The sequence below is a fragment of the Pezoporus wallicus genome, unplaced genomic scaffold (assembly GCF_028554395.1).
Source record: "Pezoporus wallicus isolate ANWC-B61680 ecotype Strahan unplaced genomic scaffold, APGP_CSIRO_Pwel_v1 contig_5416, whole genome shotgun sequence".
Taxonomy (NCBI): Eukaryota; Metazoa; Chordata; class Aves; order Psittaciformes; family Psittacidae; genus Pezoporus; species Pezoporus wallicus.
Genome location: NW_026642898.1, coordinates 20,994 through 90,075, shown reverse-complemented (window position 1 = coordinate 90,075; position 69,082 = coordinate 20,994). Strand labels below are relative to the sequence as shown.

General features: G+C 51.7%; 2 protein-coding genes across 8 annotated transcripts in view; one reads left to right on the top strand and one right to left on the bottom strand.

The window, feature by feature from the left end:
• Positions 1-10,326, bottom strand: part of MERTK (MER proto-oncogene, tyrosine kinase) — a 23,666-nt gene extending 13,340 nt beyond the window's left edge. For all 3 annotated transcript variants that reach the window (XM_057433113.1, XM_057433115.1, XM_057433114.1), the window contains exons 1-6: positions 10,206-10,326; positions 6,050-6,401; positions 5,663-5,763; positions 5,287-5,460; positions 3,105-3,191; positions 1,918-2,033 (exon numbers count right to left, since the gene is read on the bottom strand). In XM_057433113.1, the coding sequence (XP_057289096.1) occupies positions 1,918-2,033; positions 3,105-3,191; positions 5,287-5,460; positions 5,663-5,763; positions 6,050-6,401; positions 10,206-10,275 (900 nt within the window). In that variant the 5' untranslated portion in view covers positions 10,276-10,326. The remainder of the gene's footprint in view (positions 1-1,917; positions 2,034-3,104; positions 3,192-5,286; positions 5,461-5,662; positions 5,764-6,049; positions 6,402-10,205) is intronic.
• Positions 10,327-16,880: 6,554 nt separating this feature from the next.
• On the top strand, positions 16,881-51,936 carry ANAPC1 (anaphase promoting complex subunit 1). Of its 5 annotated transcripts, none has more exons than XM_057433105.1 (47): positions 16,881-17,235; positions 17,335-17,496; positions 17,647-17,698; positions 17,872-17,981; positions 18,648-18,730; positions 19,866-19,927; positions 20,211-20,356; positions 21,229-21,449; positions 22,061-22,270; positions 22,855-22,950; positions 23,403-23,493; positions 23,611-23,676; positions 24,691-24,828; positions 25,144-25,284; positions 25,644-25,704; positions 26,253-26,440; positions 27,249-27,323; positions 28,269-28,534; positions 28,885-28,976; positions 29,855-30,003; positions 31,473-31,551; positions 31,659-31,695; positions 31,787-31,857; positions 31,984-32,162; positions 34,906-35,132; positions 36,335-36,453; positions 37,194-37,465; positions 38,328-38,562; positions 39,713-39,804; positions 39,961-40,095; positions 40,237-40,319; positions 40,472-40,550; positions 41,050-41,124; positions 41,849-41,925; positions 42,154-42,244; positions 42,334-42,387; positions 42,672-42,865; positions 44,200-44,286; positions 44,778-44,895; positions 45,723-45,800; positions 46,225-46,292; positions 48,369-48,507; positions 48,884-48,970; positions 49,512-49,607; positions 49,933-50,131; positions 50,596-50,730; positions 51,617-51,936. In XM_057433105.1, the coding sequence occupies exons 1-47, from the start codon at positions 17,023-17,025 to the stop codon at positions 51,730-51,732; spliced, it is 5,844 nt and encodes a 1,947-aa protein (XP_057289088.1). In that variant the 5' UTR covers positions 16,881-17,022; the 3' UTR covers positions 51,733-51,936. The 5 variants fall into 5 exon arrangements, 4 of the variants coding, with proteins under 4 accessions (XP_057289088.1, XP_057289087.1, XP_057289086.1 ...); XM_057433104.1 differs by having other exon boundaries at positions 20,208-20,356; XM_057433103.1 differs by having other exon boundaries at positions 19,866-19,939.
• Positions 51,937-69,082: the final 17,146 nt, after the last annotated feature.

Here is a 69,082-nt window from a genome sequence, read left to right as displayed (position 1 = left end):
TGGGGGTGCTGGTTGATGAGAAACTGAACATGAGCCGGCTTCAGGATGCACTTGAGCCCAGAACCCCCCTGTGTGCTGGGATGCATTAAAAGCAGCGTGAGCAGCAGGCTGAAGGAGGTGATCCTGCCCCTCTGCTCTGCTCTGGTGAGACCCCACTTGCAGCACTGTGTGCAGTGCTGGGGTCCTCACCATGAGGACATGGAGCTGTTGGAACAAGTCCAGAGGAGGCCACGAGGATGCTCAGGGGCTGCAGCACCTCCTGTATGGAGACAGGCTGAGAACACCAGGGCTGTTCAGCCTGGAGAAGAGAAGCTGCGTGGAGACCTCAGAGCAGCTTCCAGTGTCTGAAGGGGGCTATAGGGATGCTGGAGAGGGACTCTTCATTAGGGACTGTAGTGACAGGACAAGGGGTAATGGGTTCTGACTAACAGGGGAAGTTCAGGTTGGAGATAAGGCAGAAGCTCTTCCCTGTGAGGGTGCTGAGGCGCTGGCACAGGGTGCCCAGAGAAGCTGTGGCTGCCCCATCCCTGGCAGTGTTCAAGGGCAGGTTGGACACAGGGGCTTGGAGCAAGCTGCTCTAGTGGAAGGGGTCCCTGCCTGTGGCAGGGGTTGGAGCTGGAGGAGCTTTAAGTCCTTTCCAACCCAAACCATTCTATGAACTGCACGTGTGGCACCACCAGTTCCCTTTCAAGCTCAGGAAGGAGTCACTCGGGCTGTGGGCCACGCTGCCCAAGCGAGGGGATTATCAAAGGGCACAGCAGCAAAAAGGCTTAGTCACAGCTGTGTTTTTGCCAGAACTCCTGTCCTGTTTTCCATTTGGAAAGGCTATTTCCTAACGACAGACCGTGAACGTTAAGTCATAGGAAATTCCTTGGCTCTCCACCCCGCTTCCCAAGCTCCAGCTGGAAGGCAGCAGCGGACATGGTGCTAATATTAGCTCTGGTACCTTTCTGTAACTCCTTTCACTTTTACCTGTCTTCAAACACGGCCTCTCTCCAGGCACTATCTCAGCTGGAGTGTACATTGGCCAGTACAGAACACACACCCCCAGGGGAGGAAGCAGCGGGCTTGGGCTGTGAAACCAGCAATGCCAAAGAGAGCAGGTGGAAACTGCTTGCAGGGCAGATGGCATTCCCTGGCTTGTCCAGAGGACAGGATCAGCTCCTTCCCAGTACTAGCAGGGAGTGGAGAGCCAAGAGAAAGTCCATCTCCAGACCCCAGCTAGAAGGTTGCTTGGGTGGGAATGGTTTGAGCAGGAGGTAAAAGTAGGGACAAGGAGGTGCCTGCAGCAATTCAAGGCTTACAAAGACTTCTCAAGAGTTACTTGGAGCCGTTCTGGGCATCTCTGCACGAAGAGTCATGACAACCTGGCTGTCTTGCCCAAGGGGACAGATTCTCATGGCTCACTCCTGCACAGTTCACAGGCAGGAGCCCAGGTGGGCTCTTCCAGGCAGGCAGCTTGCCTTTTGTTTCACCCCACTCAACCTCCCTGCTCCTGGGACAAAAACCTGCTTCGTGCTCCCTGCATCAGTCTCTTTATGAGACCACTTCCACCAACTACCTCCTTCACAGCAGGCAGAGCAAAGCCACTTTCTGGGAGCAGACACCACCAAGCTGGTGTCCAGCAGCAGCTCCTTCCAACCCTCCTGTCCATCCCAGTGGTGCTCCAGCTGCCCCAGGTCCCAGTGCCCGGGCACTACTTGGACTCCTCAATATCACCACAAATCCCCAGCCACCCGGACCACAGGGCAGCAGTGCCACCTTCTGCTTTCAAAGCACCTGGGAAAGCCCAAGTCCATTTGTCCAAACCAAAAGCCTGGTCAGATCCGTGTGGTTCATGCCAAACACTGACTTCCACCTGCCTCAAGGCCTGTGTGTAAGGGGGGCTGCAGGGTAAGGAGGGTTCTGGATGCTCACCTTGACTCTGCAGCTGTTGAAGGCAGAGAAGGCATCAAAGCCTGGCACCCAGGATATCACGATACCGTGGCCTGTTCTGTTGAGGACATCCACGCGGAGCGGTGCGGACGGTATTCCTGCAGGGAAGCACAGAATCATGGAATCAACCAGGCTGGAAAAGCCCTTCAAGCTCATCCAGTCCAACCATTCCCAGCACTGCCAAGGCCACCACTAACCCATGGCACTGGGGCCTCATCTCCACGGGCTGTGAACCCTTGCAGGGACGGTGACTGCAGCCCTGCCCTGGGCAGCCTGTTCCAATGCCTGAGCACCCTCTGGGGCAGGAATTGTTCCTCAGCTCCATCTAAACCTGCCCTGGGGCAGCTTGAGGCTGTTTCCTCTTGTCCCATCCCTTGTTCCTTGGGAGCAGAGCCCAGCCTCTCCTGGCTCCATCCTCCTGTCAGGCACTTGTAGGGAGCCATCAGGTCCCCCCTGGGCCTTCTCCACACTGAACCCCCCAGGTCCCTCAGCCAAGAAGAGCCACAAGCAGTCAGCTGGAGGCCTGAGCACAACCATGGCACATCTGGCTTCCCCCTGGCACCTCCTGGGGCTCAGACCAACTGTGTGTGAGCTCCAAGTCCTCACTACAGCCACAGCAGCACCTTCCAACAGTGTGCTGCAGATGTTTAACACCACTGGGCAGGGAAGCAGAGAACTATTTGACTCTTTTGCCCATGTTCTATATTTATGAGCTGAAACAGCACTCAGGGTTGCTTAGAAGCAATGACATATTTTGGGGAACACCTTCCTCACATTGCCAGAGTGGCCTCCATCAAGAATGTCAGGAATTTCCATCATTTCCTATGGAAAACTGTGAGCACACCCTGGTTCTGAAGGAAGGAAAAGAGTGATACAGCCCTTCCGAAACCAGCTCTGGCGCTGACAGTTCTGCTTTCAAATGTGCTCTTTGATGCTTCCTCCCACAGTGGTGATACTGGGATGAGGGAACCACACTGGATGACTATGCTACTACGTGCATCCCACTTGATGTTAAATAGAGGTTTAGAATGGGGGAGGAAATAAGTATGGGAGTCATACAAGCTTCTCCTTCAGCTTGTGTAGAATGGGTGCATGGGAATGCGGAGACCAGGACAGCTCCTGCTTGGACACACGTGCTCTAGTAAAGCAAGCATCACGTTGTCTCTTACCTTTGACATTGACCAGCCCTGGGCTGGATGCAGTCAGTCCTTTCCTGTTGTGAGCCTCACAGCTGAACAGTGTGGCTTCAGTGAGACCTGCAGAGGGAAAACATGGACCTGTTTACTGACCCTGACCAAAATAACACAATCATAGAATCGTGGAATGGTTTGGGTTCCACTAGAGCAGCTTGCTCCAAGCCCCTGTGTCCAACCTGGCCTTGAACACTGCCAGGGATGGGGCAGCCACAGCTTCTCTGGGCACCCTCTGACAGCGCCTCAGCACCCTCACAGGGAAGAGCTTCTGCCTAAGAGCTCAGCTCAGTCTCCCCTCGGGCAGGTTAAAGCCATTCCCCTTGGCCTGTCCCTCCATCCCTTGTCCCAAGCCCCTCTCCAGCTTTCCTGCAGCCCCTTCAGGCACTGGAGCTGCTCTCAGGTCTCCCCTTCAGGAGCCTTCTCTTCTCCAGGCTGCCCCAGCCCAGCTCTCTCAGCCTGGCTCCAGAGCAGAGCTGCTCCAGTCCTCGCAGCAGCTCCATGGCCTCCTCTGGCCTCGCTCCAACAGCTCCACGTCCCTCTTGTGCTGCTGCCCCAGAGCTGGATCAGGGCTGCAGGGGGGGGTCTGCCCAGAGCACAGCAGAGGGGCAGGATCCCCTCCCTGAGCTGCTGCTCATGCTCTGGGGGTGCAGAGCACACAGGTGCTGGTCCCACCGATTCATCTGCTATCCCCTGCAGCTTCCTCTCTTGCTCTGCTGCTGTATTTTTACCCAGCAACACAAAGGACCTTTCATCTCTCACTGATCTCTTCCCTCTGTGGCACTTGTGCAGTGCCTGGGGGTGACCGAGGACCAGCTTCAGCACCATCCCCACTGCAGGCACACACACGGCATCGTGGCAGGACTGGATGCTCCTGTGGCCCCATTGCACAAGTCCTGAGTAAGCACTTGCTCTGTGTGTGCAAAAAGGGAAAGGCAGAAAGCAGAAGGTCCCACCAGCACAGCTGGGATCAGATGACTTAATGCTCTTCCAAGATTGCTCAAATCTCCCAGCTGATAGCAGGGTTTGGGGGGCACTGGGAATACCCAAGTGTGCAGAGCTGCTTGTTTCCCCTGGGGTGGTGGCATGGCTTATGGGAGGTTACCCCGGGCAGCAGCAGTGCTCAGGACTGTTGTCCCATGCAAAGGACTTTGCTAGAGGTGTAGGGCTGCCCCCCTTGGGCACACTGGGGGTGCAGGGGTACCCCTTTGGGCACAGCAATGTGCTGGACATGGCAAGTGTTTGCTCACAGCAGCAGCAGTGGCTTTTACTGACAGAGCTCCTGGGCCAGGAGGGGACTCTGCAATGACCCAACTTAGGCTGTGCCAGCCGGATGCAGGAACATCCAAGAGGAGTGAGTCACTTCTTCCGGCTTTCACTGCCTTTTAAAGCCTGTCTTGGGCAGCCAGGACGAGCCGGGTACAGTCTGGTTGCTAATGAGACAGGGGCCTCCTCATGAGCACATCCAGAAATCTACAGCGAATCTGTGATGGGGTCTTTGCCACATGAAGGACTTTTCCCCCTGTGCTCCACCAGGCTGCATGGACACACGCTGCAGGGGCCATCCCAAGGTCTCCCAAAGGCATTGAGAGGGGACCACCAGTAAAGCAGCTCATAAGAGCAGCAGTGTATATACTGGAATGGTCAGAGGGTGAAGAAAAATCTGCTTCTCTTAGGAGGAACAGTCTGAGTGTCCTGCCACTTCCAAGGAACAAATTCCTGATAGCAGCCAAAGGGGGTCGGATGGGGGTTCCTGCCCCCAGCTCATCCCATGCAGAGTGGTCCCAGGGCTACTGGACAAGCAGCACAGGCAGTGCTGGGCAGAGCTGTGCTCCCAGTGCTGAGGACAGAGCAGGACCAGGCTGCAAACTGGTCCTTCTGCGGTAGCTCTTCAGCAGAGCCGGACCCCGTGTCCCACTGTACACAACGTGACAGCCACACTTTATGCCAAGCTCTCCATGCTGAGCTTTCCAGCCAACCTTCAGCAACGCACCGTGCAGCACAAAACCAGAGCAGGCTGCAAGGCCTGGTGACAGCACGGGGGATCACAGCCCCTGCCAAGAGGAGGGTGAGGCCAAGGGGATGGGCTGTGGGATGCACAAGATCCCACCCTGCCCTTCCCTGTAGCCACACAGAGGCGTCCCCGCTGGCCACAGCTCACCTGGCACCACAAGGACTGATGGGGAGATGTGGGGCTTCTCATTGACTCGGATGTTGTTGCGAAACCAATAGATCTCCACAGGCTCCGGCGGGCCCACGGCCTGGCACGTCAGGTTGAAGGGGCTGTTCCTGGTGACGTTCAGCTTCTCAGGCTGGCGAATGAAGTGGGGGAGCCCTGCACAGGCACAGAGAAGCAACAGATTCAGAGAGGTTGGCAACAACCCCAAACTGTGCTGCCTGGGGCTATGAAACAAGCCCTTTCCCAACCAGGATCCCCCTTTTCTGGAGGAGAGCTCCCAGATCATGGTCCCCAGAGCTGTCACTCAGCCAAGGGCACAATGCTGCAGCATGTCCCCGCTGCCCCTCCTGCAGCTCACCTTCCAGCTGCACCGAGATGGGATCCGACACCACCTCCATGCCAGAGATGTTGAGTTTGCAGACGTAGGAGCCGTTATCCGAGCGCTGGGCGGCAACGATGCTGCCAGAGAGAGCAGAGAGCAGGGCTCTGGTGGGGAGCCTGGTCCCACACACAGCCCCCACAGGAGGACACAGCAAACTGGAAACCTTGGGGGGGGGGGGGTTCAATGAGTAACAACCACCCCACAGCACACACCTAGCAGAAGCTGGGCTTGCAAAACCAGGCTTTGAGGGCTAGGGAGAGCCTGCCCATTCTAACCCCCAGTCCCAAGCCCCTGCTAATTGTCTCAGCCAGTGCTCCTGGCATCCCTGCTCCCCATCTGCACGGGCAGGATGGCACTGGTTACCTGAAGGTGGAGGTCATTGCCACCTCCTCCTCATCAGAGATCTCAAAGTGGCTGGTGGCGATGCGGTCCAGCACGTGCAGCTCCCTCCCATCCTTCCATAAGGAGATGCCCGGAGCATCCGGCCTGAGCAGCAGGTGAGGTACTCTGATGGAGCAGTTAAAGGTGACGTCCTTGTGCTCGTTGATCACGATGTGTCTCACCGTGGGGTTAAACCTAATGTGTCCCAGGGAGCTGGCTGAGGGCTCCTGGGGCTGCTCCTGGCTCCAGTGGCCAGCGGTGGTCACGCTTCGCTTGGGGTGGTGGGGCTCTGCTGACAGCAGTGGCCTCAGACCTGCCGTTTGGGCAGCAGCATCTGCAAGAGAAGACCTCGGGTTTGTTAGCAGCAGGCAGCAAGTGCCCCCCTCCAAAACCCTGCAAAGCCCCACCACTTCCAGTCATAGTTAAAGGCAGCTCATTTACAGATGCTCCAGAAGTTCCCAATCCCTGAGACCTCTAAGAGGCCCAGGGGGGAAATATGGAGCAGGAGCTGTCCCAAGACTATGTCCAAGCAGCACCTCCAAAAAACCCGCTTTCTAAACCAAACAGGAGCAGCCCAGAGTAAAGGAAGTGCTCAGCCCCTTCTCTTTTGGCAGGGGACAGGCAGGAGCTATTCCTGCTGCATCACACCACCAGGACTGGAATACAGAGGGATCCCTGGCAGGAGGAATTTGGGACTTTACTCCAGTGAACCCCTTTTGGGGCCTCATCCCCAGCATGTTCAGCTGGAGCAGAGGCAGTGTCAGGCAGGGATTTTGCTGACTTGAGGCTCTTTGCTGGTGGTGCTGCCGCCTTCCCAGCACAGGGTGAGCTGCTCTGAGCGGGGAGATGCCCTCAGAGGCACCACAAGCGCTTTTGCTAAGCAAAATGCCTCCGAGGAGCTGCTTTTCTAGGGCACACAGCTGCCAATGGTTAAAGGAAAGCCTTCAGGCAGTGTGCAGGGGCCGGCTGCTCTTTAGTGTTGTTCTCCAGGGTCTTGTCCCAAACATTTTTCCCAAGGGAAGGCTATTTACCAGCTCCTTGAAGGCTTCCTGCCCCTACTTAGAGATGACAGAGCATACCCAGCCCTGTAACGGCGTTTCCCCTCTCCCTCCCACCCCAGCCACAAACAAAACCGAGAGCAGCTCGATACAGAACAGTTCCCCCCATAGAAATCAATTCTCCCCCAAAAAGCTGTGTGTTTTTGAAGAGATCCAGTGACTATATCACAAGTAGTTTTTATGGCTTCCCAAAGCTCTCCCAGGCGCACAGAAAGCCCAGCCGAGTGGGAAACCTCCCTTGGTGCTCTCAGCAAGCACAGGCAGGGTGCCAGGCAGGAACTGCAGCTCAGTTCATTTGCCTCTTCCAAAACGCACCCCCGATTATTCCCGGTTTCAAAGGTACTCCCCCAGCAGAAAGCACAACCTTAACCCGGGTTCAGCACAGTTTGTTTGGAGGCAGGTCTCAGCCCAACATCAAACACCGACTTTCTAAAGCTACGTCACTACTCTTGTGAGTAATGGGGCAGGAGCCTGCGTGCTCTGCCCGGAGCCAAGAAACACAAGCTCGTTTTGAGGCTGGATATGTTCCTTTGCTAAATTGCTCCCTATTTTTAACCCTCCCGAAATGCTGCTTCTAGACAGGAATGCGGGAAGGGTTTCTGAGCGCTGCCGGGGCTGCTGGTGCGGGGGGAGGCTCAAGGTTCCCCCTGGCTCAAACACACAACAATGGGTTTCCCTTTCAGACCCTAAGCCTTTCCAACCTGCTTCCTAAGCTTCACCATCCCAACACAAACAACAGCCATGTGACTGCTGCAAACCCGAGCTGGCTGCCATCGGGATACCCGCTCTCACACAGCTCCAAAAGGGTGGCCGCAGGCAAACAAGTGAGCGACCCCCAAATCCCCTCCCCTTCCTTCGCCATTCCCAGAGGAAAAGCCACTCCTGGCCGGCACAATCCAAGCTCAAACCGCTGTGTTTGTGCTCCTTTGGAAGCTCCAGCCGGAGCAGTTCCCCCCGCATGGACCCCTGGCTGGGGAGGACACGGATGTGTGCTGGCTGTCCCTGCCCTTGGCACGCACTGTGCCTGCTCCAGGATGATCCCTGCTTCCAAACACTGCTTCAAGTTTAAAGGCAAAGAGAACCTCAGCCTCCTTTTCTACCCTGATGAAGTGGGAAGGTGGTGTTTGCTAGCCCAGGAATGAAATACTTTCCTCTGTGACTCATGTGATGACAGGAATTCTTCACATCCAACGCTGCCTTCGGGTACCCCTTCCATCCCCAGCTGCTCGGGATGTGGCTGTCTCCATGGCATCTTCACAGGGATTTGCCCCATGTCACAAGGCACCCTTTGCCTGTGCCCAGAGCCATTTCCTTAGGCTGGCTCCCAAAGCCCACGCTGGAGCAAGGAGCTGAAAGCCATGGTGCCTGCCACACAGGAGCAGCTCCCCTCGCCTACCACAGCTTGCCCTGAGGCAAGAGCTGGAATGGGAACAAACCCACTTGCAAGTCCAGTGCTGCTCGCTCCAAACACCTGGAACCACAGGGAAACCAAAGCACTGGCAAAGCCAGAGTGCTCTGTGCAGCCTGGCTGCTCCCATGTGCCCGTCTCCATTGGCAATAGCCTGGAAAAGGGTGTTTCAACTCTTAGAGGTGAGATACCTTACTGTGGATGAAAAACAAAGAGCAGGGAGCTGCACAGATCAGGACTGGAACAACAAGTCCTGCTGCTGCAGTGGCAGTAAGGAGGGTGTTAGAAAACACCCAGGTCTGCCAAGCAGCTCCCTTCATCCCTAGACCTGGGGTTCCCACTACTGGAAGTAATTCACCTGCTGGCAACAGATTCCTGTTGAGCGTGTCCGCAGGGACAGGGCAGGAGGAACGAGGAGCCCCTGACTGTGGGTTTCCTGCCTCCCCATTCCTTGGGAGCCGTGAGAAGTGGATTCCCCCCGGGCTGACTTCAAAAGAGACTCCTGGGGTTCTAACACCTTTTGTGTAAACCTGTCCAGGATTCCCGGTTAAATCCACAGCGAGTTCCCCTCACTGCGCTAAGCAAACACGTTCATAGAATCCCAGCCTGGTTTGGGTTGAAGGGACCTTCAAGCTCCTCCAGCTCCAACCCCTGCTCCCAAGGGCAGGGACCCCTTCCACTAGAGCAGCTTGCTTCAAGCCCCTGTGTCCAACCTGCCCTTGAACACTGCCAGGGATGGGGCAGCCACAGCTTCTCTGGGCACCCTGTGCCAGCGCCTCAGCACCCTCACAGGGAAGAGCTTCTGCCTAAGAGCTCAGCTCATCTCCCCTCGGGCAGGTTCAAGCCATTCCCCTTGGCCTGTCCCTCCATCCCTTGTCCCAAACCCCTCTCCAGCTTTCCTGCAGCCCCTTCAGGCACTGGAGCTGCTCTCAGGTCTCCACTTCAGGAGCTTTCTCCAGGCTGCCCCAGCCCAGCTCTCTCAGCCTGGCTCCAGAGCAGAGCTGCTCCAGCCCTCGCAGCATCTCCGTGGCTTCTTCTCCTCTGTGGACTTACTCAAGCAGGTCCTGCCTTCCCTGTTAAACCCCCTTAAACACACACCGAATCCCAGCCCCCCTCCTCAGCACCCCTGAGTGTGGGCTACCGATCCCCACCAGCTCCCAAACATGAGTCAGCCCTGATGACAGCACACTTGAAATCCAAAACCTTCATTTACCCCTTTGCATTTGTTTTAGCAGGTAACGAAGCCCGTGGAGCCGAAAGCCAGCAGCCAGCCCCCTGCAGAGCATCCCTGTGCCACGAACCGCTGCGTTTCCCGCTGATGTCTCCCTGCGGCGGCTCGCTAACGGGACGGAGCCCAGACCCGCCGGTGTGGGGCGGCGTGTGGCACAGCACAGCGCAGAGCTGTGTCCGGGACAGCGGGACCCGCTCTCTGAGGGGCTGCCTGCGATGCTCAGCCGCCAGTAACCCGCAGCAAAGCCGCTGCTGCGCTCCCCCCCCGGGTCCCAGCTGTGCTGCCCGCCCGGCAGGATGGGGGCACGGGGCACACCCCGGCTGATGGCCGGGGGAATCGACGCCACACCAGCCGGCAAAGCGCTCCCCGTGCCCCGCCGGACCCGCGCAGCGCCCCAGACCCCCAAACCAGGACATACCCCCCCCGGGTCCCCGCACTCACCGGCCCCGCCGCGGGGCGGGCGCAGGGCCGCCAGCAGCGCCCAGAGCAGCGCCCACTGCCCGGCGCCCATCGCCCGCCGCCGCCACCGGCCCGCGCCGCTCCGTTCCGCTCCGCCAGCACCGCTCCGCCCCGGCCCGCCCCGCGGGAGGGGCCCGAGGTGCCCCCAGGGGCTGTGCTCACACGGCCCGGGGAGCGGAGCCCTGCTTGGCCACGTTCCCCCGGAGAAACACAGCGAGAGCGGGGACCACGGCGGGGGGGCACCCGTCCCACTTGAGCTGCTGGAGCGGAGGAGGCTCTGCAGAGGAACGGGGACAGGATGGATCCAGGGGCTGTGACCGGTTGCATCAGATTCAACCATGCTCAGTGCTGGCTCCTGCGCTTGGGTCACAACAACCCCCTGCAAGGCTCCAGGCTCAAAGCTGCTCATGAACAGGAGCTGGGGGTGCTGAGTGATGGAGCTGAACATGAGCAGCTCGTGCCCAGGCAGCCAGGAAGCCCCCAGCATCCTGGCCTGGATCAGCACCAGTGCGGCAGCAGGGCCAGGGCAGGGATTGTGCCCCTGTGCTGGGCACTGGTGAGGCTGCACCTCGAATCCTGTGTTCAGTTCTGGAGCCCTCACTCCAAGAGAGACATTGAGGGGCTGGAGCAGGGACAGAGAAGGGCAGTGGAGCTGGTGCAGGGCCTGGAGCACAGGGGTGATGGGGAAGGGCTGAGGGACCTGGGGGGTTCAGTGTGGAGAAGAGAAGGCTCAGGGGGACCTGATGGCTCCCTACAAGTGCCTGACAGGAGGATGGAGCCAGGAGGGGCTGGGCTCTGCTCCCAAGGAACAAGGGATGGGACAAGAGGAAACGGCCTCAAGCTGCACCAGGGCAGGTTTAGATGGAGCTGAGGAACAATTCCTGCCCCAGAGGGTGCTCAGGCATTGGAACAGGCTGCCCAGGGCAGGGCTGCAGTCACTGGCCCTGCAAGTGTTCACAGCCCATGGAGACGAGGCCTCAGTGCCATGGGTTAGTGCTGGGGAATGGTTGGACCTGATGAACTTAAAGGGCTTTTCCAACCAGGCTAATTCTATGATTCTTTGGTTCTTTCTGGTTTCTCTGGGCCAGAACAGCAGGACAAGAGGGGACAGGGACATAGCCAAGCCACCCTGAGAAAAGGAGGAAGACCCAAGTGAAACCAATGTATGTGTGTGAAAGCAACACCAGTGCAAGGAGTGAAACAGAATTCATTTCCCGATGGTGTGGAAATAGGAACCAAGGGAGTTTTGGGGTTCTCAGAAACTGACCTGAGCACTGGCCATGCCTGAAGAGGTCTGAGACCATTCCATGTGGGTGCCATCAGCCATGACTAGAAAGGGACTGGGATCTGGGGAGCCTTCAGCCTGACTTGCTGCTACTCAGTGTATTTCTCTGCCGCAGCCCTTCTGCTCCCTGCAAGGTTCTTTGCAGCTATGGCACATGTATAACCATTTCCTTCCAGCAGCCTGCTGCAGTCTGCAGGGAAGGAGATGTAAATGTTGTTTGATTAGCACTAGGTAAGCACCAGCACACCATGGAAACAGAGCTGGGGCTGAGCAGAAGCAGAGCTCTGCTGGAGCTGCTCACTTCTGGGGATGGTTTCTGAGCACTGGGGAGGGCACTTCTCAGGCTGCCAGAAAGCAAACAGGACAAAATGCCCCATCCCTGGCAGTGTTCAAGGCCAGGTTGGACACAGGGGCTTGGAGCAAGCTGCTCTAGTGGAAGGGGTCCCTGCCTGTGGCAGGGGTTGGAACCGGATAAGCTCTAAGTTCCCTTCCAACCCAAACCAGGCTGGGATTCTATGAAAATCCAGTCTGAAACATTTTCCAGTTTGGGATTTAGAAAAGCCTGAAGTTCAATGCAAAAAGAACAAACCTCTCCAGCCTTCTCCGACCCAGAGCTGCTCATTCACTGCATACCCTCAGTGACAGAGGTCGAATTTCCACCCCTTTTGCTCCAGACCAACTTCTCCCATCTTGAAGTGATCAGCAGCTGAGGGAGGGCTCCTGTCGCAGGGGCCACGCTGAGGGGGAGAAGAAGAAAGGGATTAAAGCTGCTGCAGTCAGACCGAGCATCCCCTGTGGGTCTGAGATCCAGCGCCCTCCATGCAGCTCCAGCAGCGTGGCATTGCCTCCGGAGTTTAGGCACGCTCCCCCCGCATCCAGCGTCACGGAGGGAGTAGGAGGGGACCAGGGAGAGGCATTTGCTCCTCTGCCTTTCCAGACAGGCTGTTGGTGGGAGCCTGTCATTTGTGGTCAGCTTTCACCACAGGGGTGCACTTTTCATCGGGCTCCATGCCCTGCTGCTGCTGGCTTTGTGATTTTTGGGAACAAAGCAATGGAAAAGCCTTTGGACTCTGTGGGCTGCAGAGTGGAAACAGCCCCACACTGGATGAGTGTCATGTAATTGGCCCACTAACACGGGCTGAGGAGGAAGGAGCCATTTCTACGAAAGAGAAGAAAGAACAATGAGAACACAGGGGCATGTAAAGAGGATTTCAGCAGCTCGCTAAAATCCCCTGATTTGGGTCATTTCTTCACAGCAGGTTGGTTTCTGCTCGCTGCTGGTGTAAACCAGTCTCCAGCTCCATAGGGTTTGTTGCAGTTCATTTGAGCACAGCCTGACATGAGGAAGAGGTTGGTGCACAAAGAAGCAAGGGGAGGAGAACACAGGAGAAACTCTCGGGGTGAGGTTTGTGATAGGAAAGGTCTGGAAGCAGCTGGAAAGGTCTGGAAGTAGCTGGCATGAGTCTGACCACTTCAGCTACTCTTGGTTGGTGACATGAAGCTTCCACCTCGGTCTCCTTCCAACAGCATATGGAATACAGGCTTGGGAGAAGCCTTAACAGCCTACATCCTAGCAAATCACGTATTTCCATTCCTCCGAACCCAAACTCAACAGTTGCTGAGGGGTCCCCACACAAACTGCTTGTGGTTTTCAGTCCCAAAGTACACATGTGGCCAGACTCACAGCATCTCCCCAACTGCCATCCCCTGTTCTCGCTGCTGGGGCTGGGCATCAGTCAGCATTTGGCCCTAGAAATACCCTGCAGCTCTCCTGGGGAGGTGGGAGGGGGACAAAGGCAACTGGTGTCTGAGGAGGGACTGACACAAAGGGAGAATCTTTGATCCAAGACCAAGCTGCCTGTCTCCTCTGTCTGAGCTCAGGGATCTGACCCCAAACCAGCTCAACCAGTCATGCTCGTGGCTCTCCAGAGGCCACATTGGAGGGAGCTTCTACCTCTCCAAAGGAGGAGGGCAGAGCAGAGTGCAGGTAAGTGCATGGCTACAAGCTGTCCCTGAGCCCCGCTTTCAGCCGCTGCCTCTGCAGCACAAAGGTTATCAGATCCATCACCCAGAGCATCATCCAACTGAAGAGCCACTGCCCTCCAAGTCCATGTTCCCGTGCTGTACGTATATGCCTGCAGAGTGCTGCTCATGAGTGCAGAGATGCCTGTCTTTAGCAATGGGCTTCTTCTGCCTGGATGAGAAGTTACAATCCTCCTCCGAGAGCATCAGCAGCTCCACAGGTATTCCCAGCTTCCTGTTAGCAGGTCCCAGTGCTGTAGGTGCTCTTGGAGGCACCCTGAGTGCTGCAGAGCAGGCTAGAGCCTGGCCTTGACCCCTCGGTGGTTTTGCAGTTTTACTTCAGAGCACTGACACCGTTTCTTCACCAGGCGTTGGAGGCAACGGGACACTTGTGAAACGGGACCATTTAGCAGAAACGGCCCTCAGCAATAGGCTTTGTGCTGGCTTCTGCTGGGACTTCTCCCCCTTCTGCTATTTCTGTATTTTTTGTTTTCATTTTGCTATTCTTTCCTTTATTTCTGCTTCCTTTTTGTGTCTGTATTTCTGTTCGCAGGGGCTCCTGTTCTTTTAAATACCAAACTCTTCCTGGCACCACGTCTTTAGCTCAGGGCAGACGGCCCGCTGTGTGCAGTGTTATACCCCAGGCACAGGATGCAGCTCACAAACAGTTTGCAGAGGAAACTGAACCTTTTGTGGTGCTACTAAAATGCCTTTTCTCTGGCGCTGCTTTCTTGGGGCACTCGGTACACGCGAGGTCTCTCAGCAGGCATGTTCTGTCCTTGGCTCAGCTCTTTCTTCCTGGGACAATTCCTCCTGCTCTGTAAATGAGTCTGCAAAAGCAAAAAGGCATCTGCCAAGGTTGGACACTGGTTGCACCTTCCTCCTTTGAGCCCTGCACGTTCTTCCTTACTCACAAAACTGTATTTCACAGTCTTATTTGTGGACGTACCCCCATGTGGCTCCATATGGAAACGTGGTCCCTGGCTGGATTTAAAGACGCAGGCTCCCGTTTTTCCAGCTGTCTCCCATCCACATGCTGCAATATGATTTCAGAGCAGCCTGGTGAATTCTTGCTTCTCCTCAACCTGGCATTCCCCAGCAGGCTGCTTCTCCTTTCTAAGAAACCATAGTGCTCTAAGAAACCATAGTGAGACTGGAACCAAGGATTCCCCGAGCCACATGCTGGAACCACGCTTTCCAACGTGTTTCCAATTGCTCCACAGCTTCTCCCCCGTCCTTTGATTTCTCACGTGAAACTCAGAGCTTGAAACAAAATCACTCCTGTCAGCATGCAGGACCCTTTCAGTTCCCATCGGGGTGCTTCAGACAGGTTGTTGTGGCCTGTCAGGCAAACACAGGCTCCCTTGTGCTTCCCACCACTGTGCTAATTAAGACAAAGGGGGGGGGAAGGCATTTTCTGATACACTGCATGGACACAGAAGGAGAAAGGACGCTGCTGCACGAGGCTGCAAGCTAGAAACTGGCTGTGACCTGTGGGCAGCAACGCCCTCTTGGAGGTGAGCAATTCTAAAGGTGAGAGGTGAAGGAAGGCGCAGTGCAGGAATGGCTGGGAAGGCGGCAGGAGCGTGCTTGCTGGTGACACATCGCGGGGGACACACTGTAGTGCCTGCGAGATGGGCAAGGAACAGCACGGGGCTGAGCTCATCGCTGAGACTTGGGCTGGGAAGGGTAAAAAGAGCCTGATTGTCCCAGCAGATCCTGGCAGCAGAGCACATTGTGCTGGGACACCGCAACCACGGCAGGGCAGAACCCAAACGTCCCAATTACACGTGAGTGACATCTGCCTATACACAACACATGTGAATGCATCATTCCTGGGGCAGAATCTGTGTTCTCAGCAGAGTCACAGAATTGTAGAGTAGCTTGGGTTGGAAAGGACCTTAAGATCATCCAGTTCCAACCCCCTGCCATGGGCAGGGACACCTCGCACTAAACCAGCTCACCCAAGGCTCTGTCCAACCTGGCCTTGAACACTGCCAGGGATGGAGCATTCACAACCTCCCTGGGCAACCCATTCCAGTGCCTCACCACCCTCACAGGAAAGAACTTCCTCCTTATATCCAATCTAAACTTCCCCTGTTTAAGTTTGAACCCGTTACCCCTTGTCCTGTCACTACAGTTCCTAATGAAGAGTCCCTCCCCAGCATCCCTATAGTCCCCTTCAGACACTGGAAGCTGCTCTGAGGTCTCCACACAGCTTCTCTTCTCCAGGCTGAACAGACCCAACTTTCTCAGCCTGTCTTCATACAGGAGGTGCTCCAGCCCCTGATCATCCTCGTGGCCTCCTCTGGACTTGTTCCAACAGTTCCATGTCCTTTTTATGTTGAGGACACCAGAACTGCACACAATGCTCCAGGTGAGGTCTCACAAGAGCAGAGCAGAGGGGCAGGATCACCTCCTTCGACCTGCTGGTCACGCTCCTTTGGATGCAGCCCAGGATACGGTTGCTTTCTGGGCTGCAAGCGCACACTGAAGCCGGCTCATGTTCATTTTCTCATCATCCAACACCCCCAAGTCTTTTTCCGCAGGGCTGCTCTGAATCTCTTCTCTGCCCAGCCTGTAGCTGTGCCTGGGATTGCTCCCACCCAGGTGTAGGACCTTGCACTTGGCATGGTTAAACTCCATGAGGTTGGCATCAGCCCACCTCACAAGTGTGTCGAGGTCCCTCTGGATGCCATTCCTTCCCTCCAGGGTATCAACCGAACCACACAGCTCGGTGTCATCGGCAAACTCGCTGAGGGCGCGCTCAATCCCACTGCCCATGGCAGCGATGAAGATGTTGAACAAAAAAATGTAGAGGGAAAAGACGCTGAGGCGCGCATCCCTTTGGAGGAGCGATCCCCCATGTGCCTCAGCGCTGAATAAAGCATACCTGCTGTACAGCTTTAACCAGTTGTGGAGTCTGTCTGCGCATCAGACCCATTGCTCCTTGGGAGCAGAGCCCAGCCCCTCCTGGCTCCATCCTCCTGTCAGGCACTTGTAGGGAGCCATCAGGTCCCCCCTGAGCCTTCTCTTCTCCACACTGAAGTCTCAATTCATGAGGAAAGTTGCCATGGGAGGTGGGAATGGGACGGGCAGGCTGAGGTGAGTGCCCCAGGGCTGCGCTACACACTGGGGACTGTGTTTGATCACAGCGATGTGGTTACACCACGGCAAATTCGGGTTTCAAGCAGCACTCCCCTCAGCGCACACCGGGTCCCTGTGAGGGTGCGAGGGCGCTTCCCTCCGCCCGCCGCCATTTCCCTCCCGGCGGCCCCCGCGCGGCCCGCGGGGCAGGGCGGGAACGACAAGATGGCCGCGCCCGTGTGAGGAGGAGGCGCCGCCGCAGCCGCCGCCGGCCCCGCGCTCGCCTCAGCCGCGCTGCCGCTGCCCGCGGGGCCCCGGGCGGGCCGGGAGCCGGAGCCCGAGCCCGGCGCGGCGGGGGTGTGCAGCGCGCGTCCGGCCCGGAAATAATGAGGATATCGGGCCCCCATGTCGGACCACTCTGACGAGAGGGCGACGATGATTGCGGCCGGCGACCTGCAGGAGTTCGCCCCCCGGGGCCGCGAGCACTGCCGGCGCCACCCCAGCGCCCTCACCCTCCAGCTGCGGCGGCTGCAGCCCGCCTCCGAGCTCTGCTCCTCCGACGGGGCCGCCGGCCTGGTGGGCTCCCTGCGGGAGGTGACGATCCACGAGCGGCAGCGGGTACGGGGCAGCGGCGGCTGCGGCTCCTCGGCCGGCCGGGAGGTGAGCGGCGGTGGCAGCGCGGCCCGCGCCTTGTCCTCACAAGGCCGTGTTTTCCAGGAGAGCTGGCAGCTGAGGAAGGGCGCCGGCGATGTTGGGGAAGAGGTGGACTACGATGAGGAGCTGTACGTGGCCAGCAACATGGTCATCTGGAGCAAAGGAAGCAGGAGCCAAGCGTCCACCGTTTATAAGGCTTTCACTGTTGACAGCCCCGTTCTACAGGTGCGGAAAGGTGGCGGCTGAATGAATGAACATCGGCTGGAAAACACTGCGTGGTGTGGGGCAGTGTTCTGAAGGGGGGGTGGTTGGGGATGGGGAGGCTGTGCCCTTCAGCTCATTCTCTGTGAGCAGTAATGCTGTGTTTGGTTCTAGGCCTTGTGGTGCGACTTTGCTATTCCCCAGGAGAAATGTGACAAAGCTGATGGTGAGTTTCCTGCTTAGTGTAATGGCAACAGATGCTTTGAGCCCAGCTTTCTTGCTGTAATGTGCTTATTTATTAAGACTTGTGCTAAAACTGCCCCGGATCTGCTTCTTGTACATGGGGAGAGCCTTCAGAAATAGAAGCTTCACTGTATTTTGTTTTCTTTTCCCTTCTAGTTTCAGGCAGTGGTGAAATAGTAGAGAAATGTATCTGCATATTGCAGAATTCCTGTATAAATGTGCATAGCATAGAGGGAAAGGATTACATTGCTGCTTTGCCTTTCCAGGTGAGTGCCGTCCTTTTCATTTGGCCCACCCATGGGCTTCTCATCTGTTTGCATACTGTGATGGGGTGGGGAGGTGTGTAAAGTGCTCCCGGTTCCGGCTGTCTGAATTCACAGAACCCAGCCTGGTTTGGGTTGGAAGGGACCTTAAAGCTCCTCCAGCTCCAAGCCCTGCTCCTACGGGCAGGGACCCCTTCCACTGGAGCAGCTTGCTCCAAGCCCCTGTGTCCAACCTGGCCTTGAACACTGCCAGGGATGGGGCAGCCACAGCTTCTCTGGGCACCCTGTGCCAGTGCCTCAGCACCCTCACAGGGAAGAGCTTCTGCCTAAGAGCTCAGCTCAGTCTCCCCTCGGGCAGGTTCAAGCCATTCCCCTTGGCCTGTCCCTACAGGCCCATGTCCAAAGCCCCTCTTCAGGTTTCCTGCAGCCCCTTTAGGCACTGGAGCCTTCTCTTCTCCAGGCTGAACTTCAAAGTTCTTCACTCCGTGGCTGGGAAAACCTGGCTGTGACTGCTTTGTAGTCTGAGAGCCTGCTTCCATTTACTCTTCTCAAAAGAAAACACTTAAACATCTTGTTTTACTATGATGAGATACTCAAACATGAAATACAATGAGTGCAGTAAGTACTTGATGCTTTTATTTGGTTATAACTCTGTGTTGTTTTTTTTAGGTTGCAAATGTCTGGCCAACAAAGTATGGTTTGTTGTTTGAGCGCAGCAGTTCCTCACATGAAGTTCCTCCAAGTCCCCCCAAGTATGAAGCAATTCATAGTTTTCTTGTAGGCTGTTTGCTAATTTAATGCAGGAGCACAGGAGCTGAAGAGCAGGAAAGAATGAATCCATGTGGTTGTGATGGGGCAGGTGAAACATGAGCTATTAATAGGAAAGGACTGAATACTGATAGTCCGTGATGTTCTTCTGGTGCTGTGTTAAGGACCAGTTGGAAGTGGTGATGCTGGGAATAGGAGCCATGATGTGGGTGTTACCAGCCTGATTTCATAAAGGTTTGTCCTGGGAATTGGCTCCAGGCTGTCACGGACAACGGGGAGATTCACTGAGGGATTGTCATTGAGACCCTTTCTCTCTGCTGCTTCTCGGGATGCTTTAAATCTATGGAGCATTCTCTTGCCTATCTGGGGAGGATCCTGGACCCTGTGCTCTCTGGCTGGGCATACAGCTGAGCAGCAGAGGAAGGAGCTGGATGGCGCACTGATGAGCAGCTTTAATACACCTGCTTGCTTTGTGTCCATTCCAAGCACTTATGATTCTCTAATCCTCGGAGGAGTTGGGATTAGAAAGAGAGGTGCTGAAAACGATACTGAGCTAGCTACTGAAAACGATCACGAGGGTGCAAATATCATGACTGACCCTACTCAAGCCAGCTTTTGGTGCTAATTCTTCCTTTTGCCACTGTCACTGCAGATGGGTGCCTTTACTGATGCTCTGTGATGGGTACAGATGATCTGTGTCCATCAGGTACAGATGATGGCTGACTGCTTGACTGGGAGCTGTGGAACCTAAACTCCTAAATCGAGTCCGGGTTAAGGGCTTTCTCCTCTTCCTATTCTTCCTCCCAGCTCAGCTGGTGCCAGCTCTGTTCACTCAAACCAGTCACAGTCTGTTGTGTGGCCACCAGGTGGGGGCATTCTCAAGTGATCTGAGATGCAAACCAAGACCCACTCGCCCTGTTTTGTACACCAGTCTTTGACTCTGCTCTGTCAATCCAACAAGCTTCTGTGCATAGGATATCTGTCTCTGCTGTTAGATCTCAGGCTCTGATTTGTTAAGGTCTGAGGAGCTGGTTTGGGATCACAGCACCAGCTACAGGAGAGAACAGTTCTGCTTGTTAGCATTTGGGTTTGAACGTGCTGTGTTTGGTTTCTTTCTAGAGAACCTTTGCCTACAATGTTCAGCATGCTACACCCCTTGGATGAGATAACACCTCTTGTCTGTAAGTTTGGGGGTAAGTTTATGTCTTTAGCTGTATTGTTTGGAGTCCATCAGTGTGGTATCAAATACTCCATGTGCCACTCGGGCTTCGTCTGCATTACAAAACATGCAGATAATGATACTTTCAAGAATGCAGAAGTGGGTGTTTTACCTGCTTCATGAACAGGGAAACTGCTCAGGGAAAAAACACAGATTGGGGAAGAGAGAGGATGTGAAAGATGCTAACCCTATAATGGATAACTGCTGTAGAAGTGATCCTTGTGCCTTAACCTCTTCTTTAGCAGGCGTGTTTGGCTCCGCCAGAGTGCAGTACGTTGCTGATTACACCATGAGGATCGTGTTCCTTAACACTGAGCCTTCCATTGTGATGACCTACGATACTGTGCAGAGTTTACACACTGTTTGGGCTCTTCGGAGGGTGAAGCCAGAGGTACAACTTACTGCTTGCTAAATGTCACTGTAGGAAAACCTATGCGTGTGTTTACGTGCCCTTATGGCTGTGTGCGTATTCCAAATGCCTGGTATTTGTGGTTTATTTTATTTATAAGAGAGTAAGATATTTGTTGGTGTGTGTGTGTTTAGACTTATTTTTTTTAATAGTTTCTTTCATGTATTTGCCTGGACAACAGCCAGGGAGAGCACAGGGAGAGTCCCAGAGCAGTTTGGGTTGGAAGGGACCTTAAAGCTCCTCCAGCTCCGACCCCTGCCATGGGCAGGGACCCCTTCCACTAGAGCAGCTTGCTCCAAGCCCCTGTGTCCAACCTGGCCTTGAACACTGCCAGGGATGGGGCAGCCACAGCTTCTCTGGGCACCCTGTGCCAGCGCCTCAGCACCCTCACAGGGAAGAGCTTCTGCCTCAGAGCTCAGCTCAGTCTCCCCTCTGGCAGGTTCAAGCCATTCCCCTTGGCCTGCCCCTACAGGCCCTTGTCCCAAGCCCCTCTCTAGGTTTCCTGCAGCCCCTTTAGGCACTGGAGCTTCTCTCAGGTCTCCCCTTCAGGAGCCTTCTCTTCTCCAGGCTGAGCTCCAGAGCAGAGCTGCTCCAGCCCCCACAGCCCAGAAGGATTGGACTCAACTATTGAGTTCTGTAAGGAAAGTAACAAACAACTTAGTGCCATGAAAACCATTGGAGTAGTTTGTATGTCTGTGGATGAGAGAGCATGGTTGGCAGGAATAACTTTCATAGGCTGAGCACCTAAGGCATAAATCATTCCCACCCAGCTGACAAAACAACCTGTTAGAGCACCTTCCTGGCTCTTCTCACCCATGTGCTGTGCATGCACACGCAGCTGTTTTCTCCCCCAGGAGCAGAACATGGTGCTGAAGTTCTCGGAGCAGCTGGGCACACCGCAGCACATGGCCACTAGCAGCTCTTTGACTGCTCATCTCAGAAGCTTCTCCAAAGGAGACTCTCCTGTAGGCTCCCCTTTCCAGAACTACTCCTCCATCCACAGCCAGAGCAGATCAGTGTCATCACCCAGCATGCAGTCCCGCTCACCATCCATCTCCAACATGGCTGCTTTGAGGTGGGCACTGAACACAGCACATAGCAGATGGTAGCAAAGAATATGAGCAATGGGATAGATGTCTGGTAGTACTGTCTGTCTTCATGTACTGTTACAAGTCTAAAGTACAGCTGCCTCTTCTGTTACAGCACTTGAAAGCCCTCTTGGAATGCTCTTGTGGCGGTTGGTGTGCTATTATCTCTGTAGTATTGGGCCATAAGTGGTATGCCAGAGCCAAAGAGGCTGTTGTGTCGTTACACAGCCAGTCTGTAGTGGAGTTGAGACCTGTCTGCATGTTGTGTGCGTCCCAGGGGTGTTTTCAGTTAGCCTTTCTAAAGAAAGGCACATTGAGAGAGAAGAGACTGGGACAGATATCAGATAAAGTGGACCACACTTAAAATGTTGGTTTTCTTACTTTTGAAATCTCATCATTGCATTCTGACAGAGATGACTGGAACTTACTTAGAGAATTGTTTTTCTATGCTGGGCTCCCTTGCTAAAGGAAACTGATACTGAGCTAGCTACTGGTTTGGGTTTGGTTTTAAAGCCTCTACCAGTGTATGAGCTCCCTGGGGTTCTGTACCTGCTTTTGAAATGCACTTCTCAGCAGTGTCTTGTGTCTTTGCCTGCAGCCGCTCTCATTCCCCTGCTCTGGGAGTTCATTCTTTCTCAGGAGTGCAGAGGTTCAACTTCTCCAGCAGTGCTCAGTCACCGAGGAGGCACAGCATTACCCATTCACCCAACAGCACCTCCAGTGATTCCTTCCTTGTACCAGAAACAGAGCCAATTGTTCCTGAGCTGTGTATAGATCACCTGTGGACAGAAACAGTCACAAACATGAGGTTAGGTGCTTGTGCTGGGATGTGGGAAGTTCTGCAGCTCTATTGCAGGAGGGGAGGGGGTGGAATAAAATGACAGCTTAGTCTGCCACCTTGAAGGAGATTCATGGACCTGTACTTCCTAATTCCTTTTTAAATGATGCTCACTAAATGCTTAGCTCCCTTCCAAAGAGTATTGGGCGCTTGGAATGCTTTAATTTCTTGTGTTATTCATGGCTCTCTGAACATGGGAATGGTTTCAAGAGATCTGTAAAGCAAAGCAGGTTCTAACTTGGTCACTGCTTTTGGGTATTTCTGACCTAGGGAGAGTAACTCTTTCTCTGTTACCATCAAAAGGGGCAAAACACAGCATAAACCCTGAGACTGAACAGGAGAATAAAGCCAAAAAGAATTCTCTGTGTGCCCAAAAAGTGGGGAATTTGAAGACTGGAGTGCTAGGAAATCAGTTTCAGGAGTAATGATTGAAACTGGTGCATTCTGTCAGCTGATGTGCTGTATATTGAAGGCTAGTGTGACACTGTGCTTCCCTTCATGAACATTTTCCCAGTAGACCAAACTATGTGCTGATCACTATGTCTGTCTTACAGGGAGAAGAATTCCCAAGCATCAAAAGTGTTCATTACCACTGACCTTTGTGGGCAGAAGTTCTTGTGCTTTTTAGTGGAATCCCAGCTCCAGCTGAGGTAAGCACCCCAGTCTTGGGGACAGAGAGGAGCACTCTAGATATTACCACCTTGGTTTTGCCATACCAGTTCCTCCAGCTAGTGGAATCTGTTGTGGCAGCATGTGATACATCGCTTGCTCTTGTATAACATGTTCTTAACTGTAGTGCATTGATGTTTTGAGCTATTTAAGTAAAACTGAAGTTGCAAGGGAACATTCACTGATATTTGAATGGTGTTCTTGTTTATCCTCATCTTTACCCTTTAGAAGTACATTGGGGGTTTTAATTAGGCTTGCAGAGTAGAAGGAACTTGACTAGCAGGGCAAAACAAGCAAAGGAAGGAGGAAGGAGCCAGGTATACCACAATAAAAATAACTGCACCATTCAGTACTGCTGTAGTCCTCTGTCTTCGCTCTGTAACAACAGCTAGGACAGTCCTTTCATGTTTCCTGTTGTTTCCCAAACCTCTAGGTGTGTAAAATTTCAAGAGAGCAACGATAAGTCGCAGCTGATCTTTGGTTCTGTTACCAATATTCAAGCAAAGGATGCAGCTCCAGTGGAGGTACGTACTTCTCCCTGGGGGCTATGAAATGTGGAGCATCTGCTTTGTCACTTAGCATCCAACTGTTGTCTTCCTACTTAAATACAAGAAGTTGAGCATGCTGCTTGATTCTCACAGGGCATTGATACTCTGCTGGCTCTGGATGGCAGTGGGAATCTGGTGCTTTATTCTGGAGTGGTTCGGGTAAGTAACTGGCTTTCTATCCCAAAATAAGATGTTTGAAGCTTTGGTTACAAGCTGGGCTGTCCACAGGAATCCTGTGTGCATCGTACCCTGTGGTGCAATCAATCTCTTGAGCTTGTTTTCAGTGATAGTGAAGTACTAAGGTAAGAAAATGCTTTCAAAGACAGAAAATATCAAGAATATGGAAAATAAGAATTGTTCCTGAACAAAACACTTTCAAACTTCTGTAGCATGTCACATAGCTTTAGATGTCAAATTGCTTTACCAAGGGCTGTTGTTATATCGGTGCAAGGAAGGTACTTGGCTTTCCTTTGCTTTGTTCTTTTCAATATAAGGCTTTGAGTCTGGAATAGGTTGCCCAAGGAAGTTGTGAATGCTCCATCCCTGGCAGTGTTCTAGGCCAGGTTGGACAGAGGCTTGGGTGACATGGTTTAGTGTGAGGTGTCCCTGCCCATGGCAGGGGGGTTGGAACTGGATGATCTTAAGGTCCTTTCCAACCCGAACTGTTCTATGATTCTATGTTTCATATGATTGCATGATTCATATTTTATCACCTGTCATGTCAGATGGACATGATTCATCCAAAATAAAGCTGCTTCTTAAACTCTGTAGAGATGCACTGAGCTCTCTCTGTGTATACAGAACCTTGGACACTGCAGTTTGTACCTGTGTGCACACACATTGGTGTGCAGGTGTGTAATGGCATATATATATGTATATAAAGAAAGGGTATACTCAGCTTTCTCAGGGCAGCTCTGCTAGTTCTTCTAGTGGGAGTAGACCTGTAGTAATAATGTACAATACTGATCATATATGGTAGATTTTTCATCAGGTCATCATCTAAAGAAAATAATTACATGAAGAAATGATTAATCTTATCTTCAGAGACTTTAGCCACTCCTCACACTTTTCCTTTAAGATGTTAAATCTGATCGTATCTGTGTATGTAAGCCACCTGTGGAAGCACAGGCATGAAACCCAACCGTGTGTTTTCCTGTCTGTTGTTCACAAAAGGTCGGGAAGGTTTTTATTCCTGGGCTGCCTGCGCCGTCCCTGACAATGTCCAACCAAATGCCTCGGCCAAGCACTCCCTTGGATAGTGTCAGCACTCCATCCAAGCCTTTGAATAAGCATCTGGGGCCCCTGGAAGAGGTAAGGAGAAGGGAAGTCCTGCCTTAAAAAGGGTTTAGTTGGAACAGCTTCAAATGGTGGGTTGGTTTTTAACTTTCAGGGCATCTTTGGAGTGAAATCTTTTTGTTTTCCTTCTGTAAAACCCTTGAATAAATAGTGTTTAAAGAAGATCTGTTTAGTGCTTCCTTGTCTATTTGTTTATGACTTCTGCAAAACCTCTGAGGCAGAGATGGGAAAGCTTTGTAGTTGTTTTCAAAACACTAGTCCGTTAAAAATGTCAGTTTGCTCAGATCCTCTTATTTCAGCAGCTCTGAGCCATCATTTACCCCTTTTCAGGGTGTGCTTCTGTCACCAGTTCCAGAGCTAAGGGATTCCTCCAAGCTTCATGACTCCACTTATGTTGAAGACTGTACTTTCCAGCAGCTTGGGACCTTCATTCATGCTCTGAGGGATCCTGTCAACAACAGAGTGACTTTAGTAGGTATTACCCTGTAACTCGAGTCAGTACTTTGTCAGCAAAGCAAAGTGAGGGTCACATTTACTTCTGCTGCACAGTGAGATTTTGCAGGTCCTGACCAACAGCAAGATATCACACCTGAATTGGTGGCTCTACTTCTTTCTCTCTGTAGAATACTCTTTCTTCAAGGGATTCAGCTCAAGATCTGTTTCAAATCTTTCAGGGAACTAACATCTGAGGTTACAAATCTGCAATGTAGCGAACAGTCAGGAATTGGGAATATGCTTCATATATAAAGGATTTCTTAGTTAATAGAGAAGGACCCTGGCTTTACTTTATACATTTCATGATTTGACTCTTACCTATCTTATCTCTTCAGGAGCTCAGCAATAACACAATGGTCCGGATTGCTATACCTGAAATTGCCACTTCAGAACTGGGTATGATTCAGATCCACACCACATGAAACATGTTCCCTAATTTTGAAGTAGTTTCTGCATAGCTCAGGCTGTACCACATATCCCAATCTCTTACTAACTTATCTTTCATTGATGTTACCATTGATTTAGGTGTGCTCTGTTGTTTTCAGGGCTTCCAGCTGCACTCTTAGAACTTCCTTTGTTCTTTAGACGCTTTGTTCTCTACTATTGTTTGTATAATTGCCTGAGGAAGGGCTGAGATGCCCGTTCAGACAAAAGTTGCTTTCAGTAGTGGGCAAAAGGAACTCTTTTTTTCCCCTTGGTGTGGTGAATTAGAGGGACTGTGCTCAACCTGCACTAGAGGAACCTGGCGTTGAAGCTTGTGTGATTGTTCTGTTGTGTGTTGAAGCTGTTGAAGGTTGTAAGGTGTGGCTTTACTGGATGAGTGTCCAGAGAGTTCAAAGTAGGTCCAGTAAGCAAATCCGTAGAGATTTATACCACTGACTGAAGCACCAGGAGGCAAGATGGAAAACCCACCTAATCCATTATTTTCTCCTCTTTTGCAACAGTGAAAAGATGTCTGCAGGGGGTCAAAGCTATCCTGCCCAAGGAGATAGCTGTACAGATGCTTGTCAAGTGGTACAATGCTTACAATGCTCCAGGAGGACCAAGCTATCACTCAGAATGGAATTTATTTGTAACATGCCTCATGAATATGATGGGTTATAACACGGAGAGACTGTCCTGGACACGTAATGTAAGCAAGCGTGTATGTTTGTTTTCCTAGTTCACTTTGAAGCTACTGATAACCCTTCAAGGTTCAAAATAGTTACAGTCAGAACTAACTGAAACAGATTGTGTATTATCTTAAATCACAAGATGCTGTCAAACCAATTCTGTATTCATATATTTCTGTATATATTTTAGTCTGTGTTTATCATGAAGCATATTTATAAGGTACTTGCAGTCTATCTTGATCAAATAAAAATTAACTATGAAGATTTTGCTCCAGTTCATGACTAACACTGATGCATTAAAGGTTTGATTCATCTAACCCATGTTAAGCTGCTTCTCTCCAGGAACACAAGGTACAACTCAAATTCCTGTTCCCTAAAGAGGATTTTCTGTGCAGTTTTCAAATCACAATGTTTAAAGTTCTAGGGTTTCTTTTTCAGCTGTTTTTGTTGAATGTATTTGGAGTTTCCTTTACTTGCTAGCAGGAAACCCACTTAATTTGCAGTACTTGCAGGGGGAAGAAAGGCCCCAGGTACATGTGTACAGCTGGAATGAAAGCAGTCACAGTAGATCTACGTTACTAGCATTAGTTCATACGCAGTTTTTCCTCTGTCCTAGTAAATGCCAGATGTTAGGCAGTCAAACTGTGGAATTCAAGCACCATACACTAGAATAGCTGTGTTTAGAATAATCTGTTTGTGAAGTGGAGAAGTACCTAACGCCATGTCCTGTAATACTGGGGTTGAATTCGGGTGTTGTCGTTGGTGATTTACTTACACAACCTTGAGAATTCTAACCCTCGTTTACTTTTGATCACTTGATTTCTTCAGCTTGATTTTGAAGGATCCCTTTCACCAGTTATTGCTCCAAAGAAGGCCAGACCATCAGAAACAGGGTCAGATGAGGTAAGGAATAGTTCTCTCTTAAAAATAAGAGGCAAGGGGTGGGGAGGTGGTGTTTGGTTTGATGTTTCTTTAAAGGCAAAGCATAGGAAACGCCCTCTGAATATTGTATTTCAGCTGAGATTACAAACCCTTGGGGAAGAAAAGGTATTTTGCCCTTTGTAGTGGCTGTGTCCTGTGACCCATCAGGGTTCTCTCTTCTAGACAAGGAGGTTGGACTCAGGAATTAATTTGATAGGGATCAGAAAACAATCCCAGATAATCTCCTGACAACATCACACTTCTCTTAGATGCTTCTTCATCCCTTTAAAATGAAATTCTCACTCCCCTGGCTACTCAAGCAAGTAGCAAGTTAGCAACATCAGATTACATACCTCACTGACTGCACTGATGCTCACTGAACTTAGTGGGGTGTTTAAGGTTAATTCACTGAGCTCTGCCTAGGCAGGAATAGGAAAGTTTGGCTTTAGGGAAAGTGAGGCTTATTATCATGCCATCCTAAAAGGCTTGTGAGCTGTGGTGGTCCAGTTGAGCTGTGGGCTGGCAGTTCAGTGAGCCCATGGGGTTATGGATTATGGTCTATGTGGAATAAAGATCAGGATCTAATGCCTGATGTTGAGATGTGGCAGGGGAAGCTCCTAGGCTGGGGGCGCTAGATGAATGGTATGAATGCTCACTGAGGTCTCGTGCACAAAGTATTGGTGCAAGGAGGGTACTTCCTTTTCTCTTGTTCTTTTAAATACAAGGTTCTGATTCTTTTATACACAATGTGGGGGTGAAACTTAACAGTTGAACCTTTGGGTCTGTGCAGCACTTTTACAGTGCAACAGTCACATTTGTATTGTTTCATGGGGAGAAAAACTCCTTTGAAACAGTACTTTGGAGTTGTCTTGTTGAAGGTTGTGTTCACCATGAAACCTCTGTCTCTCTCCTGTTTGCTTGGTTTAGGACTGGGAATATCTCTTGAGCTCTGACTACCATAAGAATTTTGAGTCTCATCCTATTGCCAAAGCTTTGCGACTGGACCCTCTGGAAGCTTTGGCCTCAAAAGATGACTTTTCACAGAGCCTTAGTTTGGATTCCTCAATGCTCCTTTTCACCCACATTCCTGCTATTTTCTTTGTTCTTCATCTCATCTACGAGGAGCTCAAACTGAACAGTCTAATGGGAGAGGGAATTCGTTCACTTGTTGTTCTTCTGGTTCAGCTGGCCAGGTATGTCCAGCTGACAAACTGCAGCTCTTGTGTATCATGCAGTGTCTCTTGTTAATTATTTTCATGTGGAATTCGGGGATTGCCCAAAATGGAGCAGACTTTCTGTGAATCTGAAGAAAAGGAATCCTTAAAACCTTACCCTGGTGCTGAAAGGGTTGGCCTGTCCTCTAGTCTGTCATGCCAAAGAGAAGCAAGTCTGAAATAAACCTATGTTTCTTTGAGGCTGACAGCTGCTATATGCATTCATGTCTTGCAGATAACCCAGCATGTTACCTATCTACTCAATAGATGTCACAGATGCAGGAAGGTTTTTGTCTCCTCTAATGTCAGTCACCTCTTTCTCCTTCTAGGGACTTAAAACTTGATGCTTACATAGATTATTACTACAGAGACTATCCAGCCCTTGTGAAAACCTCCAGGCAGACTTGTGTAATTGATCAGGGTGAGTTGAAGGCTTTGCAAATCTGAATATTCAGTGAGAATGATGTGCAAATGCAGTGATGATGATCTGCAAACTATCTGTGCTGCTGAGCACCTTGGTAACTGTTCTCTTGAAAGCTGGTCAGGACTTAATCCCTGCTCATAGTGCTGAGATTGTTCCTTTGGTTTTCATACCCTCTTAAGAAGCCTGGGATGAAATTAGCACAGTAGAGCTGGTGCTTTTCACAGGACACCGGCTTGGGAAGGGAATGATGGTTTCATCTTGGCAAAGCTCAGCCTGGCTGAGAAACCTCAGCAGGCGACCAGGGAAACCCTGGCACTGAGATGTGCCTCTTGTGGAAAGTATGGCTGGGCTGGCAGGCTCTTGGGTTACACTTCATAGAAGCTAAATCAGAGCTAAAACCACAATACTTAAAGTTTAAATAAGGTCATAGATTGTCCATGCCCTTGTTTAGTGTCCTACCAGCTTGTATTTCCTAGTCATGTAAGAGAAACCACTGCTTCTCCTGACCCAAAAAAGAAATCTTATAGCAATCCTCAGGCTTTACTACCCCCTTTGTGGACAGGGAAGGCAGAGGTTATAGGTAGGTTGTTCTCTCACGTGAGCAATTTAATGTTGTTGAATTACAAGACTGTTCCAGTGAGGTTTGGGGGATTACTCTGTGGTTATTCCTTTTTATGGGCCGAGATGATTTTGGTTTTGAGAGTTTGGTGCCTCACACGTTCATGACTGTCTAGCTCTGAACTCCCATCTAACAGGAGGGGAAATACTGTCTTTTTGTTGTTAAAAGAAGCACTGCAGGGTTAGCTTTGGGTATAGTGGAGGGTTATTGTGCATTCACCATGAACTCAGTGTCATGTCTGTTCATATGGTTATAGTCCAAACAGGTTTCATGCACCATCCTGCGTTTTTCTCTGCTGAGCCTCCAAGTATCTTTCAATGGCTGAGTTCCTGTTTGAAGGGAGAAGGAGTGCAGCCTTACCCTTACTTACCAGGGATCTGTGAGAGGAGCAAACTGGTAGTAGTGGTATGTACTGTAGCAAAAAGGATATGTTTTACTCTGTCAGCTCTGGCTCTGTGGCCAGGGTGCTTCTGTGAGTGGAGCTTCTCTGTGCTTCCTGCGAGTGGAGCATCCACAGTGGGAAGTCAAACAGCAGGGTTTAATCGTGGTGTGTGGGGCCATGTTGGAGGAGTATTGAGCCTGTGATCAATAACTCTGCTGGAGCTATACTGCTGGAGACTTAAGATCATAGGATCTTAGAATGGCTTAGGTTGGAAGGGACCTTAAAGCTCATCCAGCTCCAAGCCCTGCCACGGGCAGGGACACCTTCCACTAGAGCAGCTTGCTCCAAGCCCCTGTGTCAAACCTGGCCTTGAACACTGCCAGGGATGGGGCATTCTTAAGCATCTCCAAGTGTTGCTGCTCCGTACTAAGAGTCATCTGCCTGCATGAAATCCCCTTGAGCATCCCCCAGATATAGTAAGGGGTGCAGCATCAGACTCTCCTCAGGGAAAACAATACATGTTTAGCAGAGAGAAATCCCTGTAAGCAGCCTCTTTTATTACTTGAGTATTACTGAAGGGTGTGGATGGGTTTTAGCAGGTGGGAGGAGGTATCTGAGGTTGGGAAGGAGAGCTCGTGAGTAGCCTGTGCTTCACTGCTTATGTTTTTTTGTGGTTTGCAGTAGTGGCATGTGCAGAGTAATACTGTAACTCCAGGTTAACTGTAATTTGTGAGTGAGAATTCCCCTGCTCGCTTCTTGGGCATGTATCAACATAAATACTGAGTTGCATGAGTAGTTACAAGTGCTGATGTTATCTCCTGGGCAGCCTCCCTCCCTTATTCACAGCGTATTTGTGGAGGAAACCTGCCAGGACAGGGTTTGGAGCTGAGGTGTTGAGCCTGAGGTGCCTGGAGAGGAAAAACAGGGAGGAGAGACTGCTCTCACCAGGCACCCAAGATGAGTTGCAGAGTCTATGGCAGGAGTTGCCAGGGGTCAGCCTCTCCTCTGCTTCAGTGTGGAGGCTTGGAGCAGTACTGAGGCAGTTTTAAGTGCTGGCTGGCATAGCTGAGGTGGACCCTGCTTTGAGTGGGGAACAACCTCCCACGTGGAGCCTTCCTTAAGTAGTCCATATTCAAGACATGGAGGAAACAGAGTGAAAAATGGTGTCTGTAGATGATATATTTCACAAGAGAAGTGAAATGTGAAAACCATGGGGAAGATGACCAGGAGCATGTGTTTCTCTCTCTTTTCTTATCTTTCCGCCTTTGAAACAATTAATCCAGGAATGTTCAGCTGATTGCTTCAGGATGTATGTTTTCCAAACTCCAAGATAAAAATCTAAAGCATTAAAGTTGAGTTGTTCAGTTGTTTCAGTCTCCCTTTATTAACAGTGTTTTCACAACAAACCCATCCCTCTGTGTAAGTTACTAAAGTTATCTTCTGCCTGTTGGGACACTAAGTGACTGTATGATGATGTCTGTTTCCTATCCAGAGTGTGGCTCTGTATATACTTGGGGATGAGAGCGCTGTGTCTAATGAAGCCTCCCATTATTTGTACAAGATTACGTCAGGTAATGATGCTTTGATGCCATGATACTATCTTCTGGTGTCTTGTGCTGCTTATGTATTGTCCTTTTGCCTGGGGAATGTGGAATTAATGTGCCCTTGTCTTTCCTAGGCCAACGAAAGCAGCAAATGGAACAGCATGACAATAGGTATAAAGCTCTTTACTATTTAAACTCATGAGGTGTTGACTTTCTGCTGACTTTTGGACTAGCTTTCATTGGCTTCCCCTTTATTTTACAGATGCAGTTTCAGACACAGCACATCTGTTTCCAGCCTGGCTGAGAAGTTAGTTATTTGGATGACTGATGTTGGTAAGAGCAGCTTTTATCATAGTGCAGAATGGCACAATCACAAGGAGTAGCCTTGTGCTTGTGCAGTACAAAATGCACTTTTATCTACTTTTGGTAACAGCTTGTTTTTCACTTGTTATTTTTAAGGTTTCACCTTAAGAGATCTGGAGTCTCTCCCATTTGGGGTAGCTCTTCCCATCAGAGATGCAATATATTACTGCAGAGAGCAGCCTGCCTCAGACTGGCCTGAAGCTGTTTGTCTCCTTATCGGGCGCCAGGATCTGTCCAAACAGGCGTGTGAAGGGAACCTGCAGAAGGGTAAATCTGTGAGTATGGGCATCAGGGGATTTCACAACACTGGGGTTGGGCAGAGCACTCCATTCCCCACCATCCTCTGATGCTCAGGGCATCAGATGGTGCAGATTCAAGGTTGAGGGCAGCGCTTACACAAACAGGAGGGTTTCAGTATAAAACCAGCATCCGGCACAGGAAGGCCACATGCATGGCTGTGGAAACTGTCAATATAAACCAGATTTTCACCTTCATTTAGACATGATGCTCAAAAGCTTTGCCTACAGAGCTGTTTGATTGCCTCTGTAAGTCCTCCTCCTCCTCTGCAAAACAGCTGTGCCTCTAAGAGGTGTTGAAGAGGTTTTGGTACTCAGTCCAGAGACAAAACAGGAGAGCACAGAGAATCACAGAATCGACCAGGTTGGAAAAGCCTTTCAAGATCATCAATCCCAACCATTGCCCAGCACTGCCAAGGCCACCACTAACCCATAGCACTGAGGCCTCGTCTCCACGGGGTGTGAACCCTTGCAGGGACGGTGACTGCAGCCCTGCCCTGGGCAGCCTGTTCCAATGCCTGAGCACCCTCTGGGGCAGGAATTGTTCCTCAGCTCCATCTAAACCTGCCCTGGTGCAGCTTGAGGCCGTTTCCTCTTGTCCCATCCCTTGTTCCTTGGGAGCAGTGTTGAGGACACTGAAAAGCTGGTTAGTGACATGCAGAGAACCACTTTAACAGTAGCAGATTGTAGCCTGTAGTCACAAAGAGGAATTTATTGTCCCAGGTACATCTTGGTCAAGATCCTTTTTGCTCTCTTAGCTTTGGAAGTGATATTAAAATTATCCAGTTCTTTATATCTGAGGCTTCATGACTAACTGCACAGCAAAAAGTTAATCCCTTGAGCAGAAAGATTGGAACATGGAGTTCATTTACTATGTCCCACCACTCATTAAAACCCTGTTTTGTTTTCTTCTGGTGAGGTTTTGCCCAACTGTAAGAGTACTGAATCTTCAAAAGGTGATAAATTGATTTTATCACTTACTTTATAACAATGCCTCGAATGCACATTACCTTAAAAGGAGAAAATGAGCTTCAAACACCAAATTGTTTGTCATTTCTCAGGAGGGCAGGGTGGAGTTTCCTGTTTCAGACCAGACGCTTCCTCTATGGGTGGTGCAGTTCTCTATTGAGATCTGGAGGGGATTTATCAGAAGAAACTGGGTTTCATTCATCAGCTGGTCATTTACTTGTGCTCTGGTGTCATGTGTTACCAGTGAGCCTTAGGAAGAGGCTGGCTGTCATTCTCTATCTTTCCAGTTTGCTGAGGTATAGAACCAGAAAAATGACCACTTTAGGGAGAGGTGTGTGGGGTTTGTGCCTAGTTTTATCATACCAGTAATTCTCAGTGCTTGCCTTGTTATTTTTCATGTTAATCTGCCATCTATGGCAGATGGAAAAGAAAGAGGAATATACTGGCCCACCTTAGGGTCAGTGTCTGGATTATTCTGTCAAACTATAAGGAAACTATATTCAAGAAAGCTGTTTTCTGCAGAACTCTAAAAATAAAATGAGTCATAGCATCCCAGACTGGTTTGGGTTAAAGCTCCAACCCCCTGCCATGGGCAGGGACACCTCACACTAGACCATGTTGCCCAAGGCTCTGACCAACCTCACCTTGAACACTGCCAGGGGTGGAGCATTTACCACTTCTTTGGGCAGCCTGTGCCAGGGCCTCACCACCCTCACAGTAAACATCTTCCTTATGATGCTTCGTGCACAGTGACAGCCTTGTCTGAAGCAAGTGTAGCACAAGCAGATTGTGGACAGACTGTTGCATCCTGTGCTGTTCTTGTCCTGTGTGCTGCTTATGTGATGTGAATAAGCAGTGTTGGACTCGATCTTAAAGGTCTTTTCCAACCTAGTTGATCCTATAGGGGAGGACAGAGTCTTAAACAAGCATTTTGTAGATCTTGTATAGAGAAAGGGCTTTTCCTCAGTGCTCCTAAGTTATGACGGCCTTCATTGGGTTTTTTTCTGGTCATGTATGGATCTGTGGTGTGGAGGTTCAGAACCATTCTGGTACTGTGGTGATGCCAGGGTTGGCCAACAGCAGCAGCCATTTGGAATTCGCTGCCATGCAAGCTGACTTTATTTTAATGGGAAGCTTGGTTTTCCCAAAGTTGTTGTAGGAGGGAATCGGAATTAAAGCTCTGACTCATTCAGATATCAATGATCAGTAAAATAACACAGGTTTCTGACCAGAGTGAACAGAACAGGTTGAGGGTCAGTAGGTACTGGCACTTCTAAAAGCAGGCTGTCACCATGGGACTGTCTCTGGAGTTTAACCTCTCATTTAATACCCATCAAAATGCTCATTTGGGTTCTGTTTTTCACTCTGAGAAAACAACATGTTTTCATATCCATCATAGATAACTATTTGTGTAGGCAGGAGGGGAAGGCCCTTACCTACCAGTGCTCTGAAACAAGAAATGGCGTAGAAAGAGAGAGAACTATTTGCTGTGTCACCTCTTCTAGCTCTCACTTGGCAGTCCTGGCTCAGCAGCTGCATCTTTGCAGCAAAACACTTGAGAGGTCACCTACTTGATTACAATGCTCAGAAATTCTGAATCGATGTGCATTGTATTTACAGCCCCATCCCAGTGCAGGTGCCTGTGCTGAGTGCATTCAGACTGTGGTGCTGGTATCCGCTGGCTTTCTGACAGTTACCAACATCCATGTGCCACTACCAGCAGCAACTTCTTCTTTTCCTCTTGCCCTTGCAGTCTGTGGGCCCAGTGCTGTCCTCTGATATTCCCTCTGGGACTGAATCAGAAGAGGATGAAGATGGAATGAATGACATGAATGAGGAGGTGATGTCCCTGATCTGGAGTGAGGATCTGAGAGTGCAAGAAGTGCGCAGGCTCCTGCAGAGTGCCCGTCCTGTACGTGTCAATGTGGTGCAGATGCCAGAAGCCAGTGACCATGAATACATAGAAGAGAAAGAAAACAGGTAAAGAACTCTCTCTACTTATATATTTCTTTTTATTATTTCACTTAGGTGAGAAATGGTGTGAATATTGCTATTGACTTAATGAAGCATGTCTCATCACCCAGTGCAATATAACTTAGTCTGAACCCAATGTTAAAGTAGGCAGGCCTGAGCGAAGGACACATAGAAGAGGGTTTGATTTCATGATACGAGTCTTTGAAGCTCAATCTACATCCAAATTCTGCTGTATTTGAGTTGGAGGACTCCTGGGATTGGAGCAAGATATGGCAAAGACTTGTAGTTTAAGCCCCAAACAGTGTGTTGAGCTCAGTTAGGGTTTGAATGCAGATTGTAGCATCTTTTCCTCAGCTTGAAATATAAGCAGGGCCTGCTCTGTAAAGAAAATGCCTCTGTAGAGAATAAAGCATCATCCATCCCCTGCCTAAAACTGCAGAGCCTTTTGCTCAGGGCTGATCTTAGTTCTAAGCAAGGCTTGGGTCAGGGGACTTAATTCATTCTACAGAAAGCAAATGCACTGTCCCAACCCTCTCTTTGGTTTGAAACCTCATATTGGAGCCATTCTATACCCGGTGGCCTCACAATTATCCCCATCCTGCTTCTTTATTGCCTTATTTTGAGGGTGTTAAAAAGTATCTGCTTTAAAACACCAGAAGCAAAGCAGACTGCAGAACATCATTAACATGTAAAACACCCTGCAGAAGTCGAAAACTAAAGGAATGCATCAAACTACAAGCTGAGTAATCTAACAAGTCTAGAAAGTGTTTCCAGAGTAAATCACAGAGAGCTGTGGTCAGCATTCTTGGAAGCACATCATTAATTCGGTGTACAGCTTGTTACTAGATGTGGTCACAGTCATAGCAGGATCCCATACAGCAATCGGCTTGGTTTGCTTTCTCCTTTCACCTTGTTTCTGAGATGGCTGCTGAATTCTCCATAGCATAGATTTATTTAACAGCACCTACCTTGAAGGGAAGTTTCAGCATGTTGTCAGCTAAGGAATAGCTTTGAGATTAAACTTCTAAGGACTGAAGATTTGGTTCAGAAGTTTGGCCTGCTAAAAAAGGAAAGATAACACATTATCTCATCAGGGAAAAAATGGTCTGTCCAGTGCCTGTCATCTGTAGGTTCATTTTACATCATGTATTCAGGCAAATTTTCCATGTTAAGCAGTTGGCTTGGTCTTGCTTTCATCTCCCCAACAGGTTGTTGCAGCTCTGCCAGCGAACCATGGCCCTACCTGTTGGACGAGGGATGTTCACTTTGTTCTCCTATCATCCTGTTCCAACCGAGCAGCTGCCCATCCCGAAGCTGAATCTAACGGGTACGTTGGTCAGTGGTTTAGAATCATGGAATGGTTTGGGTTGAAGGGAGTTTAAAGCTCCTTCAGTTCCAACCCCTTGCCACAGGCAGGGACACCTTCCACCAGAGCAGCTTGCTCCAAGCCCCTGTGTCCAACCTGGCCTTGAACACCCTGTGCCAGCACCTCACTAGTTTTCCTCCAGAGACATTCATTATTTAACAGAATGTGATGGAGTTTATCCCATTTCTTTCTGAACCTCTTGTGAATTTTGTAGTATCTTTCTACAAAGAGTTGTGCTTTTTGTGAAGAAGTAGCTCTTTCTGGTTTTGGGTCTGCCACCTTGTAGTTTCCTCTCCTGGAATGGTCAAGGGCAGTGTTACCAAACACTGAGATGCTATGTCAGGTATATTGTGAGAAGCAGAGAGAAGTGAAGCGGCTGGTCAGTGTTGGGGTCATACAGGACACAGATACTGCAAAGTCATAGAATCATAGAATCAGCCAGGTTGGAAAAGAGCTTTAAGATCATCAAGCCCAACCATTACCCAGTAATAACGTAACCATTACATTACTCCACATGGGTGGTTTTCTTGCTGTGCTGTGTGTCTTCTGACGTGTCTAAAGCTACCTGAGCCTGTCTCGGATCAGACCTGTTACCTCAGAAGCTGTCAGTGTTCACTCACTTGGCACCCTCCTGGAGTTGAACACTGTTTCTGAAGCAGCTTGGCTTTACCTGACTGCTTGACTGGCTCTCTCACCGGCAGGCCGTGCTCCTCCGAGGAACACCACTGTGGACCTGAACAGTGGGAACATCGACGTGCCTCCTAACATGGCTTGCTGGGCCAGCTTTCACAACGGGGTGGCTGCTGGCCTGAAGATAGCACCTGCCTCGCAGATAGACTCTGCTTGGATTGTCTACAACAAGCCCAAAATTGCTGAACTTGCGAATGAATACGCTGGCTTCCTTATGGCTCTGGGGCTCAACGGGCATCTCACAAAGCTTGCCACGCTCAACATACATGACTACTTAACTAAGGTGAGCCCTTCCTTCAGAAACAACAGAGAAGTACCTACAGGACTTGAATTCTTTAAAGAAAACAAGACAGAAAATGCAACAGATGTCTTGAAACACTGAGCTGGGAGATTCCTGGTGCAGGAGGATGAGAATTGCTTCCTTAATGTCAGTGGTGCAGGACTTCATTTCTGTTTAAAAGATTTTCAGCAGTTTTGTTACTAAATCATAGAATCCCAGCCTGGTTTGGGTTGGAAGGGACCTTAAAACTCATCCAGTTCCAACCCCTGCCACGGGCAAGGACCCCTTCCACTAGAGCAGCTTGCTCCAAGCCCCTGTGTCCAACCTGGCCTTGAACACTGCCAGCGATGGGGCAGCCACAGCTTCTCTGGGCACCCTGTGCCAGCGCCTCAGCACCCTCACAGGGAAGAGCTTCTGCCTTATTTCCAGCCTGAACTTCCCATTTCAGTTTGAACCCATCATCCCTTGTCCTGTCACTTCAGTCCCTAATGAAGAGTCCCTCTTCAGCATCCTTGTAGCCCCCTTCAAGGGGGCTGGAAGCTTCTCTGAGGTCTCCACACAGCTTCTCTTCTCCAGGCTGAACAGCCCCAATGTTCTCAGCCTGTCTCCATACAGGAGGTGTTCCAGCCCCTGAGCATCCTTGTGGCCTCCCCTGGACTTGCTCCAACAGCTCCATGTCCTCCTTATGCTGAGGACTCCAGGGCTGCAAGTGGGGTCTGACCAGAGCAGAGGAGCAGGATCACCTCCTTCACCTCGTGTTGTGCACAGCTCATTGGGATGGGTGAATGGGACACTGGGACAAGTGTTTTTCCTTTGCTGAGCACTTCTGATCTCTTTGGCTGTTGCTCTTTGTTTCCTTTCTCAGGGCCATGAGATGACAAGCATTGGCCTGTTGCTTGGTGTGTCGGCTGCCAAGCTGGGCACAATGGATATGGCCATTACGCGCCTCCTGAGCATCCACATACCTGCCCTGCTGCCGCCAACATCCACAGAGCTGGATGTCCCCCACAACGTGCAGGTGGCTGCTGTCATAGGAATAGGCCTTGTCTATCAGGGCACTGCTCACAGGCACACAGCTGAGGTTCTGCTGGCTGAAATAGGTACGTGCTGACACTGGCAGAAGTGGGGTGGGCACTGGGGGAGTCACAGCTTGTGAATGCACAACACATCAGAGAGATGAGCATTTTAACTGTGCGTTTCCCACCACAGTATTCACCTCTCATTTCCCAAACCTCATCATTAGTGTTCACAGGAGCAGAAGTTACTGTGAGCTGTGTGTTTGTGTAGCATAGAACAGTCATTGAATTTAGTAGAAGAAATATGGCAGCAGCATTGCTGGACTTAGATACTTTTTTCTGTCTGGAAATCTTGTCTGATCAGGGGTATTCTGGAGTGCCAGAGACCTGGTAAAAGGACATCTGTAACTGCACATTCCTCCTGACCTGGATGCCATATCTGCAGAGATCCTGAGTCCCTGCAGCTTTTGAGCAGACCTGTTGCACACTGTATACCCACATATCTGATGCTCCCCAGACATCTGTTGTTTCTCATATCAGTCCATGAGGTGGCTGCCACTGTAGAAACCAGAGGTGGAGGCACTGGGTGAGGGGAAAACTGCTTTCCTCTTGCAAAGACAAGTCCTTTTGGCTCACTAGGGTGGTGGAAATAGAGCCATGATGTCCTAAGTTCTCCTGTTCTGAATTTTGCTCAAGGCTTTCTAAACAGTAGTCAGTAAGAGCTGATTCTGAACAGTAAATCTGATCCAAGCTGTGTCCTTATTCTGTGCATAGTTCTTCTGATTTTATTTGTAACACTTAAGTTCTTACTCATGTCTATGTGTAACTTTAGCTAGAAGAGGCTGTTTGGTCTATTAAATAGAGAATGGGATAAAGATATGGGTGAAATTGTATCTGTTATGATTCTGGTTATTTGATCTGTGCAATCTTTTCTAGCAGCAGCTTTTGAACTCTGCTGACAGCATTTGGATAGGTTTAGAGGTCTTAAAGTTTGCACAGTTGTAACCTGGCATTTTCACTGTGTCTCTGAACTCCAGCCATACCATTTAGCAACAAAACCTGGTTCTGGAGGGTTTGCCTTTTGATGATGGGTGGGTTAAGTGACAGTTACTTATAATTCCACTGAAAACTTTCCTGACTTTTTCCTCATTTCACCAGGAATATAGAGCTTAATTAAACACTGTTACTTGGCTGGAATTCTGGAAGATGAATATCAATGTTTTGTGTTCTCCAGGCCGTCCCCCTGGACCAGAAATGGAGTACTGCACTGACAGAGAGTCCTATTCCCTTGCATCTGGGCTAGCCTTGGGCATGGTTTGCCTGGGGGTAAGTGTCTCAATTGCAACTGCAGTTAGTAGAAGAATCATTATACATTGAAGTGGGGTCATAAGAGCTGTTTCAGCCCTTGGATGAAAAGCATTTCTGTTCCTCATATAGGAAGGCATTCCCTTATTAATGCTTCTCCTTCTCTTCATCCCTCAGCATGGAAGCAATCTGATAGGCATGTCAGACCTCAATGTTCCCGAGCAGCTTTACCAATACATGGTTGGGGGCCACAGGAGGTTCCAGGCAGGGATGCACAGAGAGAAGCACAAGTCTCCCAGTTACCAAATCAAGGTATGTGTTGATTTTTGCATGTTTAAGCTGAAGACAGCAGCAGTTGGAACTCTGAGAGGTCTGTGCCTACACCAGGTGACTTTGAATGTCTGCATCACTGCAGATTTAGCTGCTCTGAAAGCATATGTTGTGTTTTCACAGGAGGGAGACACCATAAATGTGGATGTTACTTGTCCTGGTGCCACGCTTGCCCTTGCTATGATCTACCTAAAGACTAACAACAGGTATGAACCTTGGAGTTGCTCAGACATGTAGCAGTGACTTGTGATAGCAGTTTAACCTGCTGTCATGTTGGCGCTGCTTTGTGTGGCTTACTCAGCTTTGTGAGCTGCTGAAATCTGATGTGGAAACCCAATTCCTTCACTGTGCTCTGCAGATCCATTGCTGACTGGCTTCAAGCCCCAGATACCATGTATTTACTGGACTTTGTCAAACCAGAGTTCCTTTTATTGAGGGTAAGATTTTCTTCTGTGTCATGTCTCGGCCTATTTAGTGATCCAAGAACTGTATTACTTGGGTCTTTAAATCCAGCCACATCCAGAATCCTTTTGAGAGCTGGTAAACCCTGTTGCTTGCCAACCAAACTAATAACTGCACTGTTTGCTTGTAGTAAGCCACTTGTCAGGCTGCACTAGACAGAATTTATTGAGGAAACACTTGAATAATACATTTTATGGGGAATGTTAAATGTTTAATAAATTCTCACTGCTTTTCCTATTAATTATGAATTAATTTCACAATAGAATATAAGTTAGGGCTCAGCATCTAAGCCCATAGTGAATTTTCATCTCTGTTTACCGCCTAAGGATACAGACTTCGTTATACAGGATTTATTCTGTGGTTCTTTTCCCTGTAAGCAGAACTTGCATCTCCTAAAAGCTGCTTTGTCATTTCTGATAGGAATATATACTTTATTTCCTTCCTTATGTCTTTGGCTTTCTCACTTGTTTTCAGACCTTGGCTCGATGCCTGATCCTGTGGGATGACATCTTGCCCAACTCCAAGTGGGTTAACAGCAACGTGCCTCAAGTAGGTATTTATGTTTCATGTGTTTCATTCCCAGTTTTCATCTCACTGGGTTGTTCTGCATGTGAACATTCCCATAGTACCTGAGCTGCCCAGGAAAATGTATGTTGTGTTCACATGGCAAGGATGGATGTTGCATTGGATTCCTGGATCGTCATGGGAGCACTGAGGACTCCCATCCCATCATCCTAAAAAGGAGAGGGTGGAGGAGGGATGCAGCTGCTCAGGACAGAAAATGGTGCCAGAGAGAGAAAGGGTTTAAACTTATCTCCACACTAACTAAGCAGGAAGTGAGGTGCAACACTGCTTCAGTTTCAGTTGAGCATTAGGAATAACTTTTCAGCAGTGATATTCCAAGATACGTTGTATGGAATTTTAAAGAGCAAATTAGGTCAGTATCTGTCAGAAACACAGGATGCTGAAGGTCTATATGGCCTCTCAGGGTCTCATCCTGTTCTCTTTTCTCTCATATTTGAGTACATACCGAAACACAAATCTTGCCGTTGTTTTACAAGTCTTTAAGGGACCAGATCCAGGAGCAGTGAAGGGTATCCCTTTGGATCAGAAGTACAATGGAGCAATAGCATGTAGGGGGAAAAAAGCCCAAACACCTTTATATGCCTGTTAAACAGACATGCTTTGTATCACTTATGAACCCTTGATACCCAGTTTCAGTTAGCTAATCGCTTTCTCTGGATTAATGTCACTCTCTCTTATCTTTCTATAGATCATAAGAGAGAACAGTATATCTCTTCAAGCAACAGAGCTGCCTTCATCTGAAGACCTGAGTTTAGAAACCCTGGCGTAAGTAACATGGAAAAAGTGCTGCAAAACACAGCTGAACTCTGTAGAGATACCAGCATGAAAACCCCTCTCCCTTGTCACTGAGGGGATTTTACTCTGTTTTCTCCAAAGGATAAGCCTGTCTCTTTAACCTTTTCCTCTTTTACTACTTCTAAAGGAATTGGAGATATGTGCTCCGATGAGGACAAGAGAAGCGTTGAGTCATTTCTTGCTTGTGTTGTTTCTTAGGCAGGCTCATGTCTACATCATTGCTGGAGCATGTTTGTCACTGGGATTTCGGTTTGCTGGGTCAGAAAATCTAGCAGCATTTAAGTGCTTGGTAAGAAGGTTTATTTTCCCCTTCACTTTCCATTGAGCTGTAACTTATCTTTTGTGTCTATATTTACTATGCATTTCTCTTCTTTCCAGTACAAATATGCAACAGATTTCCTCAAGTGTTTGTCAGCACCAACAGCTTCAATAGTAAGTTCTTTCCAGTTTTCCCTCAGTGAAAAGGAGGTTTTGCTGTGTAATGCACTTTGATAACCCTCACCAAAACCTTAATGGAAACAAAACCATCCCTTTTACTTTTCAACTATCGAATGTGGCAGGGCTGTGAATCATTTTTAAGGACTTTGCTGGTCTCTGCTCTCCCTCACTCTGTAGAATGTGGTTTTGAACTCTGGGGTAGAAAGCAGTGCATTAGGTCAAGCAGAAGCGTGTGTTTGACCGCAGAAGTAATAATGCTCTCCCTATTCCGCTTGAAGACAGGTCACTATAACCTCGAAACGTGCTTGAGTGTGCTGCTGCTGGCTCTTGCAATGGTGATGGCTGGCTCTGGAAACCTCAAAGTCCTTCAGCTTTGCCGATTCATGCACAAGAAGACAGGTGGAGAGATGAACTATGGGTTCCACCTGGCTCACCACATGGCTTTGGGGCTACTCTTCCTGGGAGGAGGAAGGTAACTTCCCATTCCCAAAGACAAGGGTTTTACCTTTCACCTCTCCTGCAGAGCTTTAGTAGTGGGCACATCACTTGATTTAATAACATCTGGCTGCAGACCAGTAAGGAGTGGGGTCCCTCAGGGATCGGGTCGGGACCGGTCTTGTTCAACATCTTCATCGCTGCCATGGGCAGTGGGATTGAGCGCGCCCCCAGCGAGTTTGCCGATGACACCGAGCTGTGTGGTTCGGTTGATAGGCTGGAGGGAAGGAATGCCATCCAGAGGGACCTTGACACATTTGTGAGGTGGGCTGATGCCAACCTCATGGAGTTTAACCATGCCAAGGGCAAGGTCCTACACCTGGGTGGGAGCAATCCCAGGCACAGCTACAGGTTGGGCAGAGAAGAGATTGAGAGCAGCCCAAGGAGAAGGACTTGGGGGTGTTGGTTGATGAGAAAATGAACATGAGCCGGCTTCAGTGTGCGCTCACAGCCCAGAAAGCAACCGTATCCTGGGCTGCATCCAAAGGAGCGTGACCAGCAGGGTGAAGGAGGTGATCCTGCCCCTCTGCTCTGCTCTGGTGAGACCTCACCTGGAGCATTGTGTGCAGTTCTGGTGTGCTCAACATAAAAAGGACATGGAACTGTTGGAACAAGTCCAGAGGAGGCCACGAGGATGCTCGGGGCTGGAGCACCTCCTGTATGGAGACAGGCTGAGAAAGTTGGGGCTGTTGAGCCTGGAGAAGAGAAGCTGCGTGGAGACCTCAGAGCAGCTTCCAGTGTCTGAAGGGGGCTATAGGGATGCTGGGGAGGGACTCTTCAGTAGGGACTGTAGTGACAGGACAAGGGGTAACGGGTTAAAACTTAATCAGGGGAAGTTTAGATTGGATATAAGGAAGAAATTCTTTCCTGTGAGGGTGGTGAGGCACTGGAATGGGTTGCCCAGGGGGCCCATGGCAGGAGGGTTGGAACTGGATGATCTTAAGGTCCTTTCCAACCCGAACCATTCTATGATTCTGTGATCTGGATGCATAAAATCATTGAATCATATAATCAACTAGGTTGGAAAAGACCTTTAAGATCAAGTCCAGCCATCTTCTGTTGCAAATGGAAGTCCTGTTTTCTTCTAGATACTGCATCATTTACATGCCATAGGAAAGTTCCTGGCTTGTGGTTTGTGTTTATTTCCTACCAGTACATGGTTATTTCCTGTTCTGCAGGAACACATTTGTAACTTCCTTACCTATGTGTACTTTACAACTGTTCTTCCCTTCCCTGGGACACCAAAATACTTTGAACACCTCTGGCCAGTGTTTGTTAGCACAGAAATTAATAGATAATGTTGTTCTGCAGATACTCACTGAGCACTTCCAACTCCTCCATTGCTGCTCTCCTCTGTGCTCTGTACCCACACTTCCCGGTTCACAGCACGGACAATCGGTAAGTTTGCAAGGGTTCATGTTCCCTGCAGCTCAGTCATCTTACAAAGCTGTTACCTAGAGGCAGGTGATCCAGAATTTGTACCTACGTGCTCTGCAAATCAATGTTTGGAGGTTTAAACAAAGAAGTGGAAAACAGAAGAAGTAAGTGAAGATACAAGGTGATGGTAGTGATCTTTGAGCAGTGAGGAACTGCAGGCAGGTTTCTGCAGGCTCTAAGCTCTGCTCCTTGGACTTGACTGTTCCAGTTTGCTCAGCTGAAAAGATTTTCATGCAGGATCTGTTCATGTGTGACTCTGAATTGGTTTTAGTTACAATTCATTACTCCCTGTTCTGTTAGCTAACGCATTAGAAAAATCCCAAACCAGTAATACAGTAGTATTACTCCAGGTTTCTCTGCTGGATTTGCCTATTGAGCTGTGTGGAGTTGGTGTTCGGGGGTTATTCCCTGCCTGCTCTGCACGGTGCTGAATTCCTTATTCCCACACCCAGGTACCACCTTCAGGCTCTGCGTCACCTCTACGTGCTGGCGGCAGAGCCGAGGCTCTTAACGCCCGTCGATGTGGATTCAAACACTCCTTGCTATGCACTGATAGAGGTGACATATAAGGTAACGTGTCTGGAGGAGTGAGGGCCTTTGAGAAGGTCGGGGAGAGAGCTGAAGGCTCTCTGCCAAAGGTGTGCTCTTCTCATTGTTGTGGTCAGCAGTCTTGGTTTGTGTTCAGCTTGTGGTGGAGAGGAGCCAGACTGTACGCAAGTAATAGAAGGGTCATGCTCAGCCCACTCAAACCTTACGTGTGCTTTGATGTCACCTTGAGAGCAGAATACAGGGCAAGGAGAAGGCACCGCAAAGTCTTCAAACAGTCAGTTGTGCAATGACTGACCCAGTATCCTCTTTCTAAAGAGTAAGGGCTTTCAAAGGCACAGAGATGGTTGGAGCCATCCGTGGTTTGAAAAGCCTTCTAACTCTGCTGAAATGGGCAACTTGCCATTTATCCATGGTGTTTGGATGATGCGTCTTTTAGGAAAGGTTCCTTTTTATGGGCTTTATTCTGTACAGGCTCATTTGAGACAGATGATGCTTATAAAGGGACTAAAGAAAGGGATTTCAGGTGAGAAGAGGTGCAGCATAGATCCCTTGTGTCTCTGGCAAAGAGTTCTGCATGTTCAGGACACAGTTTATTATTCAAACCTTCAGATTTCAGTTGAAGTGTGCCTGACTTGCACAATGTTGTGTTGATACATTGATGGGAAATACCTTTAGTTTAGGCTTATGTTTCCTGACATAAAGGTAATGCTAAGTCATGTAGTTACTCAGAACTGAGGAACAGAAACTGACTGAAGCTGCCAGTGGAGTTGTTGAAAATGAGATGAAAGTTTTCTTTCTTTTCACACAAAAATGAGCTTTACTAATGTGTGAACGCTGGTGTTTTGAAGGGCACACAGTGGTATGCAGAAGCCACCGAGGAACTGATGGCACCCACGCTCCTTCCAGAGCTTCACTTACTGAAGCAGGTAAAGGAAGTCTCCCTTTTAATGAAGAACTTAATCACTCACTTTGTGTCACAAGCAGTGCAAGAACAGATGAAGTGACCTTTCTTTGATTCCCTGTCCAGCCTTAGCCAGACTCTGGACAATGCTGTCCCATAGTAATGGCTCTAAAGACAAGTCTGTCACTGTGGAGCATGTGTTCAGTCATGCCACATGCTTCTCTTTGGTCTTTATCGTAGTGCTTTCAAGCAGGGAGTTCCCTGTGCCAGCAAGCTTTGCTGTAGGACAGCAAAACTAGGTGCTCTTCTTTCTGAGTTTTCTGGGTGGGCAGCACTGCAGAAGGGCACATGCTATTGTAAGGGCTGAGGAAGAGCTGTAGACTTGGGTACAGACTCTTTCATTTAATGATTCTGGCTATATCTAGTAACAACAATGCTTCCATTGACAGATCAGAGTGAAAGGACCACGGTACTGGGAATTACTAATAGATCTAAGCAAGGGAACAAATCACCTGAAGTAAGTATTCTTTATAACACATAGTACAGTGCTTGACTGACTAATAACCTTGTAGTAATAGTTTTCAAGTGCTTTTTTAAAGCATCCTGTACTCGTAACACCTACAGTTTAGAAAGAAGTCTGGTTGTGATGGCTTCACTGTTGTGCTGACAGCACTTCAGGGTGAAGAAAGAAACTGCGTAGTTGGTTTCACCTCTTGATGTGAATAACTCGTGCAAAAACAGAGCAGGGGAAAACCTGATAGTAGAAACCGCAGCTATTGGGATTGAGTGGGACCAGAAACCCTCTTCAACTCGTGCTTTTAGTTTAGTTTTGAGTTGATGTGATGTCATGTTTCCCAGACTGTTGCTACAGTGGTTCAGTAACTGTTACTGCTTTGTGAGGTACTGCTTTTCTCACGTGAAGTATACAAAGTGCTGCTGCTGCCTTTCACCTCTCCGTTTAAATGTGTGGCAACTGAAAAACAGAAGTCTTACCAGAATACACTATCTGTGGGTAACATCATTCTCATCTTTGCCCCTAACAGCCTACGGTGTAACTTGCTGCTGTGAGTAGTGCTGAGAAGCCAGCTGCATCTTTCATCAGTAACATGGGTTTTCTAGTTCATTCAGCTGCTTCTGCTGAGATTAAATTAGGCACCACAATGCAGCATCTCTGGGTCCTGCCTTTAACCATGACAGGCAGGACTGATGTGGAATGCACATTCCTTCAGGTCAGGAAGCACATATGGATGCATTTGCTGCACCAAAGCTCCAGAAGCCAGCCTTGTGGCTTCACTTTACCACACTCGAGTGCTTGTTTGTCCAAAAGAGCCTTCCTGCACTGCCACAAACCAGGGTGGGTGACTGAAGAGCTTGCTGCTTTTGGGACTTTCTGTTCTTACCTGTTCTCCAGCTGCTTTGAATCTGTCACATCATCTCCTCAGCCCATTAGAGCAGTAGGGACCTGCCTGGCACATGTGTGAGAAATAATCTTCCCTATCTTACTACCTGTGAATTGCTCTATATTGTTATGCAAAGCAGTTTCAATACAAACAGGTCAGTTATTTTAAGGATGCCCTTCATGGTGCAACTGATACTCCAGATGAGGTAAACACGCAGCTGCTGTGCAATAGTGTCACTCTGAGCTGCTGCACACTTTTGTTGTTGGCTTGGTCAAGAATAGCAGTGTTGGTTGCGTTTCTGGTTTGGGGGGTTATTGGTTTGGTTTTCAATGAAGAAAGGAGCACCACCTGTGGATACCAGCTTGCATGGTTTTCCTTGGTGCTGGAGCTCATCCTAGGGGAGTCTGACAGGAACCTGCAATGGCTTCAGGAAGTTATATTCCTTATACCAGTAAGGCTTATCCTTTTTTATCACGGGTGCCTGCCACCACATCACCATTTGATAGCAGCCTGCCCTCTGAAGATACCAAGTTTTCTATATGTACATGACTGAGCCAGGGTTTACATTATCAGGACGAAGCCTACATGGGGACACTGGCCTCTCGAGGGTTCCCAAACACAAGAGGAATGTGGAGCTGTTGGAGCGAGGCCAAAGGAGGCCACGGAGATGCTGCGAGGGCTGGAGCAGCTCTCCTCTGGAGCCAGGCTGAGAGAGCTGGGCTGGGGCAGCCTGGAGAAGAGAAGGCTCCTGAAGGGGAGACCTGAGAGCAGCTCCAGTGCCTGAAGGAGCTGCAGGAAAGCTGGAGAGGGGCTTGGGACAAGGGATGGAGGGACAGGCCAAGGGGAATGGCTTGAACCTGCCCGAGGGGAGACTGAGCTGAGCTCTTAGGCAGAAGCTCTTCCCTGGGAGGGTGCTGAGGCGCTGGCACAGGGTGCCCAGAGAAGCTGTGGCTGCCCCATCCCTGGCAGTGTTCAAGGCCAGGTTGGACACAGGGGCTTGGAGCAAGCTGCTCTAGTGGAAGGGGTCCCTGCCCGTGGCAGGGGGTTGGAACTGGGTGAGCTTTAAGGTCCCTTCCAACCCAAACCAGGCTGGGATTCTATAAGCCTATGATACTATTGCATCTAAACTGTTGGAGGTCACGTTTCCTTCACTGTGTATGTGCACTGATGTAAAGCCAACACTGTTGTTGCAGATCAATTCTTTCCAAGGGTGGTGTCCTGTACGTGAAGCTGAGAGCAGGGCAGCTCTCCTACAAGGAGGACCCGATGGGCTGGCGCAGCCTCTTAGCACAGACTGTCACTCACCGCAACTCAGAAGCTCGGGCGTTCAAGGTATTGCTCCCAAACTGCATTCCTGGCAGGAATGCTGCCTCTGGGAAGGCTGAGGGAAGCACAGCAGGTCCTGCTGTGTTCCTTACCTCCAGCATTTGGCTCTGCCACATGCTTATGAGTAAGAAGTTACTTGCTTTGCTTGAGGGAAAGGAAGTGTGGTGGCTTTCACAGAGCATGCAATGAGCTTGAGCTAAGAATGGGTGTTTGCTGTGGGCAGACAGAAGTGTTGGACCCAGTTTGTTCACAGTGTGCTTTATGTAGGTTCCAGTCTTGTCACTTGTGTGCTGGGGAAGGAAGGATTGGGTATAAATCGCTACTACATTTGAGCAGTAAACCCAAAATGTTCATTTTATGTGTGTTTTGGTCTGGTTTTTAGCCAGAAGCAATTTCAGCTTTCACCTCTGATCCTGCTCTGTTTTCATTTGCTGATTACTTCTGCAAACCAACTGGGAACATGGGCCAGGTATGGTGTGTACGTGTGGACTAGCATGGTTTCTTGCTTGGAGGAATAATACATGGGGAAAATCTACATTAAACTGAGGAACAGAATTCATTCCTTCAGGTCATGGAGATGGGAATATTCCAAGGGATTTTTTTTATAACATGAAGGTGTAAAACAATAACTTCTTGTTGGCATTTTTTATATCACAGTTGCTGCTTGTTGTGTCCAGTAGTTGTATTCGTTGCAGAATGTGTTTAACAAGTACTGAAAGCCCTGTGCAGTGTCCTGGAGCATTTAGGTGAAGTCACTGCTGAAGGGTTAGGGTGTTTTACACTCTATTTCTTTGCACTAAACAACTTGAGGGAGTAAAATCCAGCCGCTTCAGGCCTACTTTTAATAAGCCCAAGAATGAAAGTGAGCTGTGTAGCTTTGTCAGCTACCACTCATTGATGCAGTGTCATTGCATGGGTTAACTTTAATGGAAGGAAATGTGAGCAAAGCAAGAACCTGAAATCAAGTGTCGCCAGCACGTGCTCTGTGTGAAACATGTGTCTTTTATCAGAAACAGGAAATCCTGGATCTTTTCTCTTCAATTCTTTACGAGTGTGTTACCCAAGAAAATCCAGAGATGCTGCCCACCTACATAGCCATAGATCAGGTGGAGTAAACTCTTGCTTTCTTAAAGCTACACTTGGGCAAAGAGGATTGGGTTTGCATGTGCTTTCATAGAGGACAGAGAGGAAGAAGGGGAGACATTAGTGATAGCAGAGATTTTAAAAGCTGGAACATAGTCTGAGGTAATGAGAACTGAAACTGCACAAGAAGCATTAACTGGCAGCTTCTCAGTGGCTGCTGAGGAGGGTGGCCCTTGCAAGGTGGGGTTTGAGGATTCATTCACTCGGTGTCTGAGACAGCACTGAGCAATACCGCTTCCCTCCTCCACTTCACACTCTCACAGTCGCTTTGTGTTTCCCCTCCACTAGGCTGTAAGGAGGTTAGAACGAAAAGAGATGTCTGAGACATTTGAGCTGTGGCAGATAAAGCTGGTGTTGGAGTTCTTCAGCTCCCGAAGTCACCAGGAGAGGATGAGCAGGAATCCCAACCGAGGGCTCTTCATGAACTCCGAATTTCTGCCCGTGATGAAGTGCACTATAGATAACACATTGGATCAGTGGCTTCAAGGTATAGAGGAGAAAGCTTTAGTCCTCCAGCCGTGATTGGCATTTAGTGTTCTTATCTTCTTGCTGATCAGGGTTGACTTTTCTTGTCTCAAAAGTACTGAAAACTGATAACTGAAGGGAAGGCACTTGTGTGTCAGCATAAACCAGCATGGTTTCAGTTTTGTGCATTTGGTGTGAAGCATTGACTGTACTGGGGGGAAGTTTAGTTAACGTGGAAGGTTTTGCTTCCCAGAGAAAACGCTTTCCTGATATCACACTGGGAGAACTTTCTAGAAGCAAAAGCAAGGGATGATCACAGCAGAGAGCAGGGTGGCCATGGCAGCAGGAGGAAGGTTTGCAAACACACCCTTTGCTCACCTTCTGGGGGGAGATGGAGACTCTTTTTCTGTGGGCTTTTTCTGTGGAGATGGTGTTGTCTTGCCTTTCTGCTCCCTCAGTTTCACCAGGACATGTTGTGTGTTACAGCTGGAGGGGATGTGTCTCTGCATTCCTATCTCAGTGGGCAGCCCACAGAGGTATCTCAGCTCAGCATGCTGGCTTGCTTCCTCATCTACCACTCTGTCCCCACGCCGGGCCAGCTGGCTGCTGGTGGCTTGGAAGGTAAGACCGGGATGACAGCGTCCTCTGAAAGCTGGTCCACTGGTGTTTAGTCTTTGTCTCAAATTAAAGGTACCAACTTTATGTGGGGCTAAAGAAGCCAGAATTAGCCTAGATACAAAAAGCTTCAGCTTTGTCCTGACCGCAGTTAAGGATGTTCTTGCAGGCAGCAGTTAGAGGAGGTGTGACAGGGGAAGTGTTCTTTATGTTGAGCTGGCCATATCCTGAATGTCCTTAAATCTTTCCTATAAGCACCTCTTCAGGCAGTCACCAGCTCCTCTGTATTTCCATCCTGATTTGGGATCCAGGGAAATCCTGGACCCGTTCACTAGGCAGCTGTTCCTCTCTCCCTCCATCAGGCCAGGCTGGGGATACGCCAGTCCTCTGCTTGCCTAAGTTTGGTCAGCTTGTGATAGAAATGCAGCTGCACTTTGATTTGGGGAACTGAGGCTTGCTTAGTGGTATGAGAGGAATGTTCCCACCTCAGTGGTGAGAGAAGGCTGAGGCTGAAGGCTTCCTGCAGGCTACAGCCCCCCAGCCTGGAGAGTGGCACCCTGAGAGTACAGGATGTCTCATCTTGGGTGATCTCTAGTTGGGTGCTTGCGTGTTTGTTCAGGTCAAAAGACCTTTGTGGAAATCCAACTTTTCCCAGTCTTCTCTCTCTGTTACACGCCTCTGTTCTGGGATTCCCTGCCACCCTAATGGAATTGGGGTTTTGTAACATTCTGTTATAAAAACTTACTGTTTAACCAGTGTTGCAACAAAATGAACAGCGGTGAACATCTCTCCTGAGCCACGCCGACTGCTGTTTGCTCTCCCTCTGTGGCGCTCCTTTCTTGGGCATTACACCTGGACATGCTCGTTTTCCTTCCTTCTTTCTTCTCTTTAGGAAGCACAAACTTCTCCGAGCTGCTTCTGAAGTTCAAGCAGTTGAATATGCCAGTCCGTGCACTACTGAGGCTCGCTCCTCTGCTCCTCAGAAACCCACAGGCCATGGTGCTGTAGCTGCAGGAGGGCAGAGCTCTGTGTTGGTCAGTGCTTTTCAATACCAGGTAAAACGTACTTGATTTTGTAGCTTCTCAAACAACATCGGCTTCAAACCTGTCCCTGGATGTGGGGACTGTGACCAGGAGTTATTTATAAATTGTTACAATGGATTCAAAAGAAATTGTAAAAGTGAACTGAGAATAAATTTACTTTTGTAACTAAGGGGTCTTTACAAACGTGTGGGGTTTGGGGGGTTCTGGAAAGCCCTTGGCTGGGAACTGAACAATCTCCTTGTTGTTGTAAACACTTTGCTTGTCTTTTATCTTTGCCTTCACGAGGGGCTGTGGACTGCAGGAGAGAGGCAGCTCAGGAGGCTCTTGCACAAGAGGGACGTGGAGCTGTTGGAGGGAGGCCAGAGGAGGCCACGGAGCTGCTGCAAGGGCTGGAGCAGCTCTGCTCTGGAGCCAGGCTGAGAGAGCTGGGCTGGGGCAGCCTGGACAAGAGAAGGCTCCTGAAGGGGAGACCTGAGAGCAGCTCCAGTGCCTGAAGGGGCTGCAGGAAAGCTGGAGAGGGGCTTTGGACAAGGGCCTGTAGGGACAGGCCAAGGGGAATGGCTTGAACCTGCCAGAGGGGAGACTGAGCTGAGCTCTTAGGCAGAAGCTCTTCCCTGTGAGGGTGCTGAGGCGCTGGCACAGGGTGCCCAGAGAAGCTGTGGCTGCCCCATCCCTGGCAGTGTTCAAGGGCAGGTTGGACACAGGGGCTTGGAGCAAGCTGCTCCAGTGGAAGGGGTCCCTGCCTGTGGCAGGGCTTGGAGCTGGAGGAGCTTTAAGGTCCCTTCAACACAAATCTTTCTATGATAAGGTGCCAAACTTGCTTGTCCTCTTGGGTCTCCTGCTGGAAAGGAAAGGGAACCACGTGGCCTGCTGCTCACATGGTGCTGAGCGTGCTCTTCAACATCTGGCATCATCTTTCAGTCTCATTCATGGGATTTACTTTATATGTGGGTCTCAAGCCTACTGTACATCCTCCGTAAGCACGAACTGCTCTGCTCTACTCATCACTCCACACTCACTACTGCACTGTTTACGTCTTCGTTTCTTTCCTCCTCTTTGTTCTGCAATTAGTCAGTGGCTGCTGAGCAGGCACCTGCCTCCAGCACGTTACGTTATGTCTGGGCAAGGGCTGAAACTACAGACACACCACTTCAATAACCGGGCACTCATCTGGGTTCCCTTCATCTCCGCTCGCTGCTGCCTTCTGTGTTCCCCAGAGCACTGAGCTTGGAGCGGGGCTGGTTCCAGGTTTGCTCGGGGCAGGCCAGGCACTTAATTTGTCATTAAAGAGGTGGAGTTGCTCCAACAAAAGCAGCCAGGGGCTGAGTGATCACTACTGGAAGAGCAGCCAGAGCCAAGCTTTTGATCTGCTGCTCCCTATGTCTCAAGTTTGATCTTACGCTGCGGGACTGCTGCTGATCTCCATCCCCTTTCTGTTCCCAAACCCTCCAGTAGAGGAGCTGAAGGCTGTTAGGGATGGAGGAGGACACCCAGGATGATTACAAAGAACCCAGAAGTGACCTGGGGTTGATGGTGTCCCACGTCCTGCTGCTGGTTCCCCGTCAGGACAAAGGGTTGCAGGAAAGGATGAGGCTGACACACAACGTGCTCCTGGGAGGAGCAGTGAGTGCAGGAGGAAAAGGATGTGTCCTGAGGGCAGTTCCTGTGCACAGTGCACAGGAGCTGGCTCAGTGCAGGGGGAAAGGGTTTGCATGTGAGAGGCTGGGAAATGAAAGGAGTACCTGCAGTGCACTGGCTTTAGCCTTTGAAACACACGCCAGGGAACACCTACTCCATAGGTACCGTCTTTGCTATGTGAATTAAATGAAGCCTTTAATGGCTATGGAACACCCCCCCTGCAATGGGACGCAGCTTCTGCTGCGCTCAGTGTCCCCACAGCTCCCTTGGTGCAGGTTGGGGACGTTGTTTTTTTTCCTCCTCAATTGGGGAAATGTGAAGCATTAACCACTCAGTTCCCAAAGCAGATGGAGCCCCTTTCCTCAGCTCCCACCCTGAGGAGAAGCAGGGGTTTAGCCTGGGAACTGCCCAAGTTCCTCCCTGCTGTCTGGGCCGTGGGAGGAAGAGCAGGAAATGCAAAGGCTGGATTTTGAATGCAAAGCTGAGAGCAAACTGCTGGGGAAAGGGTTTGGGCCCCGTTCAGAGCCGTTCTGGACCTCAGTCCAGCGCCGGGGCTGCACGCTCCTGCCAGCACGACCTCGTGCCTCTGCGAGCTGGAGGGTGAGGACGCATTTGAGCACAAGCACGGAGTAAAGCAGGGTTGAGGCCAGCTCCTGCGTGAGCTGCGATGTGCGGCTCCCCTGGGGCCGAGGGAGCCCCTCTGCCACGCAGCGGGGTTGGGATGCTCACCCAGCCGGCCGCAGGCTCGGGGGTAGGAAGGGAGCCGTGGGGCTGTGCGAGCCTCCCGAGCTGCACCAAGAGCACGGGTGCACCGAGCACCGAGAGGCTTCCTGTTTCCTTTCTGAGCCTCAGGAGCGTTTGAACGCAGCCGCCGGCGCGATCCGGACCAATGGTGTGGGCACAGCACGGGGAGCATCTGCTTGGGTGCCTGCGCCCGTTACCGTCCAGCTCCAGCCTGCCAGGGTAAGGTGCTATTGAGGGGGGCGAGCGTGGGTGCTGGGGCTGCTGGCTCCGCAGCGCCTCGCAATGTGGGTGTCGCTCGGGGCAGGCTCTCGCAGGGTGCGTGGTTTAAATGGTGCCCGTTTGAGCGCTGGGTTTGGGCTCTGCCTCATCCCTGAGCTCTCCCGTAGAGCAAGTGCGGCCCCTGGGCAGGGGGAGCTGCTTGGGGAGCCCTGGCTGGGGTGGGGAAGGAGATTTGGGAGTGCAGAGAGCAGTGAAGGGTCCCCCAGAGCATCACTGCTCTGCCTCTCGTGTGTGGTACCCCGTGGGCAGCATGCCAGCGCCTCAGCGTGTCCTGCAGCTCCTCTTGCTTGCTCACCATGGGTGGGTGAGCACCCCCTTGGAAATGGGACCCCTCCAGCCCCTCTGGGAACCCCCAGGATTCGGGGGTCCTTGGAGCAGCCCTGGGACCTGCTCTGGTCTCTGCCTGTGGGCAGTCACTGGTGGGAGCTGGGATGCTCAACCCTTGGGGGGCTTTGCAGAGGGCAGCAGCTCTGCTTAGGCACAGCATGGAGATGGGACATGGGACATGGCATGGGCATGGGATATGGGACATGGCATGGAGATGGGCCACGGGACATGGCATGGGGATGGGATATGGGACACAGCATGGAGATGGGACACGGGACATGGCATGGGGATGGTACATGGGCCATGGGACATGGCATGGAGATGGGCCACGGGACATGGCATGGGGATGGGATATGGAACACAGCATGGAGATGGGACACAGGACATGGCATGGAGATGGGACACGGGACATGGCATGGAGATGGGACACGGGACATGGCATGGGGATGGGATATGGGACATGGCATGGGAATGGGATATGGGACACAGCATGGAGATGGGACACGGGACATGGCATGGGGATGGGACATGGGCCATGGGACATGGCACGGAGATGGGCCATGGGATACAGCATTGGAGCTAGGACATGGATGCTCTGCTGCACCAGCACCCCTGGGTGCCTACATCCCACCCCAGGGTCCCCCACTTGGGTAACTGCGGGCGCAGCGGTGGCCGGTGTCACGCCTCGGTCCCTGCAGTGCCTAATGCTGAGTCACCTTTGGGGGTTATTTCTGGCTGCCCTCACAGGCTGCTCAGGCTCTCCCCGGGCTTTGAGCGAGGGAGGCAGCAGGGGGGTGTCCTCCCCACACACATATCCTGCAATTTTTGCCATGGGAAGGAAATGCATCCACTCACCGCATCCCAATCCACCGCATCCCAATCCATGCTCGCTTGGGGTCTGCTCGTGTTTCCTTCTCCCTGCAAGTGAGAGGCTGTGGGAGGGGTTTAGCAGCCCAAGGGATGGATGGAGCCTGAGATCCCCCCTCCTGCCCCTTTCCCTCGCTCAGCTTTCAGCCTCAGGGCCATCCCATGGCAGCACATTCCCATTCCAGCTCCATGCAGAGCCGGTTTCCTTCCCTCATCACTCTGTTTCTGCTGTTGATCTCAGTTGCTGACCCCCTTAGAGGTCCCCCTATAGCCATGGGGCAGAGCACGGCTTCTCAACCCACCCTATGGACCTCAGCTGCCCCATGCATCACCCCGGGCTCTGCCACTGGTGCTGCGCGTGGGAACTGGTTCAAACCCGGGCCTGCCCCATCCCCAGGTTCCCTTTCCCATGCGGCTTTTTGGCAACAGTGACCTCTGTTGGCACCGCCATGGGCCCGGTGCCACCAGCCTGGCCCTGGCTGCATCCCCAGCATCCCTCACCCCCCACCTCCCTCCTTCCTCCCACCCTGGGCACAAACGGGGACATCCCTTGGTTAATCCCTCCCAGCACCGCCTCCAGCCCCGGGCGCCTCAAGGCAAAGCCCTGCAGGTCCTGCTGTGTCCCAGTGAGCCCGTGGGCAGGGAGGGGGCTCCAGCACTGCTCAGAACGGGGTGGAAGTCACTGAAAGAGCTCCTGAGGACACCCCAGAAGCCGGCGGGGATTCAATGGGAGGCGTGTGGCCAACTCCTGACTCATGTAAATAGAGATGCTGCGAGCGGTGACTCATCCCAGGAGCACTTTCTGTGTGTGTTTCATCTCCCTCCAGTCTCACATGAGTGCTTTGCACCCTCGAGAATAGTAATAGTAAAAAACACAGGTGATCTGTGCAGCGAAGGGGGAAGGAAGGGGCTTGGGAGTGGGGACGGGGGCTCTCGAGCTGGTTGGGCTCAGGGGAGGATGCTGGGGTGGTGGCACCGGTCACTGCTCCTCCATCCATGAGGCGCTGGTTGCTCCCCAGAGTGGGAGCTTTGCCTCCGGGGAGATGCTCTTCATCTGTAGCCATAGGACAAGGGGTGATGGGTTGGAGATAAGGCAGAAGCTCTTCCCTGGGAGGGTGCTGAGGCGCTGGCACAGGGTGCCCAGAGAAGCTGTGGCTGCCCCATCCCTGGCAGTGCTCAAGGCCAGGTTGGACACAGGGGCTTGGAGCAAGCTGCTCCAGTGGAAGGGGTCCCTGCCCGTGGCAGGGCTTGGAGCTGGAGGAGCTTTAAGGTCCCTTCAACCCAAACCAGGCTGGGTTCTATGAACCTGTGCAGGGCTGATCCGCACAGCCCCACGCTGCCTCCTCCTGAGTCATCTCTGCCCTGGAGCTGAATGAGGAGCCAGCCCTGCCGCTCAGGCTGCGCTGTTCTCGGGTCAGCTCATCTTGAACCACCCCAGCCGTGCCCCAGGCCACGCTGAGCTCCTGCCGGGCAGAAACCGGGCCTGAAGGCTCCAGGAGGGGACACAGGAGGGATGCAATGAAGAGAGAGGGAAAGGCTCCCTTAGCTCCACAGGGAAAGGGCTTGGAGTGGGGCGAGCATCACGGGTGGGCGCTTGCCAGAGCTGTTCCCTGGGAACGGGATGGTTCCTCCCCTCCACGCAGCATCCATCCTTCCCCACGAGGCCTGCAGGGGGTTCATGGGATCTTTCAGCCCATCCGATGGGGATGAGGGGAAAAGCAGAGCTCTTCCCAGCGGACAGGCTGGGAGCGCATCCCGGGGCCCGAGAGCCCAAAGACCGGTCAGGGCCCCTCAGCAGAGCCTCCCACCACCCCCTGGGACAGGATCTGGTGCCTGCATCTCATCCCATTCCCAGGGGTTTGGCTGCGAGCCCTGGGAAACGAGACCTTTCCCAGCAAAAGCCATTCCCACTGAGGGTATCCGGTCACCTTGGGAGAAGCGGGAATGGCTGCTGGCTGTGGGAAAATCCCGCTTCCCGTGTCTCCGTGGGGATGATGGGACTGTATAAACCCAAGAGCGCATCCCGGGCTGGGGCTGCAGCAAGGAGAGGAGAGGAGAGGAGAGGAGAGGGCAGGTAGGATGCTGGGTGGATCTGATGGGCACTGAGAGGTGCAGGGGCTCCGTGCTGGCGTCGGGAAGGGTTGTGGAGGGGTTGGTATGGGGGTACCCTCACGCATGGGAAGTAGGGTCTGTGGTGGGAGGGGATGCTGGGACCCAGATAGCGGATAAAGTGGGGCTGCGTTTGAAAGGGCTACAATTGGCTCTGGCTGGTGGGCTCTCAGAACATGTGCTCTCCTTTAACTACTGCGGGCACTCATGTCCATGGATTACCAGTACCTGATCTATGGAATCATGGAAAGGTTTGGGTTGAAGGGACCTCAAAGCTCCTCCAGCTCCAACCCCTGCCACGGGCAGGGACCCCTTCCACTAGAGCAGCTTGCTCCAAGTCCCTGCGTCCAACCTGGCCTTGAACACTGCCAGGGATGGGGAATATACAGCCCAGCTTTCCTTATTTTTCCCAATATTCTTCCCATTCTTTCCATTAATACTCAATATTTAAGCTTCATCAATGTTTAATATTGAAGCATTAATGTCACTCAGGCAGTAACTGCAGGTTTGGGCTGTGGGCTCTCCCTGGAGAGTTTGATCTTAAACCTTTGTCATTAAATGCCTGTAAAAAGGGAAACGTGGGAAGTGAAGGGATCAATCCCTGAGGCACATCCCCAGGGATTCGAGGATGTGCTTGAGCATCCTGCCCCGGGCACACACACCGGTATAAACCTAGAGGCAAAGGATGAAGCATCCATGTGCTGGCTCTGCTCTAGTCCTGCATCCGGCATTCCTAACGAAGCTCATTCCTCCATAGGTGATTCCCTGGCCCTTTGCTGATCCACAAGAAACAGAGGAGCTTTTCCAAGCAGCATGAATGAAAAGAGAAGCCCATTTCCCCCCCGGGGCAGCGGATCCTTGGAGGAGCAGCAGGGGTGAGTCAGCAGGAGCACGGATGTTCCGCTGGGATTAGGGATTGAGGGGAAGGGGGGCTCTTTTCCCCCTCCTGGTTATTTGGTCATCACTTGCTGGTGGGAAACAAGTGACCTCTGTGGCCCTGCAGCTACTGCTCGTGCGGGTTTAACCCATTCCCATTGAACACCCCCAGCTCTGATGGGTCCTCTCCCCATCGCTGGCGCTGGCTCCGGACGGGGGGGTTCGGGTGAGTGCCTCCATGGGATGAACGGCACGGTTTGGGATGGGTGGCCTGGGGCACCCAGAGCTCCTTAACCTCCAACGTGCCCGGTTCAAGCCGGGATGCGGGGCAGGTGCTGCGGGGTCCCTCTGAGCGCATCCCGGCTGCTGGAACCCTGTGCTTTGGGGGCTGTGGGGTCCAGTAAGGGACAGCGGAGCCGCCACGTGATGAGGGGGTTGGTGACCTGGCACCCCCCTGACAAAGAGGAAAGGGACAAGCACCCCCCGGAGCGATGGGTGCTGTGCCTTGGGGGGGCTTCACTGGCCCAAAATGAGGCAGCAGCAAGCGCGGTGCCGAGGAGAGGGGAGAGCAGTGCCGCGGGTGCTCTTCCCCTTCTGCTGCATCCCTCTTCCTCTTGGTGCTGCTGGTGTTGGTGCTGGTGGTGATGCTGCTGCTGCTACATGGTGCCATGCAGGGATGCAGCACCTCGCTGTGCGTCAGTCTCTGTCCCTCTCTCCTTGTCCTCCTGCAGCAGAGGAGCAGCCCAATGCGGGTGCTGCTGAGCCACATGGGTGCAAATGGGGAGCCCATCCCCGTGGCCTCTGGGCAGCCCCAGTTTTCTCTCGTTGGGTGCCCCCACACCTGTGTGGCAGGGGAAGAACGACGACAAGAGCCAAGGTGTGGGCTCATCGCGGCGTCCTTACACCAACCCCAAAAGCCCCTTTGAAGCCCGAGCGTGCGGTTGTGTTGTGCTGATAAAAGGGGTTAACGGTGTCCATGGGGGTTTCGCCTTCCCCATCCCTCTGGGTGGGCACTGGGGGTACAGCTCCGGATGGGGTATCCAGTGTCCATCACCCGAGTCATGCCGCAGGCCCTGGGCCGGGACTGGGGACCCCTGGTGTCCCGTGGGGCTGGGCAGGAACCAGCGCGGTCGTGGCTGGGGTGGAGAAACGGGAACTGCTCCTGAGCCAGAGCTCCCAGGGAAATGGGTTTAAGGAAGTGGGAACAGCCCCAGGGTTAAACCCGGGCAGGGCACTGAGGCTGAGCTGGGGGCACAGAACCACTGAGCCAGCCGGGCTGGAAAAGCCCTTCAAGCTCCTCCAGTCCAACCATTGCCCAGCACTGCCCAGGCCACCACTAACCCATGGCACTGAGGCCTCGTCTCCACGGGCTGTGAACCCTTGCAGGGCCGGTGCCTGCAGCCCTGTTCCGATGCCCGAGCGCTTCCATGGCAGCCTCCCTGCCGGCTCCAATCAGGGCCGGGCACTCTGGGCTGTATCCAGCCCTGGTTTGGATGCTCCAAGGGTGCCAGGTCCACGTTTTGTATGGCTGGGGTTTAACGGCATTCCCGGTGATGGCTCATCCCGCTCCCCGGGATGTAACCAGGAGTAAGGGCATCGGCATCCCTTTGGCTCACTGTGCCAGAGAGCAAGGCGTGCAGGGAGCTGGTTCCGGCCGGAAACCTGCCCATGCCACCCTGCATCCCTGGGATGTGGCACCATCCAGCCCCAACACGTACCACCGTGCACCCCCAGGGTGGAAGCTGCCTGCTTGGGCTTCCTGGGGGCTCCAGGCTGGGGCTCCCCAGCAATTCCCACCTAGATTTTAGGGATTGTTTATTGGAACATTTGCCACTCGGGACTGTGAGACTGGAATCTTGATCCCCCCATCTGCTCTTCCACCCACGGCACTGACACAGGGCAGGTCTATTCCCGACTGTTGCGCTGCTTAACAAAGCACTAAATAGGCTCTTTCCTACCTATGTAGAACATTCTCCCTATTTTCATGCCATCATTTCATGCCCCATTTCCAAAGTCGCATTTCTCCACCCCTCCTGCAGGTTTGATGGTCACGTATTGGGGGACAGCAGTCGTTTCACTCCCACTCAGTGGATTTGCTTTCAATGGGCTGTTCCACATGGGATTCTTCTTCTCCCCCGTGGGAAGGAGTTCCCAAGCACCCCAGCAGCTCATTCCCAAAGCAAGGCAGTGGCAGAGCGCTGCGAAACCCCCAAAGCACCGGGGTTTTGCTTTCGTTATCACTCCGAAAGTAAAGCAAGGCGCAGGATGCACATGAATCAGCAAACACCCCCCTAGCTCCCACTGCTCATCCTGCCAGCCCCACAGCCGTCCTGTGCCCTCTGTGAGCCATGGTCCCGCAATGGGGAAAGCCAGGGGCACCCAGGGCGTCACATCTGGCTTTTCCCACAGGAGGGAGGTTTATTGCTCCTTCATGAACCCACGCAGGCCATGAGACCTCTCCATAGGGGTGCCCTGCACTGAGTTATCCCCTTCGTCCCCTGGTAGATGAGTTCTTTCATTTCCTGATGTGTGAGCACGTATGTGTGTTCTGATACAAGTATTTTCTGATACACATATTTGTGATAGAGATGTAGATATAGGTACAGGTGTAGATGTAAAGGTAGATGTAGGTATATTGATATGGATATAAGGTGTATGTGTATGTAGATGCAGACATATGGATACAGAGATATATAGCTGCAAATATGTAGATGTATAGGTATGGATATTTAGATATAGATGTACACATGTAGATGCAGACATACACATATGGAGATCTAGATTTAGATATGTACATATAGGTATGGATATAGCTATAGGTATGGATATAGAGATATATGGATGTAAATATGTAGATGTATAGGTATGGATAGTTAGATATAGATGTACACATGTAGGTGTAGACATACAGATATAGAGATCTAGGTGTAGATCTAGATGTGGGTATGTATAGATAGATATAAATACAGATAGAGCTATAGGTATGTACATATAGAATACAGATGTGGATATATAGACATACAGATATCAATGTAGATATCTAGATGGATAGATGTAGCTGTAGCTGTAGATATGTAGCTCTAGATGCAGGTATATATGGGTAAATACAGGTAACTATGGATGTATAGACGCAAGATCCAGATCGATTCAAGCCATGCGGCAGTGCAGGGGATCTCCCTGGGATCCCCCCACTGCCAGCTGCGGATGCTCTCTCCTGTCCCCATGGGTCCCAGTTACCCACGAGCTCCTCCGTATCCCCATGAGGAAAAGCTTTGGGCTAAGGCGCTGCGGGCCGCAGGAAGGAGGAGGAGGAGGAGGACGGGGCTGTCCCGGCCATGGAGGGGGTTCGATGGGGTCCGATGGGGCTGAGCCCCGGCTCCAGCTCGTTCCGAGAGGGGCAGTTCCCGGCCGGGGCTGCAGGGGGGGTGGTGGGAAGGAAATGGCCCGGCCCTCGGCAGAGCCCCCCCCGCACCCTCGGTATCGCCAACTTTGGGTTTAAACCCTTTAAACCCTCATTTTCCGTATTTTCCATACTGAGTATTTCCAGGATTTTCACTCTTTTCATCATTTTCATCATTTTCATCATTTCCATCGTTTCCATCACTTTCAACAATTGAGAGTTGTTCTAATACTTTCAACATATCCTTAATATCTCCCTTGTTTTCCATATTTCCATTCCTACCCTTGTTTTTCCCTCTGCAGCAGCAGGAAGGAGCTGCCTGTTCCTTCCCACATCCCTGCCTGGGCTGGGAAGCACAGAGCCCTCCCCAGACCTTAACAGGATCCATCTCAGGCTGGGCACAACCTCAGCTTCACCGTTGTGGCTGTTAGAATAGGAATAAAACCGGGAAAGGGGAGGGCCGGGCACGGTGAGGTTTTGTCACAGAACCCAGCCTGGTTTGGGTTGAAGGGACCTTGAAGCTCCAACAGCTCCAACCCCTGCCACGGGCAGGGACCCCTTCCACTGGAGCAGCTTGCTCCAAGCCCCTGTGTCCAACCTGGCCTTGAACACTGCCAGGGATGGGGCAGCCACAGCTTCTCTGGGCACCCTGTGCCAGCGCCTCAGCACCCTCACAGGGAAGAGCTTCTGCCTAAGAGCTCAGCTCAGTCTCCCCTCTGGCAGGTTCAAGCCATTCCCCTTGGCCTGTCCCTCCATCCCTTGTCCCAAGCCCCTCTCCAGCTTTCCTGCAGCCCCTTCAGGCACTGGAGCTGCTCTCAGGTCTCCCCTTCAGGAGCCTTCTCTTCTCCAGGCTGCCCCAGCCCAGCTCTCTCAGCCTGGCTCCAGAGCAGAGCTGCTCCAGCCCTCGCAGCAGCTCCATGGCCCCCTCTGCCCCTCCTTTTATCATCAGAACTGAAGCGATGCCTCAGGACCCCTCAGGGCCCAATTCCCATCCAGTATCCCAAAACATTCCCTCCTCTCTTTCCCCCTGCATCCTTCTGCGGCTTGATGTCTCGGTGCCCTGAATAAAACCCCTTTATTAAACATGGGTGCCCTGCAGGTCACCAGCACCCTTGGGTGTCGTAGGCATGGGGGGAAGCCTTGGAAATGGAGACGTAAGATGCTTGCTGGGCTTGTATGAGCTGTCCTGATGTGATGCTCCCTTTGGAGAGGCGATGGGGAGCTGGCTGCGAGCTCAGCTCCTGCTTGAGCTGAAGGGTTTGGGTGCTTGGCAAGGGTGTTCTCCTGCAGTAACAGCGAATCCAGGTGGAAAGGGGCCAGCGAGGCCCGCTCCCGGCTGACAGCAGTGATTTGTAGCTTCCAAAGCAGCGCAGCAGAAGTGCTGAGCAAGCGCTTTACTGCAGGCACTGAAGCAAGGGGGGGCTCCAGACCCACACTGGCACTGGGAGGCCGTTCTCCCCCCCCCCCCCCCCCAGCAGCTCTCCCCTGCACAGCTACAGGTTGGGCAGAGAAGAGATTCAGAGCAGCCCAAGGAGAAGGACTTGGGGGTGTTGGTCGATGAGAAAATGAACATGAGCCGGCTTCAGTGTGCGCTTGCAGCCCAGAAAGCAACCGTATCCTGGGCTGCATCCAAAGGAGCGTGACCAGCAGGTCATGGAGGTGATCCTGCCCCTCTGCTCTGCTCTTGTGAGACCTCACCTGGAGCATTGTGTGCAGTTCTGGGGTCCTCAACATAAAAAGGACATGGAACTGTTGGAACAAGTCCAGAGGAGGCCACGAGGATGATCAGGGACTGGAGCAGCTCCTGTGTGGAAACAGGCTGAGAACACTGGGGCTGTTCAGCCTGGAGAAGAGAAGCTGCGTGGAGACCTCAGAGCAGCTTCCAGTATGTGAAGGGGACTATAGGGATGCTGTGGAGGGACTCTTCATTAGGGACTGTAGTGATAGGACAAGGGGTAACGGGTTCAAACTGAAACAGGGGAAGTTTAGATTGGATATAAGGAGGAAATTCTTTCCTGTGAGGGTGGTGAGGCACTGGAATGGGTTGCCCAGGGAGGTTGTGAATGCTCCATCCCTGGCAGTGTTCAAGGCCAGGTTGGACAGAGCCTTGGGTGCCCTGGTTTAGTGTGAGGTGTCCCTGCCCATGGCAGGGGGGTTGGAACTGGATGATCTTAAGGTCCTTTCCAACCCTAACGACTCTATGGTTCTATGATTCTAATGCAGCCCCTCTCTGGTCCCGTTTGTGCTGTGAGCCGGGGTTAGGCCTGGGGACGGGCCCGATGCTATGCACTGCTGCTCTCTCCTGGGCCGTGGTTTGACCCCGGTGGGAGGGTTTCGGCTGAAACACCAGAGGCTCGCGTGAGCCTTGACTGAAATGAGAGCTCCGGGCCCCCAGACACCCAGCAGAGCCCGCTCGCTGTCACCGCACGCATCAGGGCTGGTGCTGCTGCCAAGGCAACGGCATCGGGGACCGGCAGCACCGGGGCCACACGCCCCTGCCCCGGGGAGCATCGTATCCTGCTACCCCGAAAGCTCCTGCCAGGGCAGGCTGCGAGCCCTTGGGGACAGGGAGCGCGACCCTGCTCTGGAATGGGGATTCAGGAGGGATGCTGCTGGTGTGGGAGGGATGCTGGGAATGCAGGAGGGATGCTGGGCATGCTGAAAGAATGCTGGGGGTGTGGGAGGGATGCCAGGAGTGCAGGAGGGATGCTGAGGATGCACGAGGGATTCCAAGGGTATGAGAGGGAGCCTGGGGGCGCAGGAGGAATGCTGGGGGTGCAGGAAGTATGCTGAGGATCCCGCTCGTATGTGATCCTGTATGCTGAGCATGCAGGAAGGATGACAGGGGTGCGGGACAGATGCCAAGGGTGCAGAAAGGATGCTGAGGATTCAGCTCGTACGAGATCCTGTATGCTGAGCATGCAGGAAGGATGACAGGGGTGTGGGACAGATGCCAAGGGTGCAGAAAGGATGCTGGAGATGTAGGAGGGGTGCCGGGGATGTGGGAGGGATGCTGGGGATGCTGAGGATGTGGAAGAGATGCTGGAGTTGCAGGAGGAATGCTGGGGAGGCAGAGGGGGAATGCAGGAAGGATGCTGGAGATGCAGGGGGGGATGCAGGAGGGATGCTGGGGATGCAGGAGGGCTGCTGGGGATGCAGGGGGGATGCTGAGGATGCAGAAGGGATGCTGGGTGTGCAGGAGGGATGCTGGGGATGCAGGGGGGATGCTGGGGATGCAAGGGATGCAGGAGGGATGCTGGGTGTGCAGGAGGGATGCTGGGGATGCAGGGGGGATGCTGGGGATGCAGGGGATGCAGGAGGGATGCTGGGTGTGCAGGAGGGCTGCTGGGGATGCAGGGGGGATGCTGGGTGTGGAGGGGGGATGCTGGGGATGCAGGGGGGGATGCAGGAGGGGATGCAGGAGGGATGCCAGGTGTGGGGCATGCTGCCGAGCACAAGCTGCAGTTGCAGGTCTCGAGGGTTCCAACCCAGGTTCCAAGGCTGATGTTGTGTTCCCCTGAGCTCGGTGCCGCTCCTCAGGGCTCCGATGCAGGAGGTTACCAGGACACAGGGAAACCCGAGCTCCAGCTTGGCCGGGAGCCCGTGCCCTGCACGGACTGTGCCAGGCTCTGCTCTAAAGGCGCTCGCGTTGCCTGTGCGCGGAGCTCTCAGCATGACTCAGAACAGAGGGAATCGCCGTGCTGAGAGCAGGGCGCTCCCCCGGGGCTCCCCACGGTGTGAGGCCAGGCAGCAGCCCCGCAGGAGCCTGGATCCCTCCGGCTGCCGCGTTGGGGATGGGCAGCACCTTCTCACCCTCTGTTTTAGTTTGGAAAGCAAAGAAATCGGTGCTTGCAAACAAAGAGATGCAACGCAAACAAATACAAGCCTCGGGAACAAATGCAGTCATTGCAAACAGATGCAGGCACTGGAAATAAATACAATCCTTGCAAATTCTACGATCCTGATTCAAGTAAACGCAAGGATGGGAAGCAAGTACGAGTCCAATACAAGTCCGCTTGTATTTGAGGTGTACATCACGGTGCCAAGTGAACGAGCAAAGCATCGCCGTGGCAGGAGGGGAGCTGCCAAAGCCTCCTTTGGTTGGGGTTTGGGGCAGTGTTTTTCTGTTAAGCTCTGCCCGGCTTTTGGGGCTGGAATGTAAAGAAATGGCTCCGGCTCCTTATCTTATGCATGCCTGGGGGTTAACTCCTCCTGATGGCCCCTGTTTGTCCCTTCGGTGAGCAAGGAGATGGGGAGATAGCACAAAAAGCCTGCCTGAACTGAAGCTCCCATGTGGGGCTCGGCGTGGGGAACACGTGAGGCTTAAATGTCAGGGAGCTCACAAACACCTTCTCTCGCCAGCCCCGAAGCTTTGCTTTGCTTTTAAATCTGTATTTTTATGTAAATACCTTCTTGTCAAACCACAAGCTGCTTCTCAGTTTTGTTTTCAGCCAGCTTTGATGGTGAGATTGGCATCTTCTGGCTCAGAGACATGAGCGATGTGCTGCGGGTGCCTGGAGCGCACAGGAGGGATGCAGCCCGAAAGGGAATGATGCTCCTGGAGCAGGGATGGGTTTTCCTATGGGACCCCCTCCTTGCTGGGGCCAAGGAGGAGAAAACTCCCCTTTTCTTGCTCCTCAGCTGATGGCAGTGACCAGCCCCCAGCATCCTTCTTGGGGCTGTTTATTAACATTGCTTCATTTCAGATCAATTCTCAGAGAGGGAAACGGCCCAAACCCCACCTCGAATCCACGCGGTTTTCCAGGCACGATTCGTTTCCAAGCCAGATGTCACCACTTCATGGCTTCAGTTTAAACCCATCTCTGCCAAAGCAGGAGGTGATCCCCTAAAGAGAACAACGGTGATGATGGAACAAGATCAGCTCAGCACGAGTTCATTTCCCCCACATTTCTTCCACCTAAATGATGCTCAAACAGCGGCAAAGCAGAGGGGAGCCTGTGGCTGCCTAAAACTGCTGTAAATTCATAGCTGAAACGGCCCAGTATTCTGGTTCCTTCACGTGTAGCAAGCAGTGCAGTGAGCCCTGGGGAGCAGCCCAATTTCAGGGCACTCTCTCCGTGTTTCACTCTTTCCACATGAGTCAAACTAGAAGGATTTTTACTCACTCTTACATTACTCTTGATGCTCCCTTCGCCCCGCTGCAAACGTTACTGCGCCCGGTGGGACGCTGTGTCCAATCCTGCTGCAGAGAAATCGATGAGTCAAGACCCGAATTTACCAAACCTTCCTTTTTTTAGCTGCTTTTGGACTCTGGTTTTCAATCGATGACGTGGGGAGAAGGGGGGGGAAGCGTTTGACTTGAAAATAGTGAAGTGGAAATTCACCTTCAGGCTGACATCCAGTGCTCCGCGGGCGAGACTGAAATCAAGGGTCTTTAGGTGTGATTGTGCGATGCTGCTCCAGCCCTGCAGCCCCAGCCCCATGCTCACCAGGGGGTGAAGGGGTGGGGAGGGTGCCTCGGGGCACAGGGGGGTGCTGCGGTGCGGGGTGTGTGTTTTTGGGGTGCTTTTGGGCATTATTTCTCGGCGCTCGATAGAGGAAGAATTGAGTTTCAAACGAAGCGAGTTTCGTGTTGTCACAGGAAGTGGAGACGGCGTTGGGAGAGCCCTGAGAGATCGGCTTAAATATAGAGATCGATGTAATTCTGCCCCCCAGAACGGGGTGGGTTTGTATCTGGTGCGGGCAGGGCATGAAGCCGGATGTGGGCAGCGGGGCTGCAAGGACCCCCATCCGCGAGCATCCCGGCGGGCAGCGCCCGCAGGCTGTGTGGCTGCGGCGGCCGAGGGCAGCTCTTCCCATGGGAGCAGCCCGGAGCCGTGCCCCACAGCGGGGGAGCCCGAAATTGTGCCGGTCCCGCAGCGAGGGGGGAGCGCCCGTCCGGAGCCCCCGCGTTGGGAAACCGTTTGGAGCTGCTTTTCCAGGCAGGATCCGTGCCCCGGCGCTGCGGGCGGCGGCAGCCCCGGGAGCAGGAGCTGCTTTCACATCGCCTCATCCCCCCCCGCGCCGGGAATTCCATGGAAAACCCCCGCATTGGTTAATGCAGAGCCGCTACGGGCCGGGGGAGGTGGGTGGGGGGTTCGAAGGGGATGCGGTGCAGCACTTCCCTCGCCCGCACCGCGGGACAGCATCGCGCTGCCCCGCTTACCGCGGTGCTGAGCGCGGGGTCGGAGCGGTCTGAGCCGTCCTTAAACACCCCCAAACCCACCGCTTGAACCCCCCCTCCCGCCCCGCTGAAGCCCTGTCCCACACTTCACCTTTGCTCGCCGAGCCCTCGCCTGACTTTCGTTTTATTTCTATTAATAATGCCTCCATCCTGCGGTATTAATTTGCTTCGCTGGTTTCAGTATTAATATTGAAGAGGTTTTGGATCAGCAGCGTTTGTTTTCGGTGGTAAATAACAGCTCGAGTGATCGAAGCCACGCCACGCTTAGGAAAGGGGGGGGGGGGCTCGGCCACCCCGGCTGGGATGGCTTCGTGCTGACGGCTGGGAAAACACAGTGGGAAACGCCGTTTGGGATGGGGGAGAATGCCATGGGGTTGTGCAGGGCTGGGTTTGCCTCTCCCAGGATGGGGAAACGCAGGTAATTCCTGTTAAAGTGAGGATGCTCGGATAGGGCACAAAGGATGGGCTGGGGGTGGCTCGGCGCTGCCCTGCGGCTCAGCCCTGCCTTTGGGACCCGAATTTGGCCACAGGCTGTTTTTGGGGTGAAACCTGCCCTTTTTCTCGTTGTGCTGTGGCTTTTGTGTGCCTGTGTGCGAGGAGCTGCGCCGGTGCTGAGGAGCTCGCAGTTTTGGGAACAAGATGTCTGCTTCAAGCATGACAGAATTGGCCACAAATTGCAGATGAGGCTGATAACAAAAGCCAACAACATAAAACACGTAGAAAAACAAGAGGGCGAAGGCTGCGTGACCACTTTCGGGGGCTTTCGGGGCTGTGCGTGCTCGTTTTAACCAGCTCTCGGTGATGGAAGTGAAAACACACGAAAAGAGAAATGCCTTTGGTACGGTTCGTGGCTGAAATCAGGGGCTCCTTCGCCAGCCCACGGCTAAAGGC

Excerpts from the sequence above, each read along its gene's own strand:
- ANAPC1 (XM_057433102.1), top strand. The coding sequence starts at position 17,023 with ATGTCGGACCACTCTGACGAGAGGGCGACGATGATTGCGGCCGGCGAC. Across the intron at positions 41,926-42,153 it reads CTGAGTTTAGAAACCCTGGC|GCAGGCTCATGTCTACATCA; the intron begins GTAAGTAACATG and ends GTTGTTTCTTAG. Across the intron at positions 44,896-45,722 it reads TGATAGAGGTGACATATAAG|GGCACACAGTGGTATGCAGA; the intron begins GTAACGTGTCTG and ends GGTGTTTTGAAG.